The sequence below is a fragment of the Chiloscyllium punctatum genome, chromosome 16 (assembly GCF_047496795.1).
Source record: "Chiloscyllium punctatum isolate Juve2018m chromosome 16, sChiPun1.3, whole genome shotgun sequence".
Classification (NCBI taxonomy): domain Eukaryota; kingdom Metazoa; phylum Chordata; class Chondrichthyes; order Orectolobiformes; family Hemiscylliidae; genus Chiloscyllium; species Chiloscyllium punctatum.
Window position 1 is genome coordinate 72,173,700 of NC_092754.1, and position 72,089 is coordinate 72,245,788.

Sequence of the window (72,089 nt, forward strand, 5' to 3'; positions counted from 1 at the left end):
CTATCTAATCAATGTCATTGTAAACCACTGAAAAATTTGAAACTTTTATTTGTTAAAATGAAAAAAATCATTCTCAATTCGTTATTAAAACAATACGTGAACCACATTTTACCTGTCCACGAAGGTCAAGTGTCCTGTCACCCATAATTGAACATTCTAAATATTCCTACAGCTGGAGAAATCGGAGCTAAAAAGGCCAAACTAAAGCAAACATTAGACAAAATAATCAGCTCCAGAAAACTGATGAAAGCCCGGTCAAAGAGGTCACAAAGGTTCAAGAGATCCAGTCACTACCAGCCCGAGAGTTGTGCTTTGGAGAGTTTTAAGCAGACTTCCTGGCACCTTGACTTGCAGCAAGTGCCTGAGCGTTATACACCTCGCTTGAAAATGACGACAAGTGAAGGGTGTTTGCACGAAACCCATTGAATGCTTAGAATCCAGAATTTTGGTAAAATGTTGTGAAACATTTCCCAGATCATGGAAATCGGCTCAACATTTTTGAAATCAAAGTACTCTTACTGGTCGTCAAGACCACCTAATTACTGTTCAGTGAAAAACACTTTGTACATGAAATATTGTTCTTAGGATGAATAATCACAGTCTCACCAGATCCAAAGATATGTAAGAGAAACATTATAATTTACACACTACATCTTTCCCAGACCAATGATCACACCTTATTACTTCGGACTGAGGATACTATGCGGAACATGTATCGAGATGAAGCACGTCCTAAATATAGGATTTCTTTTCTAATAGATTTCCAAACCAAAAATTATGATAAAAATGTAATTGTGGCTCATGACATTGTCAACAGATCCCCATTAAATGTATTTATCCGTTTATTCAGAGAAAATATCGAAACAAATACGTTTATAAATGCTGTTCGCTGTATGCTTCTGTGAAAATAAATCTTCCTTATTGACTTATTTTCGTATTCATTCTGACTCAAATGTCTAAATATTGATGATATGAAAAATTGCATGAATTAAATACAATGCAGAATTTGTTCTTATTATATATATTTCTCCAGAAGAAAAGTCGAGCAACCAAGTATAGAAATCTTGAAGATCTGAGGATTTTGAATGACAAACCATTTCTGATCAATGTTCACTGAATGTCTACTGCCTTTCCATATCATCATGCCGGAATTTGCATTCTCAGATGACAGATTAAGAAATATCTAGTCAACATCAGAGCAAATCCATTTGGAAATATTGAATCATTTATTTTGCCAAAGTTCTAAAATTAATTATCAATTCATTGTCATTCCAAAAATCACACAGTAATTCAGTTTAGGTTTTGTCACAGACTTCGTCATATTCACGTTTTAATTTATTCCAGTATTTCTTAGTGTCAATATTAAAGAAAAGAATAATAGTTCTCTTATTCCAGGATAACACAAACACAAACCAATTAATGATTCCTTATCCAACACTCACAGATAATATCTGTTCCCTTCTCATTTGAATGTTCACAGAAATAATTGAATTAATATTCGGCCTTACATATTATGAGACATCTGATTATTTTACACTCCAATAAATACTGTTCATTTTTACACATGACGGGCAGCTATATGAGATTTCTAATCATTTTTAAGTTTGCTATGAAATGTTTTTAAGATTAATTGTTGCTTATATCTAATATTTAAGAATTGATCAAATCCAGTACATCAGGCTTTAAGTGTGAAATTAAGGTTCAGTAAAGTAAACGCATTGCATTGTACAGAAACCAATGATAGCGAATGGTGGTTTTTATTTCAATACTTGAATATTAGTTGATTTGCTGTTCTGGGCATGGCCTGCCCACACCAGGAATAGAATGGTCCATATTGGCTCATACAAAATGCCTGACAATCAAAAACAGGCAGCCTAACTTAGAACTAAAATACAAGGTGTCAGGGGGGTGATAAACTACACTAACATTCCGTTCCAGTCTTATATTAAAAGAAAGCACACTACCAATGGACCTACTCCAACGCCAGGACTACAGCATTCCAGGCATTTCTTGATAACAGCATGCCGACATACAGACAAATGACCAATCCGGATCTTCATAAATGAAAGGATAATTGTCCCAGTAAATGAATAAGCAGCAGCTGCAGGGTGCAGCCCAGTTCACTCACTAAGCAGCTATCATGACAACAGAACAGTTCATTTGTCAGATATAGTTATTATTTTACAGTCACTCAGAATATTAAACAAAGGTTCTAATTACAGATTCTTGTGTATAATAGGGGAAATTTGCAACATAAGTTTGATACAAGTAACCAATGCTTACTAAAAACATTACAGAAGAGCATTTAGACAGAGATTTGAAGTTAGCTAGTTTTAGGAATTAACTTCACGGTATGATGTTGACTGCTCATTAATTATAAAGTCCAAACAGAAAGAGTAGCTGGACACAATATAACGAACTTTATAACACAAGCCATATTACTAATGCAAGGAAGCTAAAATTAACCGTCTTTTCTATTTCTTTGTACATATATAATTAAGACAGTGAACAATATGAGGGGTAATTGGCTTTGATAAAATAAAATATAAAGAATAGCAGAATTCAAAATGTCCCAACTGATAAGGTATCCTGAGAGGCGTGAGGGAGTTCAGGAATAACTTTGGAATCTAAGTCAATAAGATGCATGGAAAGATCCCAATAGGAATCTGGGGATGTCCATTAGAATGCCCATCTGCGATTATGTGTTTCAGTTGGGTGGTTGGATAAGGAGGGAAGGGCTGTAACCACATTACATGTGGCCATTGTGATGCAGAAAGGACATAAAAATGCTGCTTATTACTGTAAATATTACATTGTGTCACGGATCTGTCTTCCCAGACTGGTCTGGGAGGATGATCCCTATATTAACTGGTTGCTGTATGAGTAAACATCTTCCACATGCCTGAGCTCAGCCTGCCTCCTGAGTCCTCATTCCCTGTCAGGGGAAAACACTCCTACAGCTATGATGACATTTCAATTCAATACAAACATTTATTGTGTGTGAAATTATTATATTCAGAGCGATATAATTCTCATGATAAAATTGCTTTACATTTACTTTTTTTGGTGTACAAGAAAACATTTCGATTATATCCATTTGTTCCTTTGTTTAACCAACATTAAGTTTTAAATTATTGTAAAGACTACAATGGGGGAAACGGGAACGAGTCTTCAGCTCAAATGTCATATGAAATGACTGTTTCCTTTTTTCAAACAAATTGCCCTCCAAAAGGATTTTTATTTTCATTTCATGATAAGAAAAAAATTGCTTGGAAATGTTGACAATTCTCATTTTCCTCCCATATAAGATGTCAGTGAACAATAATCACACAATTATGAGAATTCCTTTCTGTATCAAATGTCAGTGACTCTATATTTTGTTCACAATAATAGTCACTTTCATGGCCTAATTCTTTTCCTCCTAATTCTGAAATAAGTATCGAAACATTTATTGTGGTAAAAATTACATCAACAAAATTGACATGATTCTTCAAGAAAACTATTCAAAGCATATAAATCTTGCATTGCCTGCATTTTTAAACAAAATCATGTTTTTTTCAATTGCTGCTGAATGATTTTTTTCACATCATACAGCTAGGTTTTATGCTTTAATTTTCAGTTTCTTAATCTTAATGAATATCCAATCAACATAAGAACAAAGTGTTTTCAAAATATTAAGGCAATTTATCTGTCAGGATTCTAAAAGCAATTATCAATTACAATAATTGCACAGCAATTTAACATAGACTTTGTAAAAATGCAGTGTTTTTTTGAAAATTCCATTCATTATTTCTTATTGTCAATGCTACTATGTTAATACCTATTTGTTCAGGCCCATACACATACCAAACGACCAATAATATCCCTTGCAAAATTCTTTGTAAATGTCTGATTTTTGCTCAGGTGAAATATAACAATTATCTCAGCCTTTGAAATTCAGAGACCTCCAATTACTTTTTCCTGCAATATTACTCTTCATTTATACATATTACTCAGCCTAATATCAGGATGAGATATCTCATTATTGTCAAATTCACGAATATATATAGTTTTTAAATCCCTTTGTTTTCTTATAATATCTAATAATTGTGCAATCCAGTAAGGGCCACAAATGTGGAATTATACTTCTGTACAATAAATTCTGCAAGAACATTGCAATGTACAATCACTTAATCATTGTGAATATTGTATTTATTTTAAACTTGGAAAAAATTTTGAATTGATTTGATTATACTTTACTTCAATGCTGACATTTACTGTATATCCAATCACAATACCAGTAGATTATATGGAGGTATCATCATCCATTCCAATAATCACAGTATCAGCTATATACTTTTTTCTTGTCACTCATCGCAAAATGTACCTTATTCCACTCAATCAATATTTCTCAGAAAATATTTGAGAATGTTTCAGTCATAAAGCTAAAATATACAAAGTCATGATCGTCATTAATTTTCTCTTGTTCTGTAGATCTTACTTAAAACAATACTGAATTTTATGCTCCAGTGCTATAAAAATGAGAAAAGATCAATTACTTCATCAGTAAAATAAACAAATGTCACTTGCTATTATTTATCAATTTTTAATTACTGGTCAGTTTATGAATTGTGTGAGATTTGTTTTTAGCTTTCCATTCACCTCTTTATATTGAATGTGATATTTAAATGGTGTGAAAATATCAGGGTATGTTCATTTGAAAGTTCAATTTACATAACTCTCACTTAAGTTCATTCGTAGATTTGTTGTTAAACAATGCAATTCACCTGAATATTGTTGTGTCCTTTGATCATATTAATTTTCTAATTATTGTTCATTCATGATTTGTTAGGGATTTTTACTTTTCGTTTTGCACGTCTCTCACTTATCTCACTTCTTGCATGGGGGCTGGGCATTGAGAACAGAGGATCAGTGGTTAGCACTTGTGTCTTACAGTGTTATCCACTTGGGTTTGATTCCATCCTCGGCCACATGTTTGTGTGGAGTTTGCATGTTCTGGTTTTCTCCCACAATCCAAAGATGTGCAGATTAGGTAAATTAGCCATGCTAAACTGCACGGTCTGTTCAGGGATGTGTAGGTTATATGCATTAGTCAGTGATAAATGTCCAGTAATCTGAGAGCAGAATGGTGCTGAGTGGATTATACTTTGGAACGTCAGTGTAGACTTGTTGAGCCAAATGGCCTGTTTCCACACAGTAGGGATTCCATATAATTAGAATTGTGTTTCGCTAAACAAAACCGACAATTGTTTTCAAATGTTGCCTTTAAAACCTATCTTTAACAGTCAATTGCCAATCTTGTAAAATATCTCAATGTTACTGAAATCAATGTTCAAACAAAACACTGCATATAAAGCCACACAAAGATCTTCATGACCATCTAATTACTGTTTGGTGGAATAATCACAGTAAATATCTTATTTTTCCTGAGATCAATCCCCACTATAACAGTAAGTATCTGGTTATCATTCCCTCCAATAAATGCAGTCGTTGTCCCTCTGGTATTTCAGTTCAGTAGTTATACATCATACTGGTTGTTCAAAGCATGGTTATTCTTCATTATGAATGGCCAAGGGTTCTAAAGGCAAGAGATGTTGTTCGCTCTGATTTGTTGCATGTTCTCAAACAGGTTTTCACTATAAATATTGGAAATAATGTGCTAATTTGGTCTTGTTCAACTGCTGATGCTAACATTTTCAGTTCACGTTCATTGAATATATTTGGAGAAAATGAGGAAAGCTGAAGCTGAAGATCAGAGCCAAGATTGTGGCAATAGAAAAGGGCAGGCACATCCAAAGAGCAGGAGTATCGACATTTCGAACATTAGGCCGTCATCAGAAAAAATCCTGATGAAGGGCTTATGCCCACAACGTTGATTCTGCTTCTCCTCGAATGCTGCCTGAACTGCTGTGCTTTTCCAGTGACATGAGAAATATTTGACTGAATATTCAGAGATTATATTAAAAGTTGCTTCTGTCAATTTAATTTACTTTGCTTTCTATTCACTAAAGTTTTCATGTTAATTGCTTGTCCTTTTCTTCTTAAATCTGATACTAATCTCAAAATACAGAACATATTAAAATTCACGTGAATTATAAATTTGCATTCTCGACAAGAAAACCAATGGAAGGCAATACAGAATTCTTGAACAGCCTACACATTTGAATGAAAAAGCAATTCCTTCCAAAAAATGTTTCCACGTCTGAATCTTTCTTTCAATTCAATAATGCTACAAATAGTTTATAATTGTAAGTTGATCTCTCTGAATGAGTACCTAATCAATGTCAATGTAAACAGCTGAAACATTAACAACAGATTGATTATTGGGTGTTAAAGACCTTATTTGAAGCCACCAAATGTTTGGAATTTACTCGAATTCCACCAGAAAACATTCTTGAATCATAATACAAGAAATGAGATATGCGAGAGATGTGCAAACCTTATTATTAAATGAACAAACTCCAATATTTTCAAAGCATTTCAATCTTACAGTCAAAATGAACAGGTGAATGGAAAAATAAAAACAAGTTTCTGACAATTCATAAACTGAACAACAACTACAAATTAACTTTGATCAAAGGACAGAGTAATATTTAGATGAATTACAACATTTAGTTACAAAGTAGGTAATCAGCTGACTGACAAGTAATAGGTGGTAGCATTTGTTAGTTTACTGAAGAAGATATCAATTTTATTTCAAATTTATAGCACTAGAGAATAATGTTTAATGTGTTTCAATTTTTTGGACTTGCCCCTTTGCAACAAAAAAAGATCAATCTCAATACTTAGACATCGTAATCTTTAATTCTGCAACATTTTCAAATATTCTCCAGGAATTTATAAGAAACAGAATTAGATACAGGTATCCCCACTATCCGAAAGTAGAGCGTTTTTATGAAACCTTACCTAAGCTGAAAAGGGGTAAATCGAAGAAGCATTAATCTTTTTCCTTTTATTCATAAAAGTGAAAATCCTCTTCAGATTTCTTTCAGTTAAAGAAAGCAGGGACAGATGTTAGTCTTTTGGAAAAGCAAAGTGGCAAAAGCAAACTTTCCAAAAGTGGAGGACACGTGTACACATATTTCTTGGTAACCTGACATAAATAAGTATCAGACTTTGTGATTATTGATATAGTAGATAAAAGCAATCTAATGTTGGATTGACAAGCAAATGGTAATTCTATTTTCTTTACATAAGCATATGATTAATTTTAAGTAATTTATATATATGTAAAAAGGAAACTCTTATTGTGGTTTGAAATAAAATAAATGTTAACATGAAGTGAAATATAATCAAATCAATTCAACTTTTTTCTCAGTTAAAATACAGTTCAATATTTAAAGTAATCGAGTGTTTGTATACTGCAATATCTTTATATTATTTCATTGCTGAGACATAATTCAACACTAATATCCCTTATAGTGAAGCAAACTTGTGCCAGGAGTTAGAGGAGGTAGGGGAGGTTCTTAATCAGTACTTTGCTTCAGTATTCACGAGTGAGTGGGACCTTGTTCTTTGTGAGGACAGCGTGAAACCGGCTGATATGGTCGAACAGGTCGATGTTAAGATGGATAATGTGCTGAAAATATTGAAAAGTCATGGGGCCAGATAAGTCCCCTGGGCCAGAAAGGATATAACTTAGGTTGTTATGGGAAGCGAGGCAAGGGATTACTGTGTTTTGGCGATGGCCTTTGCATCATCCCTGTCCACTGGAGTCATACCAGATGATTGGAGGGTGGCAAACGTTATTCCCTTATTCAAGAAAGGCAATTGACATAATCCTGGGAATAATTGATGAGTCAGTCTTACATCGATTGTGGGTAAAATATTGGAGAGGATTCTGACAGACAGGATTTATGATCATTTGGAAAAGCATAGATTAGAGATGGTCAGCATGGCTTTGTGAGTGGCAGGTTATGCCTCACAAGCCTTATTGAATTATTTGAGGATGTAACAAACATATTGGTGAGGACAGAGCAGTGGATGTGGTGCACATGGATTTTAGCAAGGTGTTTGATTAGGTTCCCCATGGTCGACTCATTTAGAAAGTAATGAGGCATGGGATACAGGGAAACCTGCCTAGTTAGATAATAAATTGGCTGGTCCATAGAAGACAGGGTAAGATTGCATGGATAGTTTTCAGCTTAGAGCACGGTGACCAATGGTGTTCTGAAGGGATTAGTTCTGGGACCCCTGCTGTTTATGATTTTTATAAATGATTTGAATGATGAAGTGGAAAGGTGGGTTAGGAATTTTGCCAATGACACGAGGGTTGGTGGAGTTGTTAATGGTGTGGAGGGCTTTTGTAGGTTGCTAGAGGACATTGGCAGAGCTGGGCTGAGAAGTGACAGATGGAGTACAACCTGGGAAAGTGTGAAGTTATTCATTTTGGAATTTCAAATTTGAGTGCATATTTTCAGATTAAATGCAGGATTCTTGACAAAGTGGAGGAACAAAGGGATTGTGGGGTGCACGTCCATTCATCCCTCATTTCTGACATCCAAGGTGATAAGGTTATTCAGACGGTGTATGGTGTGATGGCTTTCAATAGCAGGGAGGTTGAGTTTAAGAGCCATGAGATTATGCTGCAGCTCTATGGATCTCTGGTGAGACTACACTTGGAATATTGTGTTCGGTTCTGATCACCTCATTATACATATGATGCAGAAGCTTTAGAGAAGGTGCAAATAAAATTTATAAAGATGCTGCTTGGACTGGAAGGCATGTCTTATGAAGAACGTTTGAGGGAGCTGGGGCTTTGGTCATTGCAGTGAAAGAGGATGAGAGCTTACTTGATAGCTTTGTGTAAGATGATGAGAGGCATAGATAGAGGGATAATGAAAGACTTTTCCCCACAAAGTGGCATAATTTTAAGGTGAATGGGGGAAGTTGTGGGGAGATGTCTGAGATAGTTTCTTTATAGATAGTGGCGGGTGCGTGGAATGCACTGCCAGTGGTGGTAGTAGATTCAGATCAATCAGGAACATCTAAGCGTCTCTTGGATAGGGACATGGATGATAGTAAATGAAGGGCATGTTGGTTAGTTTGATCTTAGAGTTGGATAAAAGGTCAGAACAACATCGTGGCCAAAGGGCCTGTACTGTGCTGTACTGTTCTATATTCTATGGACTGAAATGAACAATTATTACATATTAGCAACATATACATTTTCAAAACTCTATTAGCATACTTAAGAATAATGATAAATTTCATCTTGCTATTTGACTGTGCTATCTGCAAAAATGAACAGGAATTGTTGCAGGGAAAAGTAATAGGTTTTTCTAAATTTATAAGGCTGGGATTACACAGATCATTCAAATGAGCAAAAGTCATTTTTAACAGTGCATGATGCATCAGAAATAATTGATTCTTTTGTAGGTGTGTTGAATGGAAATAAAATGGATTTTTATTTTACTGTATAGGTACTAGGGAAGATTGGAGTAAATTCAAATATAAACTTCACTGTAGCTGTTAGCAAGACTAAACTAAAGTATACTATAATTATTGTAATGCAAATGCCTGAATAATTAGTTAGAATCCTGAAAAAAGGATATATTGTACCATTTTTCAAACAGTCAATAAATTAAATTGCGAACCTCAGTATACATGTTACCCAGAACAATTATTATGCAATTATTGTAATGGTAATGACTTGATAACTAAAGCTAAATCCTAAACAAATAAATTGGTTCAATACTTTGTCAGCATGTTGTTCTGAAATTGATTGGATATTTATTAAGATCGGTAAACTGAGGGACAAAATATAACAGCTCGCTTGATAGAATTGAAGGAAAAAATGAGAGAGTGTTTATTGAAAATGCAGTTGATGCAGGAATAATACATTTCCTCCATTGTTTTTCTTCTGGAGACATGTTTCTTTTTAATTTTGTCATGATTCACTGTTGAGACACTTGTGTCAGAGTCTGGAAATGGGAGAGTGAGAGAGAATTAAATTTTAAAAAAGCAGAAAGGAAAGGAACTGGCGAGCAGAGGAGCTCCAACTGTAGTGTCTCACCCTGCCAACATCTTATTGGGTGAGCTGAAATGCAGACCAGTCAAGCAACAAGCTGACACAGTCATACGCACAGAATCATAGCTTACAATATCCGAGACACCACCGTCACCATCCCTGTCTGTCCTGTCCCACTGGCAGGACATGGATGTAACTGAAATGCTGGAACATGCAGGGTTACGGACTAAGGTCTGCAGAATGTAATCAATGTGATTTATTTGACATTTGTACAGAATAATAAACTCCAGTCCAATTTGAAAAGTTATTAGTGTCATCAGACTTGAACTACAAATGTCAGAAAAATAATTATCAGAAAGTTACAGCACAGATCGAGGCCACTTGGCACATCCTGTATGTGTTGGCTGTAATAGAACTCCCCAGGCTTTACAGCTTTTTGTACTCACCATTGAAAGCAACAATTTCAGACTGTGAACTCTGCCCTCTATGCTTTTATAATCTGGTTTTAAAATGTATTTCTTGTTTCCTTGTTTGTTTCCCAGCCCTAACTCTATTCTCCGTGGCCTTGAGGAACTACCATTTCTGCTGTTTAATCACTACTGCCTTCCCCCGCGTGACAGACAGTCTTTTTGTCCTTGTCTCCCCACCCCCCTCCCCCCGACCTTGCTCACAACCTGTTACATTTCTGATGGTTCCTAGACCTCTGTAACATTCACTGCACCCCCTGGGTCAATGGCGCGAGTTTTCAATGCTCTTCCTCCTCAGATAATCAGAAATCTTTCTGGTTGCAGTTTTCTCCAGACTTTATTTTGAAAAGCAGCGAATTTGTGTCAGAGTCAAGTATTTGTGAGCCTTCATCCACAATTCCGAGCAATTGGATGTAATTTGTGACCCCCCCCAAAGATGTGTGACGTTACTGTATTGGCTATGCTAACATGGCCTGCAGTGTGAAATTTAGGTGGGTTGGACTAGCCATGGTCAATGTGGGGTTATGGGGATAGGGTGGGAGACCAGGTCATTGCAGACTTGATGGGCCAAATAGACTCTTTCTGCACCCACTGGATTCTGTGATTCTAACTAGTTGGGATTGTTGTCATGTTTTCCTCATACCAGGTTCATTCAACTCAGATACACATGATTATGTGGGTGCTCACTCACTCCTTTCCTTACGTTTTACATCAATTTCGCACTGTATGTGAGGGTGGGAATGGATTTGTAAATATAAATACTCCAAATGAAACGCCTCACAGGTCAGAACCTGTTTCTGCTCCTTTCATCACTCACAAGGAACAGGAAAATAAAGGTTCAGTCACAAATCTTACAGGAACATAGCGGTTATAATCAAAAGGAAAGGCTGAACAGCTCAAAACGCTTTTCCCAAGAAAAGAGGAGGCTTAGAGACAACCTGGTACAAGTCGGAAGCTTTGTGTCTGTGTTTTCAGAGATTTGTGGTTGAAATCATTGGGTTGGAAGCGTGTTTCATTACCCCAGATCATCAAAGATGCTATCTAAATGTGCATCTTTCTTTCTATCTGTCTGAGTTCACAATCAGATGGACAGGTCAATGTCTGACTGTCTTACCAAATCCCTGATTGTGGGGGGAGGCAGATTCAATCTCAGGTGCCTCACCACTCACTGGGTCACGGAGAAACTCTGCCGTTACAATGAGAGCTTTCTTTGCTGTCACCTCTCCTCGTGCTTCCACCTGATCCCCACTGCCCTTCATTAAATCCCAGCTGTCACTAGTCCACCCACATGGGCATGTTGAAGAGAATGACAGGAGATTGGATTGAAACTGAGAGTTCAATAGCCAGAATGAAAGAGGAAGAAGGAAACAAATGGGGTTTTTGGATCCCAGGGGATACAGACTCCAGGATGAGTCCTTGTGGGCATTCCCGCAGTAATAGGAGACAGCATTCCATAATGAAAATTAAACCCGGGTGGCAGTAGAGGGAGCCACTGAACATGAGCAGGTTTAGTTCAAACACAGGAGGTTTGTTCAGTCAGTAACAGTGTGTTAGACATGGAGGTGAAGTGAGCAGTGAGGGGAAATGTTACCAAAAGCTGCAGATGGACAACTTTCATTGGAACAGGAGGAGGCCATTCAATCCCTCAGCTCTGCTCCGCCATTCATGATGATCATAGCTGATGTGTGACCGAACGTACAACTTTCAAACCTATCTAATTTCATCATTAAACTCCTCTGCAACAGACAAGATGAGTACTGGAAAGCTAAACATCTGCAAATGCTGGGAAATCAGAAATAAAAATAGACATTGCATGAAAAATTCAGCAGATCTGGCAGCATCTGTGGAGAGTGAACCGTTCGTGTCCAGTGAGCAGTCAGGTGACCAGCTGCAGCTGACCATTTTGCCTTTTCTGGAACACTCGCTGGAACAGATTCTGGTGTGAGGGGAATAAGATTGTCAATAATAGCTGAGAAAACAGGAGGACATGTTCAATTAGAATTAAGAATTAACTTACCCCTCCCAGCGGAACACTTACCGACACAGTCACACTGCGGAGAGGCCATTCACCTGCCTCACGTATGGGAAGGGATTTACTCGATCTTACAACCTGCTGAGGCACCAGAGATGGCACAGTGGATTTAGACATTTCACCTGCTCCATGTGTGAGAAAGGATTCAATCAAATCTCTCACCAGCGGAGACATTAGTGCATTCCCACTGGGGAGAGGCCATTCACCTGCTCAGTGTGTGGGAAAGCATTCATCAGTCCTCTGACCTGCTTAAACACCAGGGAGTCACTCTGGGGAAAGATCATTCACTTGTTCCCAGTGTGGGGGGAGATTCACTCAAATGCAGGACCTGCTGAGACCCCAGTGAGCCCACACACAGGGAGAGGACATTCAGATGGTCAGTGTGGAAGAAGGGATTCAGTGATTCATCCCGCCCCCGAGATCCCAATGGGTTCACACTGGGTAGGAGCTGTTCACCCCTCTGTGTGACAAGGGATTTGCTGCGTAGTCAACATGATTGAGAGCCCAGTGAGTGCTCACAGGGAAGTGGTCATCCCCCTGCTCCATGTGGACTGCAGGACTCTGATTCTGATGTTACTGTCCATCAGAGTCAGGAGTGGACCTTGTACATGATGACAGTGTTGGAGTATTGATGTTGTTGTTAATCACATTAACTGTGTTGGAGTTGACTGAACTTACATTGCCACTTTCTGAACCTCAGGATGTCTCCCTGGGCAGTAAGTCTCCACAAACAGCAATGTGACAATGAGCAGGGATCATCAGTTTTGATTTAAATTGTGACTGTAGCATGGCTGCTTTGTAGCATGCCTTGTCCATAGTGTGGGTCTCCTCCAGGTGCTCTGGTTTCCTCCCACAGTCCAAAGATGTGCAGGTTAGGTGGATCAGTCGTGCTAAAATGACCACATTATCCAGGATTGTGCAGACTCAGTGGATCAGCCAAGAGAAATGGAGTGTTACAATGATAGAGTGTTCTTCGGATGGTCAGTGGGGTTTGATGGGCCAATGCTCTCCTTCCACACGGTAGGGATTCGAGTCTATGATTGAGGATAAAGGCTACACAGCAGGGTGTCCTTGGAGAAGGAGCATGTGGTGTGTATGAATGCTCTCGGTGCCTTTTGATAGATGTGGGCACGGCAGGGGATATCGTGCTTTATCTCCACCGCTGGCCCCTCCCCACAACTCTACTTTGATTTAGTCCCTTCTCACTCTGTCACTTGTAATGGTTTGCTTGGCCCATATAATGGGCTTTGTTTGGAAATATTCAATTTGTTACACAAATGGTTTACTGCTGGTGATGATATGTCTAGATGAGAGTGATGCTGGAAAAGCACAGCAGGTCAGGCAGGATCTGAGGAGCTGGAAAATCAACGTTTTGGCAAAAGCTCTTTTCCAGCACCCCTCTAATCTAGGCTCTGATTTCCAGCATCTGCGGTCTTCACTTTTGCACTGCTGGAGATTATAGGTTAACCAAAAGCAAAACGGTGTAATGATGATTTTGATGGTGGGAAGGTTGGTGTGATCACATTTCTGGGTCAGAAAAATAGGGAAAAAGAACGCTTCACATCTCACAGAACGAGAACTGAAAAGCAGTTAAATCAAACCAAAGGTTCAGACAGGGAGGGAATATTTCCCTGGAGTTTGAGTAACTGGAAAGTGATGGTGTCTGGGAATAGACAGGATTTTGTTTTACAAAGGTTGAAAGTTTTAAAACGGGTTATATTCAGACAGTTCAATTTATTTTCTTTAATTTTATTTGTTTTGCAAAAAGTTTTTACAACATTTTAAAAACCAAAATGTACAAACCTTGTATTAAAGATAAATGTTAAATAAAATCCATCAAACCATCCCTCACTGAAAACTGTTGTGGAAGTGCAATCTCCTGGAGAATCCCTGCCCACTCCTTCCTACCCGGGCTCCATGGTTATATACATACCTGGGAGATAGCAGCAGGAGGAGACCATTCAGCCTTTCAATCCTGCTCCACCATTCAATGGGAGACAGCTGACCATCCAGCTCAGTCTCCTGTTCCTGCTGTGTTCCAATCCCCTTTCATGACTTTACCTTGAAGAACTATATCTAAGTCCTCCTTTAGCTTCACTGCCTTTTGTTCCAGTGATGTGGTTGTGTTCCTGTGTGTGGATGTAGGAAGTGGTAATGTGATGGTGCTGCCTCCTGGAGGATGCACTCAGCGTCCCTCATCATCCTGCAGGAACATCAATTGGGTTTCAGCAACTAGAGATAGAACCCATTTCCAGGATATGGGCATCACGGTCTCAGCCGCATTTATACCCCATCACTAGTTCCCCTTCAGAAGATGGTAGTGAGCTGCTGTCTTGAACCATTCACAGTCCATTTGGCGCAGAGACCGACAATGCTGGGAGGGAGAGTGTTACAGGAGTTTGGCCGAGTGATTCTCTATCTTTGCTTCTTCAAACGCTGGTTAGCTTAATCATGATCTGCCCATGATGTTGAGATTTCAGTCTGCAAATCTTCACCATCTAGCACCCTGTATAAAGGAATGTATACAGGTTAGAAATTCAGAGCAGACAATTCTAGTTTCTCTGGAATATCTTTTTCCCCTTTCTTCCCCCGAAGCTGTAACCCTCCAGCCCTCTTACTCTCTCCCACCATTCTGACTCTACTACCCCCTAATGTACACCCTCCCCATTCTCATGGAGTTACTGATAAACAGATCTATGCCACCACTTCCCGTCCCTGGTTAAAGTCTGCACCCTTTCTGGGTTCACTTCCTTTCCCTTCAGTTGCTGCAAGTCAATAATGTAACAGCAGAATGAAACAAAAGGAAACAGAAAGGGAGGTGGCAGATCCTGGACAGAAGAGGAACCTTCAGTCTGGGAGAATGGGTCAGATTCTTCCTTGTTTCCCATTAGTTGATTCCCACCGTTATAATGAATTGGGGACGGAGAGTGGTCCTACATGAGTGTGGTGACACTTTGACCCCCCCAACTGATCAATACTATAAGCAAATACATTCCTCCTCCAGCCAATCACAGTGTGAAATACTTTCCACAAAGAAAACTTACCCAAAGCACATGCTCCAAAACCCGCCCACATTCTGTACATGTACAGTGCCAGGTTTCCCCACACATGTATGGGCCCTGCCTCACGGATTGTGGGAGTCTCCATGAAGCCACTGGAGCCCCGTCTCTAGAAACTGATTGAAAAGTATAGGCTGGAGGGTGTTGTGTTTAGGATCCCCATTCAGACACACAGAACATATGGACTGTCATTGGGTCTAACTGAGACACCTGCTTCCACAACCTGATTTTCTGATGTGAGGAATATAGATTCAGCCAACTGGGGCGTGGGGTGGTTAATAGGAGGAGCAGATTTTAAGCAGAGGTGGCTCAATGGTTAGCATTGCTGACTCACAGCGTCAGGGACCTGGATTTGATTCTAGCCTTCGGCGACTGTGTGGAGTTTACACGTTCTCACCGTGTCTGTGCGGGTTTCCTCTGGGTGCTCCAGTTTCATCCCACTGTCCAAAGATGTGCACGTAAAGTGGATTGGCTATGCTACATTGCCCAGTGTCCATGCATGTGCAGGTTAAGCCATTAACCATGGGAAATACAAGGAATGGGAGAGTCTGAATGGGACGTTCATTGTAGGGTTGGTGTGGACTCCATGGACGAATACCCTGTTTCTGCACTGTAGGGATTCTATTCTATTCTTATGAAGAAGAATGTACTTATCTCAATGTGTTGTGAATCTGTGGAATTCCCTATTTAAAATGCAGTGGATGCCAGGACAATGAGCAAATTTACTGAAGAGATATAGATATTGAATTTGCAATGAGATGAAGAGTGAGAAAGAGCAGGTGGGAAAGTCCAGCTGAGACCGAGGCGAGTTCAATCATCGCCATATTAAATGGTGGAGCTAGTTCAACGGGCTGCATTGCCTCTCCTGTGCCCAGGTCTTATCCTCATACGGTAATAACTGGAAAGCTGAATCCAAAAATCACCGCCTTCACCAAAGGAGATTTTTGGAAAAAACAGGATAGTCAGGGGGATTAGCGTTCCAAACTTAGATAGTGAGGAAGCATGTGGGAGATAATGATTTTGCAATTTTAAACTGAGGGGAGTTAAAAATCACACAACAACAGGTTATAGTCCAACAGGTTTAATTGGATCATGATGAAGGAGCAACACTCTGTAATCTAGTGTGCTTCCAATTATACCTGAGGGACTATAACCTGGTGTTGTGTGATTTTTAACATTGTACACCCCAGTCCAACACCAGCATCTCCAAATCATGTAAACTGAGGGGAGACAGTGATTTATGGTTTTAGACTGTGTATTACATTCACACCATCCCGAATACTCTGTTGTGAATATTTATCCTGTACTTTATTACAAAGCCAACGTCTTTGAGAATGAAATGCAAAACACCCAGGTAACATCTCCTCACCTCGTAATCTGAGAAAAGACTTGTGATAAGTCTGGTTGAATTTAGAATACAGATGGAAATTGGGAAGATTGAATCCAATCCAGATCCTGTGCTTAGATAAAGGAGACGACAATATGATGAGGAAGGAGTTGGCTAATGTAGACTAGAGGCAAAGACTTTAGGGTGAGACAGTTGACAGATAGTGGAGGAATAACAAAGGATTTTTCAAATTGCTCAGCTAAAGTATATATCAGTGAAAAGGAAGGACTGTCGGAAAAGGAGTAATCTGCCGTGGGTGGTTAAGGAAATAAGGGAGTCTATCAAACTGAAATAGAAAACATACAAATTGGCAAAGACCAAGGAGAAACTAGGAGTTTAGAAAAAAAGCTAGATGGAATTGGGGGAGAAAAGTGAGGAGTAGCTGTCCCCAGGGACAGAATATCAGTTCACACTGCTGGAGGGGAACCTATTGTGTGGGGAACATATGGCCTCTGTAATTGTTGAAGCACTTAACTGTTACCATAGAGATAATCCTGATCAAGTTCAAAATCACAGCACACTCCAAAAGCTTGTACTTCCAAATAAACCTGTTGGACTATAACATGGTGATGTTTGGCTTTTAACTTTGCCCACCCCGCTCCAACAGCGGCTCTTCCACATCAGAATCCTGACAGACAGCCACACTGAAACTGAACCGCCTGTCAGATACCTGACTGAGCCACAGGGCCATGAGGGAGGGGTATGTGGTTAAACCACAAAGTGTTGAGCTGAACTCGACTTTTTAACTGCCATTGCCATGGAGATAATATTGACAGAGAGCATACATTCAAAACCACAAACCACAAAGGTAGAAGAATGGGAGCCATACATCGGACAGGTGGGGAGTTACCTAATGCTGCCTGGAGGTGTTCTGCATGTACACTATCCAGGCAACTGCCATGTCTCATCAATAAAAGACTCAAAGAAGATCTCTCAGAGTTCTGTGCCTGGTTATTCCTCTCCAGCAGGGTTCAGGAATATGAGTACACAGCAGTCAGTCTTCACAGTGGAGGATACGAAGAGCATGCCAGTAATTGATAAGGAGACTGAGGAAGGTGAGGAGCAAGAAACTTACATTGTGGAAACAGGCCCTTCGGCCCAACAAGTCCACACCGCACCCGCCGAAGCGCAACCCACCCATACCCCTACATCTACCCCTTACCTAACACTATGGGCAATTTAGCATGGCCAATTCACCTGACCTGCACATCTTTGGAGTGTGGGAGGAAACCGGAGCACCCGGAGGAAACCCACGCAGACACGGAGAGAACGTGCAAACTCCACACAGAGAGTCGCCTGAGGTGGGAATTGAACCCGGGTCTCTGGCGCTGTGAGGCAGCAGTGCTAACCACTGTGCCACCGTGCCGCCCATATCATAAGAGAGTTGGAGCTGGGCAAGCTAATGGAGCTGAAGGTAGATAAGTCTCTTTGCCCTGGTGGATTACATCCCAGGGTGCTACCAGAGATAGCAGGAGAAATAGTAAATATACTCGGAGTCAGGGTCCTACAGCAGAGACAGGCCCTTTGGCCTAAACTGGCCCACGTCGGCCAAAATGTCCATCACACGAACCCATTTCCCTGCACTTGGACCATATGCTTCTGAACCGTTGCTATCCATGTATTTGTCCAAATGTCTTTTACATGTTGTTAATGTACTCACTTCAACCACTTCCACTGTCAGCTCAGTCCATATACATACCACCCTTTGGGTAAAACAGGTGCCCCTCAGGTTCCTTTTCATAATTTCCCCTCTAACCTTAAACTGATGCCCTCCAGTTCTTGATTCCCTGGGAAAAAGACTGAGTGCATTCACCTTTCCCAAGCCTCTCATGATGTTATACACTTTCAAAAAAGGCTTCCCCTTGTTTCTTCTGCTCTAAAAAAACATCCTCGATTGTCCAACCTCTCCCTATAACTCAGACCCCGAGCCCTGGCAAAAAGTCTTCTAAATTTCTTCTGCACTATTTCCAGTTTAATAACTGAAACCTACATTACATTCATCACATTTCCAGGATCTCCCCACGGCACTGGAACCGATGTGACAACGCCAATGATCAATAATTAACTCCTTTACAACAATCCTGTTTTCACAGTATTTTCCATGGTGCAGGTATCCTTGTGTCTTTCTGGTTGCATGATTAATTAAAAACTTGTCCTCAGACAAAACAAACCTGTAACTTAATTATTCCTGGGAAATGTGCCATGTTTTTTCAGACTTTTTAAAACAAATGTACTCTCTCTCCACAGTCACCACACTTACATGGATTTGGCTGTGTCTCAGTACTTTTTTCCAGTCACACTGACATTTGAAATATTCGCCCATGGACAGAATACACACCTTTCCTCCCACATGAAAACGCCAATGATATTCAGAACGAAACGGATCAAGTAACAATCAAAACCGAACAGGAAGTTCAATTTGAATTTCTCATGCACAAATCCGCCCTTTCAGAACCCTACAACAGAGAAAACAAGTCACCACCGTTAACACAGGATGGAAATTCATAAGACAATTATAGGATTAAATTGTAGTTTCTTTGTTCCTCCAATATTTTAAATCTCAGTCTGAAAATTTCTCTCCCTTGTTAACTGAAATCCAAACCAATCTCCTCACTCTTTTCCTCCACACCCAGTTCTCTCTCTTCTCTTTAAATTCAGCTTTCTCGCTCCTGCCTGCAGAGTAAGAACCAAAAAAAGGGGTGGCACGATGGGACTGCTGCCCCACAGCACTCGGGTCCTAGGCTCGGTTCCAGCCTTGGGTGACTGTCTGTGTGGAGTTTGCACATTCTCCCTGTGTCTGCGTGAGCTTCCTCCGGGTGCTCCGGTTTCCTCCCACAATCCAAAGATGCACAGTTCAGGTGAATCGGCCATGCTAAAGTGCCCATAGCGTGAGGTGCATTAGTCAGAGGGAAATGGGTCTGGGTGGGTTACTGTTCCTGAGGGTCGGTGTGGACTTGTTGGGCCGAAGGGCCTGTTTCCACACTGTAGGAAATCTAATCTAATCAAATCAATGAGTCTGACTCGGAGCCTCCTGGGTGTTGGTGAATCCTCCCCCCACCTCCCAGGGTTTCCTTCCGGGTCAGACCTGCACTGATTTTTTCCCCCAATCTGGAACCTCTGATTTATTTCCGCCACTCCAATCCTCTGATGAGAACCAATCCTGCACACACTGGCCAAATCATATCTGGTTGAACTAAAATGAACCAAATTAGAAGTTTAGTTGCAGGCCCACGTTTGTTCCTTTCCATAACCTTGCTGAATCTTCACCCGAGTTCTGATAACTTTCTGCAAAATGCTCCCCCACAGATACACCGACCACTTGTCACGATACCAGGGCAGGGAGCATTCCCTGGGACCTGTTCTCAGAGGAAGGAATGGAGGGAGCTGCCAATAACAGATTAATCCCACAGCCTCCTTCCCTGGCACTGACCCACCCTGCACATATGCCAACAATTGCCCAGCACTGCGCCTGTGCACCAGTCTCCCCTCTTACAGCACATGCTCCAGATCACACAGGAGCCCAGGTGATTGACAGCAGCTGCTGCCCAATAGAGTGGAGGGGGCGGGGCTGATGGACTGGGACAATGGGATTGTAACCAATGAATGAATGTGGAGGACACTGGGGGATGGACAGGATCAGTGCAGCACTAAGAGGGGATCCTGAATAAAGTGAGCAATGGGAGAGTCTGACAGGACGAACTACAGGATGGTTCTGTTTCAAGGCTCAGGCAGGGACAGCTGGGAGACAGTATGGCCTGGTGGCTTGGGCATGTTTACTAATCAGTCTCTTCAAAGATGCTGTTACTCAATTCTGAACCCGATCCTCCTGGTTCAGAGGTAAGGACACTACCACCATTTCCTGGTGGGCTAGTGGAAAGAAGGGAAGATTTTCTCAACCTCACTCACATGGAAACTCCATGAGTTCCTCCCACTTACTGTCTACGGTGGGAATGGAGGAGATAGAGCAGGTGGGAGGGGGTTAGGGATATAGGTACTGCCTTTCAAAAGGAATTCATCTGTGTTGGTAATATTAACAAGACTCAATACAGTCACTAACACAAACCTATGTACTTGAACTTTATCCAGAATATTAACAGCCATAACCGGGTGACACAGACCCTAATGTACAGAGTTAAGTCGTGGATATTAATAACGGCTTTGTGTGTGAGAAATCACGTCTCATGAACTGGAGTCAATTTTTTTGAAGTAACAACAAAGAGGATTGATGACGGCAAAGCGGTGGAAATGATTGAAATGGTCTTCAGAAAGGGGTTCAACAAGGCTCCCCGTGGGAGATTGGTAAGCAAGGTTAGAGCTCATGGAATACAGAGAGAACTAGCCATTTGGATACAAAACTGGCTCAAAGGTAGAAGACAGAGGGTGGTAGTGGAAGATTGCTTTTCAGATTGGAGACCCATGACCAGTGGGGTGTCACAAAGGATCAGTGCTGGATCCACTAATTTTCATAATTTATATCAATGATTTGGATGTGAATATAGGAAGTAATGTTAGAAAGATGACACCAGAATTGTAGCTGTAGTGGACAGTGAAGAGGATTACCTCAGATAATAACGGGATCTTGCTCAGATGGTTGAATGTGCTGAGGACTGGCAGATGGAGTTTAATTTAGATAAATGTGAGGTGCTGCATTTTGGAAAAGCAAATATGAGCAGGATGGATACACTTAATGGTAAGGTCCTTGGGAGTGCTGCTGAACAAAGAGACCTTGGAGTGCAGGTTCACAGCTCCTTGAAAGCAGAATCGCAGGTCAATAGGATAGTGAAGAAGGTGTTTAATATACTTTCCTTTATTGTTCAGAGCACTGAGTATAGGAGTTTGGAGGTCATATTGCGGTTGTACAGGACAATGGTTAGTTCATGCTTGGAATATTGCGTGCAATTCTGGTCTCCTTCCTATAAAAAACAATATTGTGAAACTTGAAAGGGGTCAGAAAAGTATTACAAGCATGTTGCTAGGGTTGGAGGATTGGAGCTACAGGGAGAGGATAAATACACTGTTTTCCCTGGAGGGTCAGAGGCTGATGGGTGACCTTATAGAGGTTTATAAAATCAGTAGGGGCAAGGTTAGGGTAAATACACAAAGTCTTTTCTCTGCGGTGGGGAGGAGGTACGATGGGGGGTGGGAGACAGAGGGGGAGACTGAGCTGGGAGAGTGACCGTTATTTTGTAGATTATAACACAATCCTGTTCCTGTTTTCTCCCTGTCCCCTTCCATCTCTCTGAAGGGTTCAGAACAACTGCACAAACCCTGGAAAGTAGTGCTTCAGGGTGATCAAGTATTGAAGGTTGCATTTGGAACGCTGACCTTTATTTGGTCTGTGCAATTGTCAATAAATGGACCTGGGTTCCATTCCACTGTCCTGGATTCATGTCTGTGTCCAACGACACGCCTGCCTCTGACCCTGAAACTGGATCCCCTGTCACTATAGCTCTGCCATTCTCCCTCCTCCCGTTCTGTGCAGCGGATCTATCTGTGGTGTCATGAACCTGGCTGTTGCTGAGTTCCCCTGAGAGTCTACCCCACCTGTCCTTCCCTTATAGAATCCCAAGTGGTGCATACTATCTGTTTGAGAAGGGGAATGATCACTGGGGAGTCCTGCACTTCCTTCCTGAGCCTTTTACTTCATCTGATGGTCATCCTTTCCCTTTCTGCCTGTGTAACCCTCATCTGTAGTGTGACTAACTCACTAAACATGCTCTCCATGACATTCTCAATATTGCTCCACAGTGAGTTCACTCTCAGCTCCAGGTCTGAAAAGCAGTTACCCAGTAGCTGCAGGTGGGCCCACTTCCTGCTCACATAGCCGTCACGGACACTGGAAGTGTCCCTTATTTCCCACATTGTGCAATAGGACCACACCACTGGTCTAAGGTCTCCTGTCACAATGTCTCTCTAGTTTCAGCTAGTTACACCCATTAGGAGAATTTTGATGAGCTAGCAACCTTCCTTCACTTCAAACATTTCCATTATAATCAAAAGCCCCGATCTTTACTGAAGCAGACATTATATACTTTAAAAACTTTTTAAAAACTCTTGCCTGTTCCCTTTGGGACCATGTGAATTTTTGAACGGCCTGAACTAAAACTGAAGCTGTGGTTCACCTTCTCCCTGTCTCCCCTCGCTCTGTTTACACCCAACTCCAAAACACTCTCATTGAGCCAAGCAGCCCTCACAATGCAGCCCTGTCATTTTCATTGTCTACTCACACCTACACTGCCCTCAGCCTCCTGTACTGTTCCAATGCATCTGAATGGGAGCTGAGGAACTGCATCGTCCATAAGGAATTTTAATGAGAAGTTTGCAGGGAATTGAAAATAAGGAGCTTGCAGGTTAACATCATGAAGTGGGTGATTGGGTCTAAATCTGACAGTTCATATAAAGAGACGAGGTGTAATTTGGACAAATTAGTGCTCCCCCTCAGGCCAAATCCTCCTTCCACAGCTGCAGGGCCCAGAATTGAGCACAAACCACAAGGGTGATCCAACCACAAATTTGAACATCTTTCTGCTTTTTGCTTGAAAAAAAGATACTTTCCCACAGACAGAACAGACACACCTTTCTCCTTCCACATTTAAATGTCAATGGTATTCTGATCCTGATGACCCTGTTGACGACAGAACATTGCTTTTGAGATCCCTGTCTCAATTATTCTCAATTAATATCCTATAAAATGAATTCACAAACAAAACTCAGTCAGTGCAGACTGAAGAGTAAAGACAAATATTTCTCTTGGTGCGTGTTTGATGTGTAAATGCTCCTCTTCAAATCACCCCGACCCACCCAGGAAGAGGACATGTCCATGTGCCTCGCTGTACCTTGCCCCAAATAAAGATGGCGGCCATAACCCAGGACCTATCACCGCCTGAGGCCCACAGCCATTTTCCCATTTGCTGTAAACATGGGACCAAGAGTTTCTAATTCAGGCCTAACTACCTGTACAGAGTGTAATTAAACCCTCCCAGTCTAAACTGGATCCAACTCCCCTTTCCAGTTTCCTCCTCCTATACACACCAAGGGTCATTCCACGTCCAGTGACCCTCCCTCAGAACATATAGCAGCTGGGAAAATTAGAATCCCTAGAGTGTGGAATCAGGCCATTCGGCCCAACAAGTCCACACCCACCCTCTTAAGAGTTTCTCAACCAAGCCCTATCCCCGACCCTATTATTCTACATTTCTCCTGACTAATGCACCTAACCTATACATCCCTGAACACTACAAGAAATTTAGCTTGGCCAATTCATTGAAATTTCATATCTTTGGACTGCAGGAGATAGTGGTCAATGAGTAAATAATAGGCAGGGACAGAGCCCAAAAGAGACAGTAACATTTGGAAAGACAAAGGAGTGGACAACAATCTGGCTGGGAGGGTGCATAACTGTTAATGGAGGGGACAGGAACCTGTGTCTGGCAGCATCTCAGTGGAGGTGCTGGAAATGGCAGCTGATAATCTACGTTCTGCTGCAAAACAGACCCCGAGCTTCCAGCTGCCTGTCACTTTAACACACGAGTGTGTTCCCTGGCCAACATGTGTCTCATGCTTACTGCAGTGTTCCAGTGAAGCTTGATGCAAGCTGGCAGAACACTCCAGAACATACCGAAACGCCCCCGTATTTCAAGGACTGCAAATTCCCCTCCCGTGTGGTCAACAATACTCTCCAGTGTATCTCCACCACATCCCACACCTCTGCATTGAACTACACCTCTCCATCTGCAACAAGGATAGAACCTCTCAGTCCTCACCTTCCACCCAGATACAATGCATCAGCCTCCGCTGCTTCCCCCACCTACAATCAGATCCCACCAGAGATATATTTCCCTTTCCATTCCTTTCAGTATTCCACAGAGACCATTCCCTGTGAATTCCTAGTCAGATCCATGGTCCCCACTAACCCACCCTCCACTCCCAGCACCTTCACTTGTCAATGCAAGAGGTGTAAAACTTGTGCCCACACCTCCCCCCTCACATCCAAAGGACCCTTCCACAACCAGCAGAGATTTCCTGCACATCCAAACACCCCACCTATTATGGCCTTTGCTTTCGATGCGGTCTCCTCTCCACTGGGGAGTCCGGACACCAACTTATGGAATGTTTCAGGGACGATTTCTCGGATGCATGAACCAACCAACCCCACTATCCTGTGGCCAACCACTTCAACTTCCCTACTCACTCCGCCAAGGACATGCAAGTCCTGGGGCACCTCCACCACCAAACCCAAGCCACCCGACGTCTGCAGGAAGAAAACCTCATCTTCCACATTGGGACCCTTTCACCACAGAATCAAGGTTTCCTCATCTCCCTTCCCCTGCCTTATCGCAGGTCCAACCCTCCAACTCGACACCACCCTCTTGAGCTGTCCCATATCTTCCTTTCCAATTATCCACTCCACCCTCTCTCCATTACCATCCACCTACATCTACCTATTGCCTTCCTTGCTCCCTTCCAACCAACCCCACACATCCCTCTTATCTCTCAACCCTCTTACACCCCTCCTCTCTCCCCGACCCCCAATCCTGGCATTCCTGATGAAAGGAATATTCCCAAAACGACGATTCTGTTGCTCCTGGGATACTACCTGACCTGCTGTGCCTCTCCAGCACCACACGTTAACGGAAGCTAGAAGAACAATACCTCATCTTCTACGTGGGGACCCTGCACCCCTCTAGCCCCAGTATCAAATTCAATTATTTTAGGTCCTGAACTCTCCAATGTCCTAGCACCCTAGCCTCTTAACCCACATACCAGCCTACCATTACACATTACCTATGGTTAGTCACTAACAGTTCCCATAAACAGCTATTCACCCCCCCCCCCCCCCCAGCTAGATCGTTATCCACTCCTTTGTCCAATTGCTCCCATCTCTTTGGACTCTATCACCACCTATCATTTACTCCTTAACCCCTACCTTCTACATTTAAACCGACATTTCTTTTCAGTAACATCAGTTCTGAGGAAGGGTCAGCAGATCCAAAACGTTAACTCTGGTTTCTCTTCACAGATGCTGCCAGACCTGCTGAGCTTTACCAGTCCCTTTTGGTTGTTGTGTGAGATTGACAGCATCCGCAGTTCTTTTGGTTCTAATTTACCAGGAATTTCTAATTCAGGTCTAGCAGCCTAAAACCGTGCATTTATAAACCCTCCCAGTCCACAATCGCTCCTTTTCTTCCCCAGACTTTGCAGACTCTCCCACTCCCTTCACACTCACTAGGTCCCCCCTCACCGTGACACTGCGCCTGCACAGATCATGGCCACGTGTTGGCCTGCTGGACCCATCCCAATTCACTCCCATTGGCTGGAGGATCACGCCAATTCTCCTATTGGTCTGAAGCTGATGTCAATCACCCGGGCCCGATTGTGACATGAGTGGGCTCCTCCCAAGAGCATTGGATGCTGAAGAATGACCTCATAGAGCTTTATAAAATCATGAGGAGTATGGATGGGAAAAATAGACAAGGTCTTTTCCCTGGGGTGGGGTGTCTAGAAGGAGAAGGTGTAGGTTTAAGGTGAGAGGGGAAAGATTTAAAAGGGAACCGAGAGGCAACTTTTTTCATTCCGAGATCGATGCGTGTATGGAATCTCCTGTTCAGGGAAGTGATGGAGGCTGGTACAATTACACCATTTGGCATCTGGATGGGTATGTGAATAGGAAGGGTGTAGAGGGATATGTGCCAAGTGTTGGCAAATGGGACTAGATTAGGTTGGGATATCTGGTCGACATGGACCAGTTCGACCAAAGGGTCTAATTCTATGCTGTAGGTCTCTATGACTCTGCCCTAGGATGAGCTTCATCATTCACGGTGAATGGGCAGTAACACAGAGCACAGGGGTTTGGGGCTGTTCAGCCCATTGGGGCTGTACTCTCCCCCTCTGGAGATGGGGCCAGTCTATCCCAACTCACCTCCCATTTGTCTGTAGCCCTCCAAATCCTTCCTTAAAAATGTTAAATTCCAAATTTGTTTTGACAATAACTACTGAATCTGCATCCAGCTGTCGGTCAAACTGTTCCAGATGCTCAGAACTTAGTGAATAAAATAATCCTCACATTTTTAACCTGCATTATTTGCCAGTTACCTGAAGGGAGTTACTAAAAATTGTGACGTTAATAATTTCTCCCTGTCTCTCTGTAAATTAAATACCCTGGAAACAAATCTGCTCCTGGTCTAAATCACTGCCTAACCTTCTCAGCTCCAAGGAGAATTATCTGACCTTCTGCTAACTCTTCATAAAAGAGAAACCCATCTTAATTTTAGTAGTGCTATAAAGATGTACAGCAGAGAAACAGACCCTTCGATCCGACTTTTCCATGCCGACCAGACATCCTAAATTAATCTCATCCCATATGCCAGCTCTTGGCCTATATCCTTCTAAACTTTTGCTAATCATGTACAACATCTCAAAGGCATAATTGGGTAATTGTACCAGCCTCCACATTTCCTCTGGCAGCTCATTCCATACACATACCATGTTCAGCTGGAAACATCGCCCCTTAGATCCCTTTGAAATCTTTTCCCTCACACCTGAAGCCTGTTCCACAAGCTTTGGACTCACATATCCTGGGAATAAGCTCCTGGGATTTCACCCTATCCATGCTGCTCACAATTGTATCCGATTCTCCAGAGAAAACAGCCCCAGCCTATTCACCCTCTACCTACACAGCTCAAACCCTCAACCCTGACAACATCTTTGCGGATCTTTTCCGAACGCTTTCAAGTTTCACAATATCCTTCCGATAGCAGGGAAACCAGGACTGACACTAGAATTCCAGAAGTGGCTGAGTCAATGTGCTGTTGTGACTGAGTCAATGTGCAGTGCAACCGCAAAATGACATCCCAACTCCACTACTCAATGCACTGACCAGTGCATAGGCAGCAGTGCTAACCACTGTGCCACCGTGCTGCCAAGCTTCTTCACTACCCTGCCTATGATTGCACTTCCAAGGAATTATGAACCTGCACTCCAAGGTCTCTTTGTTTAGCAACATTCCCCAGGACCTTCCCATTAAGTGTATAATTCCTGCCCTCATTTGCTTTTCCAAAATGGAGCACCTCACATTTACCTGAAATAAACTCGATCTGACAATCCTCAGCCATTTGATTGAAGTCCCATTGTACTCTGAGGTAACCTTCTTTGCTGTCCAGTGCACCTCCAATTTTGATGTCTACTGTAAACCTACTAAGTTTACCTCATATATTCACATAGAAATCGTTGATATAAATGATGAAAAGCAGTGGACCCAGCACTGATCCTTTCACCTCATTACAGGCCTCCAGTCCTAAAAGCACTATCCTCCGTTTCCAACCTTACAACCAATTTGTATCCAAATAGCTGGTGCTCTCTGTATCCCAAGGTGTCTAACTTGCTAACCAGTCTGTTATGTGGAACCTTTTTGAATGTCTTTCTGAAGTCCAAGTTAGTGATTTATGTACAAAGCCATGCTGACTATCCCTAATCACTTCCTGCCTTTCCAATTACATATAAACCTGTCCTTTAGAATTCCTTCCAACACCTTGTCTGCCACTAACTTCAGGCTCACCAGTGTATTGTTTCCTGGCCTTTCCTCATCACCTTTCTCAAATAATGGCACCTGTCTTGCAGCACCTCACCTGTGGCTGTCGGTGATAGAAATATCTCAGCGAAGGGCCCGACAATCACTTCCCTAACTTCCCACAAAGATTTGGGATACACCTGATCAGGTCCCACAGATTTACTCAGCTTTATGTATAAGACATCCAGTACAACCTCCTCTGTAATATGGACAGTTGTCAAGTTATTACTATTTATTTCTCCAATGTCTCCAGCTTCCATACCCTCTTTCTGTAAAAGCTGACATGAAATCCTCGGATAGTATCTCTCCCACCTTCTGTGGTTCCACAGACATCCTTGTTGACCTTTGAGGGTCCCTATTCTCTGCCTGGTTACTCTTTTGTCCTTAGTGTTTTGTAGAATCCCTTTGGATTGTCCTTAAACCTCTTTGCCCCCAAAGCAATCTCATGTATCCTTTTTGCCCTCCTGTTTTCCCTCAAGTGTACTCCTACTGCCCCTATACTCCGAGGGATTCACTCAAACCCAGCTGTCTGTACCTGCCATATCCCTCCTTCATATTTTTGACCAGACCCACAATTTCTCTCGACACACAGCATTCTCTACACCTACCAGACTTGGCCTTAACAGGAACATACTGTCTATGTACTCTTGTTGTCTCATTTTCACAGGCCTATGGAGGCAATGGCAGATGAGGACATGGAAACAGTCATTCTCAGTAAAACGTTGTGTTGGGAAAGATAACGGCCCAAAAGTACATGGGTCTCCTGGCCGTGATGGAATGCATCCCAGGGACTAAAAGAGATGGTGAAGAGTCTATTGTCCTTCCATGCTAGAGCGATGGTTATGCTGCAGCTGTACAGCTTGCTGGTGAGGCCACACCTGGAGTACTGTGTACAGGTTTGATCTCCTTACTTCAGCAAAGATGTACTGACACTGGAGAGGGTGCAGAGGAGGGTCACTAGTTTGAGTCGGAAGTTGAGAGGGTTGGTGTACATGGAGAGACTGAATAGACTGGGACTATACTTGTTGGAATTTAGAAGAATGGGAGGTTGTATTGGAAAAAATAAAATGAAGAAGGGAATAGATAAAATAGATGCAGGGAGGTTATTTCCATGGGGGGGGGGGGGGGGGGGGAAGGGCGGGTCAACCTAGAGAGCATAGCGTCAAAATAACGGTGTATCTGATTTAGGACAGAGTTGAGGAGGAACTTCTTCAGCTAAAGGGTTCTGAATCTGTGGAATTTCCTGCTGAGTGTAGCAGTTGACGTTATCAACTTGACTATCGTTAGGTCAAAAGGTAGATTTATGAACAGGAAAGGAATTAAGGGTTATGGTGAGAGAGCAGGAAAGTGGAGCTGAGGCCATGAAAAGATCAGCCCTGATCTTATTGAATGGCAGAGCAGGCCCGAGGGGCCAGATGGCCTACTCCTGCTCCGATTCCTTCTGTTCTTATGTTCCCACTTTCCAGCCGTCCCTTTACCTGGGGGTTGTCAAGAAATATTGAAAGTTCTAGCCTTGTATCGTCATAATTCATCATTGTCCAATTTTGAACACCAACTTTTAGATCTGGTCTATTATTTTCTGTAACTATTTTAAAACTAGTAGAATTATCGTCAGTGAATCCCAAGTGTGGAATCAGACCATTCGGCCCATCACATCCATACTGACCCTTAGAGCCTCCTACCTTACCCCTGTAATGCTGCATTTCCCATGGCCAATCTCCCTAGCCTGCACATCCCTGAACACTGTAGGCAATTTCACATGGCCAATCCACCCAACCTGCACATCCCTGAACAATATGGGCAATTCAGCCTGGATTATCCACCCAACCTGCACATCTTTGGACTGCGGGAGGAAACCAGAGCACCCGGACGAAACCCACACAGACAACCTCAATAAGGTGATCATCCTGCTCTTATTTCCCAGCTCCACCCAAGTAAGTTCACCAGGCGAACTCCCATGAATATCCTCCCTAAGCACAACAATAATGTTATCCCGTATCAAAAACACCATTCCACCTTCTCTGTTATCTATCCTTCCTCTTACATCTATTCCCTGGAACATTAAGCTACCTGTCCTTTCCAACCTAAGACATGTTTCTGTAATACCCACTATATCCCAGTCCCATGTTCAAAACCATATCTTAAGCTCATCTGCTTTCCCTGTCAAACCTCTTGCATTGAAATAAATGGAGTGCAGTGCTATCAAAAGGTCAGACTGATGGGCAGAGGGGGTGGGATGGCCCTGTTGGTGAGGGATGATATTCAGGCCCTTGCGAAAGGGGAGACACAGAATCAGGATTGGAGTCAGATTGGAGAGTGGCTAATGTTGTCCCACTTTTCAAGAAAGGTGGGAGAGAGAAAACAAGGAATTATAGACCAGTTAGCCTGATGTCAGTGGTGAGGAAGATGCTGGAGTCAATTATAAAAGATGAAATTATGGCTCATTTGGATAGCAGTAATAGGATTTGTCAGAGTCAGCATGGATTTACAAAGGGGAATATACTGACTTGGATTGAAAATTGGCTGGCTGACAGGAAGCAAAGAGTAGTGATAAACGCTTCCTGTTGGAATGGCAGGCAGTGACTAGTGGGGTACCACAAGGTTCGGTGCTGGGACCGCAGCTGTTTACAATATACAGTAATAATATAGATGAACATATTAAAAGTAATATTCGCAATTTTGCTGATGACACAAAGCTGGGTGGCAGGGTGAAATTTGAGGAGGATGTTATGAGAATACAGGTTAACTTGGATAGGCAAGGTGAGTGGACGGACGCATAGCACATGCAGTTTAATGTGGATAAATGTCTGGTTATCCACTTTGGAAGCAAGAACAGGAAGGCAGATTACTATCTAAAAGGAGTCAAGTTTGGTAAAGGGGAAGTACAACAAGATCTAAGTATTCTTGTACATCAGTCAATGAAAGCCAGCATGCAGGTACAGCAGGTAGTGAAGAAAGCTCACTACATACTGGCCCTCATACCAAGAGGAATTGAGTATAGGAGCAAAGAGGTCTTTTTGCAGCTGTACAGGGCCCTGTAAGACCGCACCTGGAGTATTGTGTGCAGTTTTGGTCTCCATATTTGAGGAAGAGCATTGTGGCTATTGAGGGAGTGTTGGGTAGGGTCAAAAGATCAATTCCCGGAATGATCATATGTTGAAAGATTGGAGGGACTCAGCTTGTATACACTTGAGTTTAGAAGAATGAGAGAGGATCTGACAGAGACCTACAAGATTATTAAAGGGTTGGACACTCTGGAGGCAGGAAGCATGTTTCCACGGATGGGTGAGTCCAGAACCAGAGGACACAGTTTAAAAATAAGGGCGAGGCCATTTAAAACAGAGTTGAGGAGAAATGTCTTCACCCAGAGAGTAGTGGACACATGCAGTGCACTGTCTCCGAAGGCAGTGGAGGCCAAGTCTCTGGATACTTTCAAGAAAGAGATGGATAGAGCTGTTAAAGATAATGGAATCAAGTGTTACGGAGATAAGGCAGGAACAGGATACTGATTGTGGACGATCAGCCATGATCATAATGAATGGTGGTGCTGACTCAAAGGGCACAATGGCCTATTCCTGCACCCTCGTCAATCCTCTTTGATACATCTTCAAATAACTCAATCAAGTTTGTGAGACATGATTTCCCACGCACATAGTCATGCTGACTATCACGAATCAGTCCTTGCTTTTAAGAATAGATGCACATCTTGTTCCTCAGGACTCCCTCCAATTACTTGCCCAGCATCAATGTCAGTCTCACCGATCGATCGTCCCCTGGCTTGTCCTTACCACCTTTCTTAAATAGTGGCACCACGTTAACCAACCTCTAGTCTTTTGGCATCTCACCTGTGATAATCGATGATACAAATATCTCAGCAAGAGGCCCAGCAATCACATTCCCAGCTTCCCACAAAGTTCTAGGGTACACCTGATCAGGTGCTGGAGATTAACCAAGCTTTACGGGTTACAAGACACCCAGCACGTCCTCCTCTGTAAGATGGACATATTCAACACGTCGACATCTATTTCCCCACATTCTATATTGCCCATGTCCTTCTCCACAGTAAACAATGATGCAAAACATTCAGTTACTATCTCTCCCATCTCCTGTTGCTCCAGACATAGGCTACCTTGCTGATCTTTGAGGAGCCCTATTCTCTCTCGAGTTACCCTTTTGTTCTTAATGTATTTATAAACACCCTTGGGATTATTCATATCCCTATTTGCCAAAGCTATCTCATGTCCACTTTTTGCTCTCCTGACTTCCCTCTTAAGTATACTCCTACTGTCTTTAATGCTCAGGGTTTTTTGGGATTTTTGGATTGGAATAAATGCAAAATATTATATCTTGATAAAACAAACAAGGGCAGACTTCCACTAATTTAAAACAGGGCCTCGAGTAGTGATATGGAACAAAGAGGCCGAGGGGTTCGGGTCTTTCAAGTCTGTGTCACATGTAGACAGGGTGGTAAAGAAGGTGCTTAGCACACTTGCCTTCATTGCTCAGACCTTTGAGTCCAAGAGTTGGGACGTTATTTTGGATGTTGGGGAGGCCTTTTCTGGAATTCAGTGTCCAGTTCTGGTCATGCTGATATCGGGACATTATGTAGTTGCAGCGGATTCAGAAGAGATTTACCAGGATGTTGATGGGAATGGATAGTTTGAATTATACGCAGAGTCTGGATGGGCTGCGACTTCTTTCACTGGCGCGCAGGAGGCTGAGGAGTGACCTTATTAGACGTTTCTCAAATCATGGAGGGTTGGTATCAGTAATGTGAACGGCAGGTGTCCTTTCCAGGAAGGGACGCGATTCAAGACTGGGGACATACCTTTTAAGGTGACAGCAGAATGGCTTTAAAAAGGCGTTCAGGAATTATTCTTTTATTTTTGTTCAGACAATGGTTTATGTGTGAAATGAACTATCAGAGGAAGTGGTAGTTGTGAATCAGATTACAATTTTAGGGTGGGACAGTGGCTCAGTGATTAGCACTGCTGCCAGGACCCCAGGTTCGATTCCAGCTTTGGACAACTGTCTCTGTGGGACTTGCACATTCTCCCAGTGTCTCCATGGGTTTCTTCCAGGGGCTCCAGTTTCCTCCCTAATGAGAGAGCATCCCTATGGTCTCGTAGGACAATGCTGCCTTTACCTTTTACACAGTGATGACATTGTGTCTCTGGGATGGGGAGAGGGAATGCTGAAGGTAGTGGATGGGACACCACTCAGGCACAATGCTTTGTCCTGGAGGATGTTCACTTTCTTTAATAGTGTTGAGGGTTGCACTGATGCAGGCAAGTGGAGAATGTTCCAACAGAATCCTGATGTGTGCCTTATAGAGAGCAAACAGACATTGGGGAATCAGGGGTTTGGGGAAACTAAGGTGTTCTCCTGGTAGCAAAGTCAATCGAGAGGAGCTGTGACAGAGGGGTTTAGAAAAGTTACACATTATAATAATAAACCTTATACCCATCAGCTCATTATACAAGGATTACAGGACACATATTAAAGGTTTGGGAAGATTCAAAGGAGAATTTTTATGCATCAAATGGGATTCAGATGAAATACAATACTCACATACAATGCAAATATCCAGGTCCTGATGAATTGACTAATTCAATCAGAGTTAGGTGTTACAATGACTGAGATTACCATCTGAATGTCCACCTGTAGTATCCTGTAATACAAGTTTATAAAATCTATCACTGTCAGTTCAGGTTAGAAACTCGCACCATCCCCTCCTCCTGGCCCAGGATGACTGGACACATTACCCCTTGTGGAGGTCAGCAGTCAGTTCAGGGGGAAATCTATGTGGGTTTCTAGGAGTTTCCACCTTGGAATTTCATGTGACTGAACAGGGCAGATCTTTGACACATGGGACTGAATATTCCAAGAGTCAGTGAGATGTGGAGAGCAGGATTTGCTGCTTTTTTCCCTTCCGTGCTGCTGCTGTGCCTCATCAATAAGACATGGGGGGTGAAAGGCTCATGCAGCTCGATGGGCAAGTTGTCTCCATTCTGACCAATGGGCAGCAAACTCCTCCCACAGAGTATCTCTTAAAAACAGAGCAACTCTGCATGCTTCACACTGCCCAGTGCTCCCAGTAAATGTTTAGCATAATTGGGGGGTGGGGGTGACTCCTAGTAAAGGCATAACTATAAAGTTCTGAGAGTATTGTGAAGAGAGAGAGATGCACAGGAGAAGGGGGCAACAAGTTGTCAGATGGAGTATAATTTGGGAAAAAGTGAAGTCGGTCATTTTGGAGGGGATAAGAAGAGAACAGAGTGCTATTTTCATGGTGAAAACTGTAGAAAGCTGCACCACAAAGGGATCGGGGGGGGGGGGGGTAATTGTGCAGAAAACACTGAAAGCTAGCAGATTCTGGGTCAGTCACGAAATCAAGGGTTCATTTCAGATTCATCAAGTTTAAGGTAACACCGACACGGGTATGGGGTTTCAGTTGCAATGGAGCTAGGGTGAGGTGGAGACAAGCAACATTTTAGAGATTGGATCCTGGTGTTTGTGATTGTGTAGATGTCTGGTCAGAAGGTCACCTTGGGGTTACAGATATGACAGCAATGTTATGAAGAGTCTAGTTCTGCCTCAGACTGCACCCAGTGAGAGGGAGGGGCTCAGCAGTAAGGGAAAGGAATTTGTAATAGCAACTGAAGGCAATGGATTTAACCATAACAATGTTTCCTTGTAGGAAATTGCAGTTAATCGAGTAGTAGGAATGTGATAAGCAGTTTGGTAACTGAGCAACAGTGGAGCAATGGAGAGGGATGATGGGGAGGGAGAGCTGGACATCGTCAGTGTACATGTGAAATCTCACACTGTGCGTTTGGACGATGTCACCTCCTGGCAGTGCTTAGGTGAGAAACAGGAGGGACCAAGGATAGATCCTAGAGGGACACCAAATACAAGGAATTCAGAAAGGAAAGGGAGAGTGGAGATGGAGCAGGATTTACAAATGATAGTGAGGTCAAATGTTAGTTTGTTTTGCAGAGTGGATGAGAAGGACATAACCAGAAAAGACAGACAGACAGAACAAGGAACAATACCTGTGAATTGGCGAGGGGGAGTGATGAGGAGGAAACAGAGTTGGAATGTCTGTAGTTTCGCGAGACTAGTAAAAGATCAAGGTGAGCTCTGATAAGGCTTGACAAGAGACTGGAGAAAGATGTGAGTTTGGGACAAAAACCAGGAACACCATGTGAGGCAGTTTGTCTCGGTGGGCTAGTGGGAGGGAGAGAAGCAGCAGAAGCAGCTGATCGGATTGTCTCAGTCTTAGTGACAGAGAAACTCAATGTGCTCCTTGCTCTTGTTGTTGGAGGGAAGTTTGAAGGAGACAGGATGATGGACAGTGTTTTACATAGAAACAAAACCAGGGTTAGTGACATTTAAAATGAGTGAACAAACCTAATGTATTTAACTTTTATCCAGAATATTAAAATGTACAACTGAAGTCCTTGTTCGAATCCCAGCTCGGCAGATGGTAGAATCTGAATTCAAGAAAAAGTAACGAATTAGGAATCTCCTGATCTCCATGGAACCATTGTCAATGGCGAAAAAAATCCTCACAACGTGACAGTCGCCCAACAATCTACTCACTGTATTAATCACTGCAAAGTCTCAACAAAGGAATGAAACTGGATGGACCACTCGGCATCTAACAAGGCATTAGGAAATACAACCACAGAATCAGCCCTCTCGACTCTGCAACATCCTGCTCACTAACATCTGTTTTTTTGTGCCAAAACGTGGCGAGCTGTCTCACAGACTAGTCAAGGAACAGCCTGGCATAGTCATACTCACAGAGTAACCCCTTACAGATAATGGCCAGACACCACCATCACCATCCCTAGATAGAGTGTGGTGCTGGAAAAGCACAACAGGTCAGGCAGCATCCAAGGAGAAGGAGAATCGACGTTTCGAGCCTAAGCCCTTCATCAGCCTGACCTGCTGTGCTTTTCCAGCACCACACTCTGGACTCTGATCTCCAGCATCTGCAGTCTTCACTTTCTCCTGAAATCTCTGGATATGTCCTGTCCAGCAGGACAGACCAGGCGGAGGTGATGGCACAGTGGTGTACACACAGGAACCATTTGCCTTGGGAGTACTCAGCATTGACTTTGGACACCAGGAAGTCTCATGGCTCCTGCTGATTACCACGTACCGTGCTCCCACAGCTGATGAATCAGTGCTCCGCCATGTTGATCAACAATTGGAGAAAGCACTGATGCAATAAAATGGTGACAAGGCTCCTCTGGGTACAGGATTTCAATGTCCTCTACCAAGAGTAGCTCAGCAGCAGGATGACTGACTGAGCTGGTCGGGTCCTCAAGGACATAGCTGCTCAACTGGGTTTGCAGCAGGTGGTAACGGAACCAGCAAGAGGGAAAAACATACGAGATCTTATCAGTATGAATCTGACAGCTGCAAATGCATCTGTCCATGACAGTATCGGAAAGATCGACCATCCCACAGTCTTTTTGGAGACAAAGCCTCACCTTAAAGTTGAGAAAAACCTCCATTGTGCCGAGTGGTACTATCACCGTGCTAAATGGGACAGATGTAGGAACTCAAAGTAGATCTCTCTGAGACACTGTGGGATAATAACAGCAGAACGGTACTCCAGCACAATCTGTAATCTCATGGGTTTGTACATCCCGCACTCAACCAACACAGTGGGCAGGAAAGGACGTCATGCCATGAGCAGCACCAGGCATAGCTAAAAATGAAGTGCCAACCTGGTGAAGCTACCAAGCAGGACTATCTGCATATCAAACAGCATCAGCAGCAAGCAACAGATCTAAGTAATCCTAACAATCAATGGATCAGATCAGAGCTCTGCAATTCTGCCACACCCAGTTGTGAATGGTAATGGACAATTAAACAACTCATTGCAGGAAGCACTACGGATATCCCCACCCTTACTGATGGAGGGGTTTCATACATACATGTAAAAGATAAGATGACAGCATTTGCAGCAATTTTCAGCCAGATGCAAAGTGGCTTGATCCATCTCAGCATTCTCCAGTGGTTCCTAACTTCACAGATGTGAGCTTTAAGCCAATTCAATTTAGTTCGAATAATATCGAGAAATGGTTAAGTAGTGTAAAGGCTATGGGTCCTTCTAACATTCTGGCAATAACACTGATGGTTTGTGCTCCTGAACTTGCCACCCACCAAGCCAAGTACCGCTCCAGCACTGGCATCGACTGACAATGTGGAACATTGCCCAGGGATGTTCAACACAAAAACACAGGGCAATCCAACCCAGGCAAGTTCCCTTTATCAGTCCACACTCGATCAGCAGTAAAGTGATGGAAGTATTCATCAACAGGGCTACCAAGCAGCAGCTGCTCAGCAACAGCCAGCTGAGTGACACTCATTTTAGGCTCCACCAAGTCCACTCAGCTCCCGATTGTGTTAGCGCCCTGATTCACAACCTGACAACCAGCTTATGGGATACAGGTAAATTAATGTTACTTCTGCAATTCTGCAATTCCATTTTACAAAGTAAAATGGACTCACGCCAGTGTGTAATTGTTTTAGCCACGAGCTGAGTCAACAAGAATGGAAATGATGTGGAGGAAATACATAATTGTTTTTGTATTAGCTAAAATTGCATGTCAGAATGAGATGTGCCAGTAAAACAATGGTAGACATTACGGGCAAATAGATAAGATGTTGTGAGGGGATGAAGTTAAGCTAGATATGTCTGTACAAACAGTAGGTATAAACATCTGCTTCCCGCTTTTACAAAAACACAGGAACAAACCCCAATTAAAAGGGTCATAGGGATCAGAACGTCCTCGGGAAAGGCACAGATGGAGGGAGTAGATAATGATGAAGAAAGGATAGGCCTAACAATGACCTACAGCAGGATGAGGTCAAACAGCCTTGTGAGGCCAGGAATAAGCATTTTGTCACAGACAAGGCCGGATAAGGCAAGAGAAAAACAGGGGTAATGGGGGCCGGTCTTAGGGAAATGGAGGATGTAAACAGGGGAGGGAGCAGTGTAAAACAATAGACATCAAATCATATAAATGTTGTGTATGAATTGAATTTGGTGTGTGTATGTCCTCTACCTTATAGGCACTGGACATCTCACCCACTTGCAAGTGTAAAATAAAGGACACTGCTGATTCAGATTTTGTCTCGGACTGCAATTATTGAAGTGTGTGAGCTTTGTTTCTCACAAGCTGAATCCCAGAGGTGAGGTGAGAGTGACAGTCCAGTCCCACTCCAACACCACTATTCTTGCTGATTCCACCCTGATCTCAGCTCATATACTGAAACTCTCATACAGCGTGTGTTATATCCAGACTTAATTATCCAAACACACTCCTGGCCAGCCTCCCAAATTCAACCTCCCTGTAATCTCAAGAAAAAATAAAAGCTCTATTGCCCACGTGCTCACTTCTCCCCAAACATGTTCATCCATCAAAAGGCTCATATTCATAAGCGACAACAATTTAAAATTCTCATTCTTGATTTGATTCCTGGCTGTGATCATCCCTAGCTCCCTGCACCACACATCCTTTGAGACCTCAACAACCCATTTTCTATGAGACTCCCAACGATTTGTTAATTCATTACTTCAACTTTGTGGCTGATTCTACAGTTGCTAAAGCAACATGGTCTGGAATTTGCAGATAAAACCTCACAGGTCTGCTTTCCCCCTTTAAGACATCCCTCAAAACCTGCTTTTTGGCAATGTTTTTGATCACCTGACCTAATATCTCCATCTCTGGTCTTATATCTAAAACTCTCAATAGTATTTTTGTGAAATTATAAGCATGATAATAAAACTACAAACTGTTCTTGATTTGGACATTATCTTCAAATAATCAATGTGCTGTAATGAATAATATGTAATGTCTCTTACCCAACCATATCGTGGAAGCACCTTCACAACACAAACTGCAGCTGTACAAGAAAGTCAAACATCACCCTCTCCACAAGCAACAGGGCTTTGGCATTAATCATTGGTATCTGTGGAAGGAGAAACACAGTTGATGTTTCAGGGAGTGCAAAATAGATTACAGGGAATGAAAATGGTGCAGAATTTGATAGTTCGAAATGGAAGGAAAATACACTTGCCTATTGGAAAAAAGAATTCTTGACTGTCAAAAGTATTCAAGAAGAAAGTAATCTGATAATAGAGCAGTACATGGTCAGGGGCTGGGCCGCAGTGAAAAACTCATTTACAAAGGGTCTATAAAAGTAATAATACAGGAGTAAACAGAACAACAATACACCCATGGTTCGAGACTGAGGAAGTTAGACATTGACAAAGTGGTTATGAGGGAGCCCAGAGGTGAATCAGAGCAGTATTGGCTGCTGTGATCACAATGACTCTATACGAGAGAAAGGCTGCACATGCGCCTGGCTGCACCTTGCCCCCTACAAAGATGGCGGCTCCGCACGTGTCCAGTGAATCTTTGTCCCGAATAAAGATGGCGGCGCTCACTCAGGTCTGCAGCCGCGCTGAGGCCATTCCTAATTTACTGCAAACACGGGACTGAGACGTTCACATTTGTGTTTTCCGACGTGCACAATTTGTTTGTAAAACCTCTCCGCTCATCGCAACACAGTTTTCTCCCGTTTCCCTGTTTATTTCTTTCCTTACCGTATCCTTTCTCTCCATTACTTCCGAGTATTCATTACAGCGACTCTGCGCCGCACGAGGGGATCACATGGTTTAGTTTAGCTCCGCCCTTCATTCACTTGATTGGTTGGAGGACAAACCTCCCACTAGGTCTTCCAGCTCCTCCCACTTGGTCTTCCAGGTCCGCCCACTATCCTTCCATTGGTCCGGTGCCGACATCAATCACCCAGAGTCCCTTTGCTGGCTTTCGCACGCGCAGTGTGTCCGACTTTAGCTGATATGTTGGGTAATGTGATGGAAGAGTTTACTGAAGGGAAGGATCCCTTTGTGAGCTCTGCAGTAGATTTCCTTTATTCATGGAGGGAATTCCCTTCCTACTCATGACTGTATCGCTGTGATTGATGAGTCAATGCCATCTGAATCAGTACATAAACACCCCATTTTCACAACATCTGAGATCTTTAGCACATTGTATCGCACACTTCTGTGGAGACAAGAAAAACATGAAACGGAGCCTCAAGGAATCGGAGCAGGAGTAGGGCATTCATTCCCTTCAGCTTGTTCCCCCCATTCTATCAGATCATGGCTTGGTCAACCCAGACCACAACACCTCTTTTATACTTGATCCGCATAGCCCAAAACTGCTCAATATTTCAAAAATCTACTACCCTCTTTTAAAATAATTTGAGATAGAATCATAGATTCCCTACTGTGTGGAAACAGGCCATTCGGCGCAACAAGCCGGATCAACCCTCCGAAGAGTAAGCCAACCATTCCACTCCCCCATTTAACTTTCACAAAAGTTGAGGCGAGAAAATTCTAGTCATTCACTGAGAGAAAAAAATTCTTTACTTTTTCTAAAATGAATGTTCCCTTCTGTAGTGTCCCCTGGTTTGAGACTTCACTGGTGCTCAAAGATCTAGTCAACATCCACCCTGTCAAGCTTGTCAGAATCTTGTTTCCATAAGATCACCCCGTATCTATTCTTGATAGGTCAATCCTTTCGTCCTCGAAGCAGCTAAGTGAATCTTTTTTGAATGGTCTCCTTTATTAAATATGGGAGCTAACATTGTATACAGCACTGCAAATGAGGACTCGGCAACAGCAAGTGTGGTTAACCAATCCTCAATCCATGCTAATACATTACCCCGATACCATGAGCTCCTAAATTGTGCAATTAACTTTTATGTAGCACCTTAACATTTGCATTTTTAAAATCCAAATACAGAACATCACGGATTGCCCTTTGTCAGCCCTGCTCGTTATCTCCTCCATGAACTGTCGCAAATTTGTCAAATATAGTTTCTCTTTCACAAAACCCAGTCTACCATGTTTAATGATAAGCTTTACTAAATGTTCTTCTATTTCTTACTTTAATATTCGACTCTGTAGATTCTTTCAGTAGATTTGCTAAGTATAATTCCCCTCTTAAATCCATGTAGACTCTGTCCAATCCTGTCACTGTTCAGTAAAAAACTTGACTGTACTCCAACATAGTAAGTAAATGTATCTGTATTTATTTTTAAAAATGATTACTTATAAATGCTGGACCCACGCAATATCAATGAATTTGTGACTCAGAAAAAAACTTTTTTTTCTGTTAATACATTTTCGTACTGTGTTATGCAGACAGCAAAAAGTGATCGCTCTGAATTGTGAGTAATTTTGAAAATAATATATTTTAAAAATGACATCCCAAAATGCTGCCTCATTATTGCGCAAGGAAGATTTTGCATTCAATAGTCTGCAGATAAAATCGAACAGCTTTTTGCTGCAATTTGGCCAGACTGCAGGTTACACCAAAGTATCAGTGCCTCACATTTAGGGTGTTCCCAGATAACGCACAGCTGCAGTATTTTGTTTTGCACTCAGCTATATGTTGTTCTCACTTGTTTCTTGGTGAAAGATTACAAAATTAACTTTGATGAATGAAATTATGATTTCTTTAACCAATGTTGGGAGAAAAAAACAGTCAGTATTTCAAGTGCTGATAAAGTAAAATAAACTGAATCAGTAGAAAGGGTTTAAGTTGGATATGGAACAAATGCTGGCAAATGGGTGTAGATTAATTTTGGATATCTGGTCAGCATGGGCAAGTTATACTGAAGGGTCTGATTTTGTGTTGTACAACTGTGATTTTATTCTATCAATTATCAAGAAGTTGAAAACTTCGAGGAGTAAAAGGAGAATTTATGCAGAGAATGCACTTGAAATGATGATTGATGTAAATCAAACTCACATTATTTCAGTACCTTTTCCTCTAGGTTCTTCAATGAACAAACTTGTTTTGTTCTCTGAATAAGTATGTATCATGTGATTTGTTTTGCTCAAAATATTTCGTTAGGATCTAGTGAACTATTAAGAAATGTTCATTTTTAAAATTTAGGCAGCTTGATTATTAAAAGGTTAGCGTTTTACTCCCACTGAATCATTGCTCTATAAAAGGTAACAAGCTTTTTATGTTTTCTGGACACTGAATATGGAAGTCAATTCTGAAGGAAAAACTCCTTGTTGGTAATGTTCCCACATATGTGGAGTAATTGCTTCTGGTCAGTCTTCAGGCTATAGAGGCTCGGAAAGAAATGAGTTGGCCAAAGTTAGGAACATCATTTGGATCGACTATGCTCATTGGGGAAACTTGCAGGATCTGAAGAAGAAACATGTGTTTCAGAGTGTATGCAATAAACCTGAACATTGTTATTTTTTTTTCACAGAGCTTGTGACCCGACTGGAGCAGCAGTGAAGCTCGTATTGTTTTTTAAATTTCCGAGCTTGCCAAATTACTGTTGGTAAATGCAGGTGACTTTATCAAAGCACATTTCACACTCCCCAGCCTGGAATTTGGTCCCAATTCTGTCAGTCCATCCATTCCTATGGATATTAGGTATTTCAAATGTGAGCACTCCATTTAACTATTTGAATTGAATACTTCAGTGGTTATGTCCTCTTGGATTCTGAATTTCAAATTAATCAATTGTGATTTTTTTGTCCCCCCTGAATTTGCCAAGCACTGGGCAGTTCTGGAATATTCCAAGTATTTACAATAGATACATTCACACAATTGAAGGCAACCTGGTATTCAGGTAGTCAACAACAATACACAAGTAAATTTATGAATTGCTTACTGTACACCAACAACACAAGCCAAATACTATTGAAATCACAGATTGTCTCCCAAGGATTCCCAAATCCAAACAGTGCATTCCAGATATGCTCACTATCACCATCTGGGAGCAGTCTCCCAAAGTGCTCCCAGAATTTAGAAAGCACACACACTGCCCCCCAAAGCTAAATCTGCCGTCACAGGCTTCACTCTGATTGTATACAATGGCATTTATTGTCCAGTTCTTTAACATGACAAATGATTTTACAAACAATTTATAAAATTCTTTAAATACTGAAGAAATGTGATGTCACCCCTTTGTAGAAGTGAATGGAAAATGTGATGTTTGCTTGACCTTTGGCTCTATGTATCAGACCGAACTGAACCTTTAGCAAGATGTGGGATCTTTCTCACAAACTTTGTTTAAAAAAAAGCAAAGATTATGCTCTGAGATTTAAATTTTCAATCAGGTTTAATAAAAATCCTTGCAAAAAAATTGAGAGTTTGACTTCAGCTTCTTTAAAGAGACATGCTCTTGGCCTTTAATTTTGTGACATGTGATCATTCTTTGGTAAAGATGGCTGTGTGTAACAATGCAGGATGTTGTGCTGAAGTGCCTCATTGGGTGGAGGAGCTTTATTACTGGTGTAACTTGGCTAATTTTGAGATGGAATGTTACTGAGTTAAATCTTGTTTTTAAACTGAGGCGTGCTTGTGTAACTCAAGTGTGGACACCACGCTCATGTTTACAATGAACCTTTCACTTTTGCAGATTAGTATTTTCCGATCTGTTTTGTAAATAAATTTCACTATAGAAAGCACAATGTTGGAGAACTGCAGGTCCAGCAGCATCTCTGAGGGAAAAAAAACATTCTAAGTTCAAAGTCTCATGACCTTTTGTCCATTCAGATGAAGAGTCAGTGAACTTGAAATGTAACATTTTTTTCTCTTCACCGATGCCCTCAGAACTGCTAAGTTTCTCCAGCACTTTGTTTCTGGGGTTTATGTCTCCAGTATCTGCAGTTTATTGTTTTGTTATAGATCCTATAATTTGACTTGGGGAGCGAGAGGCAGCAACTGTGATAAACTAGGGTAAAACTCCCCAACCATGGAATGGAGTTTTATACTTTGCAAAATACTACTGTAAATAAGAAATGCAATTAAGCTAAGTGCAAGATGACATATCACCTGCCTTGTCTCAAACTTGCAACTCACCTTTGAGGACTAATCTGTCAGAATTATGTTTGCTCCCATCCTTTGAGATCACAGTCCACAAATGTCCCAGTTCCAATTCCTGGGCCGGGCCCAGTTGCCACATTGCAGTGGGGTGGGGAGATTTGGGTCAGCCTGAAGTTTTTGTAAAGAGAAAGATTGCAGGTTGAAGTTGATGGTTTTGACTAATATTGCGTCAACAAACTTGGAGGAAATCCTTCCGAATGTATTGATTAACTGGACTGAGCCTGTTTACATGCTGCCCTGTTAGTAGTGCTGTAATATTCTTAGTTAATAATCACACAACACCAGGTTATAGTCCAACAGGTTTATTTGGAAGCACACTAGCTTTCGGAGCACCACTCCTTCATCAGGTGATTGTGGAGGGCACAATTCTAAGGCACAGAATTTAAAGCAAAAATTTAGCGTGATGTAAATGAAATTCTCCATTGAAAAATACCTCGATTGTCTGTTGAGTCTTTCATCTGTTGGAATACCATGATAGTTTCACTTCTTTTATGTGTAAATCACAAAACCTTTTTTTACAAGTTGCATTCCTGACACTGGCCAATCAAATCACTCATTGTATTAATCACTGCACAGTCTCAACAAAGGAATGAAACTGGATGGACCACATTACATCTACCAATGCACTGGAAAATACAACACAATCAGCCCTCTTGACCCTGCAACTTCTGTCTCACTGTGGGCCAACAACAGCAGCAGAATTGTACTCCAGGCCAATCTTAAATCTCATGGCCTGGTATATCCCCATTCAATCATTAACATCAAGCCAGGGGATCAACCCTAGTTCAATGGAGAGTTCCACAGGGCATGCCAGGAGCAATACCAGGCATACCTAAAAATGTGGTGCCAACCTGGTGAAGCTACCCAACCTCCATGCCAAACAGCACAAACAATGCCAAATAGAACTATGTGATCCAACAACCAATGGATCAGATCTGAGCTCTGCAGTTCTACCACACCTGGTCACGAATGGTGATGGACAATTAAACAACTCACTGCAGGAAGCATCACAGATATCCCCACCCTTACTGATGGAGGGATCTCACACATCCATGCAACAGACAAGACAACAGCATTTGCAGCAATCTTCAGCCAGCAGTGCCAAGTGGATGAGCCTTCTACATTGGTCCCTGACATCACAGACGTGAATCAACTTGGTTGAAAACTTATTTCAAATCAGATCAAGAAATGGAGAAGTAGTGTAAAGGCTGTCAACATTGTGGCAATAATACTGATGGCTGTGCTCCAGAAATTGCTGCCCACCAAGACAAGTCCAGCACTGGCACCTACTGACATTGTGGAACATTTCCCAGGGATGTTCAACACAAAAACGCAGGACAGAGCCAACCGAGCCAATTTCCCTCCATCAGTCCACACTCGCTCAGCAGTGAAGTGATGGAAGGTGTCATCAACAGTGCTGCCACGCAGCTGCTCAGCAATAACCTTCTGTGACACCCAGTTTGGGTTCTGCCAGAGCCACTCAGCTCCTGATCTTGTTACAGACTTGATTCACAAACTTTGACAAACAGCTGAATTCCAGAGGTGAGGTGAGGGTGATAGCCCAGTCCCACTCCAAGACCACTATTTCGACTTCAGTGATATCACCTGACCTCACCACAGTCTCAGCTCATTTACTGAAACTCTCATTCATTCCTTTTGTTAACTCTAGATTTCATTATTTAAACCCACTCCTGGCCAGCATCCCACAATCACCCTCCCTATAACCTTCAGAATATTGAAAACTCTACCGCCCAAGTGCTCACTTGTACCAGAACTTGCTGATCCATCAAAAGGCTCCCATTTACAAGCAACAACAATTTACTTTCACACCCTTGACTTAATTCCGGGCTGTAATCATTCCTATCTTCCTGCACCACACACCCTTTCATATCTCAATTACTCATTTTAGTTTAGACTCCCAATGATGTGTTTATTTTTGAGTTCAGCTGTGTGACTGTTTCTATAGATTCCAAGGCAACATGGTCTGGAATTCCCACCCTCTAAGATCTGCTTTCTTCCTTTAAGGCATTCCTGAAAAATTGCCTATTTGGCAATGGTTTTGGTCACTGGACATAATATTCTCCATCTGTGGCCTTATGTCAAAAGTTCCCAATATTTTTGTGAAATTAAAAACATGTTGATTTTTACAGATATCTTCTACTTTTCACTATCGCTGAGTGAATAATCTGTAATGTCTCTTACCCAACCACATTGTAGGAGCACCTTCACCATTCAAACTGCAGCTGTACAAGGAAGTCAAACATCACCCTCTCCACAGGCAACAGGGCTTTGGCAATGATCACTGGTATCTATGGAAGGAGAAATACACATGATGTTTCAGGGAGTGCAATATGAATTATAGGGAATGAAAATGGTGCAGAATTTGACTGTCAGAAATGGAAGAAAAATCCATTCACTATTGGAAAAAAGAATTCTTGACTGTCAAAGATATTGTGGAAAAAATAACCTGATAATGGAGCAGCATCCGGTCAGGAGTCGGGCAGCAGTGAACAATCCATTTACAAAAAGGTCTGTGAACGTAGTAGTAAAATACTAAACATGGCAAAAATACACTCACGTGAGACTGAGGAAGCGAGATAATGAACATTTGGATATCAAGGAGCCAAGAGGTGAATCAGGGCAGTGTTCACTTTCATGATCCCACAGTCAGAGATGTCTAGCACCAAAACAGACTCTTCAGTCCAACCCATTTATGCAAACCAGATATTCTAATCTAAACTATTCCCATTTGCCAGCACTTGACCGACATCCTTCTGAACCCTTCCTATTCAAATGCCTTTTAAATGTTACAATTTTGGTTGCCCTTTTGGCTCCTTTTGAATTTTCCCATCTCACCCTAAACCTATATCCTCTAGTTCTGGGCTCCACCTCCCCAGGGTAAACACCTTGTCTATTTATGCGATCCATGCCCCTTCTGATTTTATAAACCTCTTCAACATCACACCTCAGCCTGTGACACTCCAGGGAAAATGGCCCCAGCCTATTATGCCTCTCCCTGCAACTCAAATCCTCCAACCCTGGCAACATCCTTAAAAAAAATCAATTCTCAAACTTTCCATGTTTCAGTGCCTCATTCTGATAAGAGGGAGACCAGAATTGCACACAATATTCCAAAAGTGGCCGAACCAATGTCCTGTACAGCTCCTTTACTCAATGCTCTGACCAACGAAGGGAAGAATCCCAAACAATTTCTTCACTATCCTATCTATCTGTGACTCTACTTTCAAGGAACTACGAACATGCACTCCAAGGTCTCTTTGTTCAGCAAGACTCTCCAAGACCTTACAATTCAGTGTGAGTCCTGCTCTGATTTGCTTTTCTAAAATGCAGCACCTCACATTTACCTAAATTAAACCCTATCTACAACTCCGCAGCCCATTGGCCCATCTGATCAATATCCCATTGTATTCTGAGACAACCTTTATCACTGTCCACAATACCTCCAATTTTGGTGTCATCTGCAAAATTACGAACTGTACCGGCTCTATTCACATCCAAATCATTTAAATGGATGAAGAAACAAATCCAGAAAAAAAACATCCATTTCTCTGGGTTTGAATGTGCTCTGTGTAAATCCTGCCCTATGACTCTCTACCAGGGAGGGCTGCACATACACACCTCTGAACTTTGCCCCCAACAAAGCTGGCGGCCGCGCACGTGTCCAGTGAATCTTTGCCCCGAATAAAGATGGCGGCGATCACACAATGAGGTTATTTTCCCGTTTACTGCAAAAACGGGACTGTAAGTTTCAAATTTGTATTTTCCGATGTGCACCAAATGTTTGTAAAATCTCTCAGCCCATACCAACACCATTTCCGTCCAACTTCCTGCTGTTTATTTCTTTCCTTACCAACAGCTCTCCATCCACACGTCCCGCACATCCGCGCCCACCGTGAGGATGATCACGTGGTATAGTCTAGTCCCGTCCCTCATTTACTCTGATTGGTCGGAGGACCAAATGCCCCGCCCGGTCCTCCAGCTCTGACCCTGCCTTTCCATTGGTCTTCCGCTGACATCAACCACCAAGGGACCATTGTTGCCTGGAGCATGCGCACTGCTTCGTGGCTTTTGTTGCTGTTTATCAGTTACTAGAGTGAGACACAAAGTTAAAAATCACACAACCACCTGATGAAGAAGCTGCAAAGCGAGTGCTTCCAAATAAACCTGTTGGACTATAACCTGGTGTTCTGTGAATTTTAATTTTGTCCATCCTAATCTAACACCAGCACCTGAAAGTCAAGAGCGTGGGAGGAATGCAAAATATAACAACAAAAGAACTAGGAACAGGAGAAGGCCGTCCTGCCCTTTGAGCTTGCTCTGCCATTCATTATGATCATGGCTGATCATTTTGTGGACGCAGAACCATTTACCAACGTTCTCACCATATCCCTTAATTAATTAATTAATTCTTTTTTAAAAAACCTACCTTAGCTTTAAAACGTTTACTGAACTAGCATCAACTACTTCCCTGGGTAATGAATTCCACAGAGGTCAAGAAGTTCTTCTCAATTCAGTCCTAAATTTGCTGCCTCTAGTCTTATGGTGATGCCCTCTTGTCCTAGATTCACCTGCCAGTGGAAACATTCTCTCTACTTCTGTTTTATCCATTCCATTCATTATTTTATATGTTTCCCATTCTTCTGATTTCCAATAAATATAATCCCAATCTACTCAGTCTCTGTTAAGATAACCCCCTCAACTCCAGAATCAACCTAGTTAACCTCCTCTGCACCCCCTCCAGTGCCGGTACATCCTTGAGCAAGTAAGGAGACAGAAACTACATGCAGTACTCCAGGTGTGGCCTCACCACCACCCAATACTGCTGGAACATAACCTCTGCTTTTAAACACAATCCCTTCAGCAATGAAAGCCAAAATTCCATTTGCTTTCTGATTTGATTGTTGTACCTGGTGACCAACCTTCATGCAGAAGGTTACTCAGGTGCCCCTGCACAGCAAATGATGCAACTTTTTAAATTTCAAGTCATAATCTCTTTTATAATGTTACTCCAACCAAACAGTAGGACTTTACATTTATGAACATTCTATTCCAAATGCCAGACCATTGCCCACTCACCCAATGTATCTCTGTTCCTCTGCAAAGTTTCACAGTCCTCCACACACTTTGTTCTGCTCCTCATCTTAGTCTCATATGCAAACTTTGACACCCTACATGTGGTCCCCAACTCCAAATCATCTGTATCAATTCTAAATAATCGCAGTCCCGACACTGATCCCTGAGGCACACTATTAGTCACTGATTGCCAGCCAGAATAGTACTCATTTATCCCCACACTTTGCTTCCTGTTAGTCAACCAATCTTCTATCCATGCTAATACTCTACTCCTAACACCATGCACCTTTATATTATACCACAGCCTCTTGCACAGCACCTTGTTGAAGGCCTTTTGGAAATCCGGGTACACCACATCCACTGGGTCCTTGTTGTCCACCTTGCTCGAAATGTCTTCATAGAATTCCAAAAGATTTGTGAAGCATGACCTGCCCTACATGAACCCATGCACGGTTGTCAAATGGGACAATTTCTATGAAGATTCCCTGCTATTTCTTCCTTGATAATAGACCCAAGCATCTTTCCCACTACAGAGAATAAGCTAACTTGTGTATTATTCCCCACATTTTGTCCACCTCCTTTTTAAAAACGTGGCATCACTTTTGCTGCTTTCCAATCTGCTGGGACTGCCACAGAGTCCAGTCAATTTTGGAAAATTACTGCCAGTGTATTTGCTATTTCTCCTGGCATCTCCTTTAGTACCCTGGGATGCATTCTATCAGGCTCAGAAGACTTTTCTGTCATTAGCTCAATTAACTCCAACAGTCCAACACTAGCTGTTCCATAATAATGACAGTTTCCAAATCCTCACCTATCTTTATCTCTTTGCTAATTATTGGCAAGATATCAGTTTCCTCCACTGTGATATCCCATAATTAAATGTTCCTTCTAATTTTCCAAAGGACCAACATTTACTTTAGCCACTCTTTTCTCATTCAATATAAAATTTTGTTTTCTGTCTTTATAGTCTGTGCTAGTTTTTTTTCTCATGTTCTATCTTACTTTTCTTTATAGCTCTTCTGTGGCTTTCTGTTGACCTTTATAGTTTTCCCAGTTCTAGTTTCAGGCTGTTTTTGGCCACTTTGCATGCCTTCTCTTTCAATTTGACCGTTTTCCGTAGATACCCATCACAGAGTATGCCTTTTCTTACAGTCCTTCCTTTTCACTGAAATATATCATTGCTGAGCACTTTGTAAAGTGCCTCTGAAAATCTTCCACTGCTCATCAACTGTCCCACCATAAAATCTTTGTTTCCAGTCTACTTTATCCAGGTTCTCCCTCATTCTATTGTAGTACCCTGTGTTGAAGCACAGGACCCAGGTGTTAGATTTTATCTTCACACTCTCCATATGTATTCTAAATTCAACCATACAGTGATCACTTCTTTCAAGAGGATCCCTAACTCTGAGGTCATTAATTATTCCTGTCTCATTGCACAGGGCCAGATCCTGGATAGATTGCTCCCTTGTCAGTTCCATTTCATACTGTTCAAGAAAACTATCATGGATACACTTAATAAACTCAAGGCTACCCTGACTGAGCTGGTTCGACCAAACTACATGTAGATTAACATCACCCATGATAATAGCCATACCATTTTTACAGGCATAGTTATTTCTTTGTTTATTGCCCATCCCAATGTGATGTTATTATCTGGTGGCCTGCACACTACACCTGTCAGTGACTTTCTTGTTGGAATTTTGAAAGCATCATTCCTGTTTCTCCTACTGTACAGCAATAACAACAACTACTTGCATTGTATGGAATCTTTTACAATGGCAAATCTCCTCAGGTGCTTCCTGGATGATCAAAACGTTGATTAAAGAGAATGGTTTTAAAATACATCTTAAAGGAGGATAGAGAAGGTTAGGGAGGGTATTCCACAGACTTCTGCCCTTGACAGCACCACTCGTGGAGTGATGCAGGTGGGGTGGGTTGGAAAGGGAACGTGCAAAGGGGAAATGGAGGACCACAGGCAGTGCATAAAGTCTTAAGGACAGAGGAAGTTCCAGACTGAGTCTGTCTGTCAGAGAGTATGGCTGCCTCATGGAGTTTGAAGCTCTGCAATGGGTCCATGGATGTCACATTAGTCGAGGAGAGTATAACGGTGGCTGAGAGAACTTTTGATGAGGACTAGTCTCCTGAGGTAGTGTGGGCTGAGGTTAGAAACAGAAGAGGAGAGGTCACACTCCTTGGAGTTTTTTTTATAGGCCTCCACAGAGTTCCAGGGAGGTGGAAGAGAGGATTAGCAAAATTATTCTGGATAGGAGTGAAAGTAACAGGGTGGTCATTATGGGGGACTTTAACTTCCCCAAAACTGACTGGAAATGCTATAACTAATACGTTGGATGGATCAGTTTTATCCAATGTGTACAGGAGGGTTTCCTGACACACTATGTTGAAGGGCCGACAAGAGGGGAGGCCACATTGGATCTGGTCCTTGGTAATGAACCAGACTAGGTGTTTGATTTAGTTGTAGGTGAGCACTTTGGAGTGTGACCATAATTCAGTTAAGTTTAGTTTAGCAAGGGAAAGGAATAAGTACATGCCACAGGTCAAGAGTTATTGATGGGGCAAGGGCAATTATAATGCTATTAGGCAAGAATTAGATGCACAGAATGGGGTAGCAAAATGCAGGGGATGGAGACAATGGAAATGTGGAGCTGGTTTAAGGAACAGATATTACGTGTCCTTGATAGGTATGTCCCTGTCAGGCAGGAGGAAGTGATAAGGTAAGGGAACCGTGATTTACTGCGGAAACTGCATCTCTTGATACGAAGAAGAAGGAGGCTTAGGTGTTGATGAGGCAAGATGGTTTAGATGAGGCGATGGAGAATTACAGATCAGCTAAGAAGGATTTAAAGAGAGAGTTAAAAAGAGAAAAGAGAGGACACTACCAGTCTTTAACACATAGAATAAAAGAGAACCCTAAAGCTTTCTATAGGTATGTGAGGAATAAAAAGATAATTAGGGTAGGAATAGGGCCAATCCCAGACAGAATGGGAAGATGAGTGTTGAACCTGTGGAGATTGGAGAGATGCTAAATGAACATTTCTCATCAGTTTTCACTCAGGAAATATTGTGGAGGAGGAGAATGAAGTATGAGATATTAGACTAGAAATTATCAAGGTTAGTTATGAACACGTGTTATCAATGCTGGAAGGAGTGAAAATACACAAGTCCCCTGGGCTGGATGGGATTTATCCGAGGATTCTCTGGGAAGCTAGGGAGAAGGTAGCATAGCCTTTGGCTTGGATATTTGAGTTGCTACTGTCTGCAGATTTGGTACCAGAGCACTGGAAGATTGCAAATGTTGTGCCCTTGTTCAAGAAGGGCAGTAGAGAGCCTTACTTCTTTTGTAGGAAATGTTTAGGAAAGGATTATAAGAAATAAGATTTATAATCACCTGGCAAACATCAATTTGATTTCAGATAGTCAACTTGGCTTTGTCAAGGGCAGGCATGTCTCACAAACCTCATTGAGTTTTTGAGAAGGTCACCAAGCATGTAGATGAGGGTAGGGCATTTGACATGGTATACATGGACAAAAGTAAAGCCTTTGACAAGGTTCTACATGGTAGGCTGTTGGAAAAAATGCAGAGGCATAGAATTGAAGGTGATTTAGCAGTTTCGATTAGAAACTTGCTTTCTGAAAGAAGGCAGCGAGTGGTGGTTGATGTAAAATATTCAGTCTGGATTCCAGTTACTAGTCACGTGTCACCAGGATCTATTTTGGAACCACTGCGGGTATAGGTGAATGGATTAGGAAATTTGCAGACGACACTAAAGTCAGTGTAGTAGTGGACAGTGTGGAAGAATGTTACAGGTTGCAAGGGGACTTGGATAAACTGCAGAATTGGGCTGAGAGGTGGCAAATAGAGTTCAATGCAACGAAATGTGAGGTGATGCACTTTGAGAAGAATAACAGGAAGGCTGAATACTGGGTCAATGGAAAAATTCTTGGTAGTGTGGTGTGCAGAGGGATCTTTGAGTCCATGTACATAGATCCCTGAAAGTTGCCACCCAGGTTGATAGTGCTGTTAAGAAGGCAAACGGTGTGTTAGGTTTCATTCGTGGAGGGATTTAGTTCTGAAGTTGAAATACCATACTGCAACTCTACAAAACACTGGTGCAGTCACACTTGGAATATTGTGTTCAATATTCCTCTAGCTTATCTCTCCATGCTTCAGGCTCTCTGCCTTTATACCTGATGAAGGGCTTTTGCCCGAAAAGTCAATTTTACTGCTCCTCGGATGCTGCCTGAACTGCAGTGCTCTTCCAGCACCTCTAATCCAGAATCTGTACCCCACCACATCACTTTGCCCCACAATCGTGGTATCTGGTTGTACAGAAGGAGGAGTGGCACAGTCTGTACTGAGATGCACTGGGGCCCTGAAACACATGGTAAAGACTGAAATCACCAGAGCATTGAGAGCCCCACCACACTCTTTGCATGTTCTATTGTTTTTACTCTGTTCCTGCCTTCCCTTGTTTTTTCTTAATCAAGTTGATTAGGGGGTTAGATAGGGTTGACAGTGAGAACCTTTTTCCACGTATGGAGTCAGCTATTACAAGGGGGCATAGCTTTAAATTAAGGGGGGGTAGATATAGGACTGATGTTAGGGGTAGGTTCTTCACTCAGCGAGTCGTAAGTTCATGGAATGCCCTGCCAGTAGCAGTAGTGGACTCTCCCTCTTTATGGGTATTTAAGCGGGCATTGGATAGGTATATGGAGGATAGTGGGTTAGTGTAGGTTAGGTGGGCTTTGATCGGCGCAACATCGAGGGCTGAAGGGCCTGTACTGCGCTGTATTCTTCTATGTTCTATGTTCTATGTTCTAAGTTGTTATTACACACACCTGCACAAGCTGTGAAATGAACTCAGCCCTCTCGATCCAAGATTCAGGATATTTTCACCACATCACAAGGCATCGACTCTAATCTCCCCTATCCCTTCGTCTACTGAGTCGCGCCTGAATCAACTCCGCAATTGGGAGGAAGGGGCGGAACAGGAGGACCGAGCAGGAGCCGGTCGTCTAACCGGAGTGAGTGAGGAGCGGGGCCAAAGCATTCTCGGGAGTGAACGCATCAGGATTGGTCAGAAAGCAAACTATTTTGCAGGATTGATCATTCTCACTACATAGTGGAGCATTAAACCTCTCTCATGAATCAATGTGAGATTTTTACAAAATAGTTGAGATGTAAATCTGATAACGCACATTAGGGAGATTTAAACAATCTTTGGATAAACACATGGGTGATTTTGCAAAAGTTTAGGGGGACGAGCTGAGAATAATTCACAGGTCGGTTTACACATTGCGAGTAAGAAATTTATTTTCAAACTCCCAGAACGATTGGTAATTTACATACCTGGCTAGTATGGTTAAATTGGACCGAACAATCTATTTGCATACTAATGATCTCAATGACTGTAACTCGACAGAGCATTTGGTAATGACTAATATTTCACCCATGATCCTGTGCAGATATGAATATTCTCTATAAACTCACCGATAATCTCAGACGCATGCGCAGTTTGGTTTCTATGTGGAGCATGCGTAGTATCACATTGATCAGGACACAGAGAGAGAGACATGGAGCTACTTTCTCCGGCAGCGGCTGCGATCAGCTTCAGAGAGCGGCGCTCAGAGCCGGTGTGTGGGAGCCTCGCTGGGAGAAAGGAGCGGAGAGAATTCACAAGTCCTGGATCCAGGTTAAAAATAACTCGAAAAAGACCCTCTCGGCCCGGGTAAGGGGCCCAGAGTCACGGCCGCCATTTGTTTGAGGGAAGAGTGAGCGCGGAGCTGAGGGCCGCCATCTTGAGAAGGTCAAGGTGCAGGAGGGCGGGGCTCTGGGGGTCTGTAGAACAATCAGAGGAAAGGGAAGCCCCATTGTTATTGATTAATTCCACGAACACAGCTTCACTGGGCGATCCTGCAGGAATATCCTCTCTCAGTCCTGCTGGGATGTTTCACTCCATCAGAACCAGCAGCTCTCCTCCTCTCTCAGCTCCCCTTCTGTCCTTCCTGCAGCATCTGTCCCCTGGAACATTGAGCTGCCTGTCCTGTCCCTCCCTCAGCTGTTGTTTCTGTAATACCTGTGATATCCCAGTCCCACCTTAGATTACTTCACTAAAGACAGGAATGCACCCGGTGGATTTTTCTTAACATCAGCAATTGTTTAAAACTCACTCACAGGTTTTTAATTACATTGTTTTTGAAGTATTTACTTCACACTCAATCATTTGCAATGGTGGGATTTGAACCTGTGTCCAGAGAACACTTGCTGAGTTTCTGAATAAATTGTCACACAATAATGCCTCTAGGCCATCACTTCGCCTGCTCACAGTTTGTATATCCCAGTGCAACATGAATCAAAACTCTTTCTTCCAGCACAATTGTTTGACCCAGAACTCTGGTGATGTGACTCAGTACCTCTCCATGTGGTATCCCTCACTGTGTGGGTCTAATTGCTGCCTCTGTCAGCGTCTCTCACTCTTGAAGCTACTCCAGATCATGAGCCAACAGAATTCTCCACTCCAGAGAGGTGAGGCAGCACAGGTCAGGAATGGAGACTGGGCTTTTCCAGATCTCTGTGGGCTCAGTGCCATTCTATATGTGTAACCCTCAAAGCATTAGTCTAATTGCCCATTCTGCCTATTTCTGTGTCTTCTACAGGTACTCATGGAGTTCCTGACTCAATAGACTTGCCAACTGTTGGTTGGGACGATGGTTGGTCAGCCAGAAAGACAAAGTCAGGGAGGTCGGGAGTCTTCAATAAATCCTGTTGCCAGGTAAGATCATTCCAGTGCACAGAGCAGAAAGTAATAAGGGGGATCCAAACATCAGCTAACAAGACATGACATAGAGAAAGTGCTGGAGGGGGAGCACAGTACAGACACACCCCAGGCTCCATCACCACCCCTACTTTAAGTTTTGTTGTAATGAGACAGCATCGGGAGTTCCCAGTTATCAGTCCAGGCCTGTGCTTTCTTAGGGAGCATCAGAACAACTGAGGGGAAAGCAGGCCTCCCACGAGAGGATGGTAATGCTGCCTGGGATCTTTCAGTTCCCTATTCCCTCTCCAACACTGTATCTATGGCTTGTATTGAGGACCAGTGTCTTGAATCATTCTAACTCCTATAACAGTTCCTATCTCTGTCATCTCCTCCCCTCTCACCAATTATTTCACATATTTGAAACCTCCAGTCCAGATGACCATCCAGATGACCATCTGTGTGGAATGCTCTGCCCCAGAGGGCAGTGGAGGCCCAGTCTCTGGATTCTTTTAAGAAAGAATTGGATAGAGCTCTTAAAGATAGTGGAGTCAAGGGGTATGGTGATAAGGCTGGAACAGGATACTAATTAGGAATGATCAGCCATGATCATATTGAATGGCGGTGCAGGCTCGAAGGGCAGAATGGCCTACTCCTGCATCTATTGTCTATTGTCTATTGTCTATTGTATCGCTGTAACTTGCTTCAGTCTCTACAACATGCCTTGTCTCGATAGTCTCCTCCTCCAATAACTGGAGACATCGGGTCTGTTTCTGTGTGGTATGACTCTTCGGCCGAGGTTTCCTAAATGGAATGAGTTGCATTTGCCTGTGTTTGGCTCATCTCCCTTCAAACCTTCTCCTCTCCATGTACCTGCCCAAGTGTCTTTTCCATGTTGTAATTGTACTTGTTTTCACCATTTCCTCTTGCAGTCCATTCCGTCTATGCACCATCCTCTGTGGATAATGTTGCCCCTCAGCTCCCTCTTTAAATCCTTGCTCTCTCACCTCACGTTTATGCCTCTAGCTTTGGACTCACCTACCCTTGGCAATTCACCTTACTTAGACCATACATGGTTTCATAAACTTGTATAAGGTCACCCCGTGGCCTCCCCTACCCAGGAGAAATATTGACGACAGTGTTACCAATATCTCCAACTCATGTACTCAATGCTCTGACCAATGAAGACAAGTGTGCCAATTGCCGCTTTCAACACCCTGTCGCCCTGTGATGCCAGTCCAAGGAACAATGTAACTGCACCCCTTGGTCTCTCTCTTTTCTACAACACTGTTCAGGGCCCAACCATTACCCGTGTTAGTCCTCCCTGGTTTGTCTGAACTAAATGCAACAACTGAATTAAACTCCATCTTTCATTCCTTGGCCCCTTCGTCTTTCATTTTGGTCACATCTTGAGCAAACTCCAGTCAAGTTTGTGGGACATGTTTTCCCACGCACAAAGCCATGCTGGCTGTCTGTAATCAGGCCTTATCTTTCCAAATGCATGGACGGCCTACCTCTCAGAAAGACCTCCAACAACTGACCCACCCTGATGTCTCGCTCATCAGTGTGTAGTTCCCTGGCTTTCTCTTGCAGCCTTTCTTAATTAATGACACAACATTATAATCATAGTCGGAGTCATACCGCACTGTTCAGTTAACGCTAACCATACTCCAAAACAGATCTCATCCCACCTGCCTGTTTCTGGATCATATCCCTTCAAACCGTTCCTATTTCTGTACTAATCTAAATGTCTGTTAAACATTGTAATTGTCCCCATGTTCACCCTTTCCTTGGGAAGTTCATTTCACACCCAACCCACCCTCTGTGTAGCAATGTGCCTCTCGTGTCTTTTTTTTCATATGTCTCTCCTTTAAACTTAAAAATGTAGTGCCTTGTCTTGAAACTCCCCTGTCCATGGGAAAAGACAGCTCCCATTAGCTCTATCTATCCCCTCATGATTTTATAAACTTCGATGAGGTCATCTGTCAACGTTCAGGTTTCAGTGAAAAATACCAACCTATTCAGCCTTTCTTTATACTGAAGCCTTTCGTACCCAGCCACATCCCAGTAAATCTCCTCCCAACCCTTTCCAGCTGAATAATATCCTTCCTATAACTGGGCGACCAGAACTGGACACAGTATTCCAGAAGAGGCCTCACCAATGGCCTGTATAATCTCAATGCGACTTCCCAACTCCTATATCCAAAGGACTGAGCAATGAAAGGAAGTGAGGCAGCACCTTTTTTTAAACTATCCTGTCTCTCCATGTTGCAAACTTCAAAGAATTATGTAGCTGAACCCTGAGGTCCCTCTGTTCTACAACATTACTGCAGGTCTTGCCATTAATTGTATAAGCCCTGCCCGTGTTTGTTGTTCCAAATACATTACCTCGCATTTATTCAGATTGAACTCCATCTACAGTTTTTCAGCCATTCACACATTTCATCAGGATCCCTTTGTAATCTCAGAAAACCTTCTTCACTGTCCACAATGCCACCCTCCAGTCTATCAGCCTATCACACATAGCTCTCTATGGTACAAATATCTCTGCTAGGGGCCCTACAATTTCTTCACCAGCTTCCCACAATGTCCTGAGATACATTTGTTCAGGTCCTGGGGATTTATCTACCTTTGTGTTTTAAAACCTCCAGCCCCTCCTTTTCGATAATGTGGACTCATTTCAAGACATTGAGTCATAGAGATGTACAGCACGGAAACAGGCCCTTCAGACCAACTCCTGCATGACGTTTCGAGTCACATTTGCCACAATTTTGCCAATATCCCTCTGAACCCTTGCTATTCATACACCCATCCACATGCCTTTTAAGTGTATTTCTATCAGCCTCCACTATTTGCTCTGGCAGCTTATTCCATCCACTCTGCGGGAGCCAGTTGTCCTTTAGACGCCTTTGAAAAGTTTCCCTCGTCTGGGGAAATGGCCTTGTCTATTGACCCTGTCGATGACCATCATGATTTTAAACACCTTTTATCGGTTAACTCCTCAGCCTCCCATGTTCAACTGAAAACAGCCCCAGCCTATTCAGGCTTTTCCCTGAAGCACAAACCCTCCAACCCTGGCAACATCTTTGGTCATTTCTTCTGATCCCTTTCAGGTTCCACAACATCCTTCCGATGGCATTGAGACCAGAATTGCACACAGTATTCCAATAGTGGTCAGGTCAAACACTGTTTAGTTCCCCGAGCGCCCCAGTCTTTATCCACAGTAAGTTCCAAAGTGAAATATTTGTTTTGGATCTTGTAGTTTCACACATCGTTGCCTTCATTGATCATTAAGGAGACCGGGTTTGTCCCGAGCTCTTCTTTTGCTCTTAATACACTTGTAGAGTCTCTTTGGATTCTCCTTAACATTCTCTGCCAAAGCGATCTCGTGTCCCCTTTTTACATTCCTGATTTCCATCCTAAGTGTATTTCTACAGCCCCGATGCTCCTGAAGGGATTCCCTTGAGTCAGCCAGTTATATCTGACATGTGAACCCGTTTTTCTTGACCACAGCCTCGAAACTCAGCCACTGTTTCCTAATTCAGTCAGCATTGAGCTGCATACTAACAGGAACACGCTGGCGCTGAACGCTCCTTTTATCTCGGTTTTAAAATATTCCGACTTGCCAGACTTCCCTTTATCTGCAAATAGCCTCCCCAGATCTACTTTAAAAATTCCTGTCTAATACTATCTTGCTCCATTGAATAACTTTAACTTGTGGACCAGGCCTGTCCTTTTCCATCGCTATTTTCAAACTAATACAATTGTGGTAACTTTCCAAAGTGCTCCCCCATTAACACCTCAGTCCCGTTCCCGACCTTGTTTCCCAAGGGGAGGTCAGGTTTAGCCCCATTCTCCAGTTGGGCCACTTACATAATGACTGGGAGTTTTTGGAACACACTTAACAAATTCCTTCCATCCAAATGCTTAACTTAGTAGCAATCCCAGTCTAGGTTTGGAACGGTTAAGATCCCCGATCATTCCAACCCTATTATTCTGAGAGATATCTGAAATCTCCTGACATATTTGCTCCTCCATCTCCCATTGCCTATCGCTGTAGTCCGACCGTAGAAAACTAATGACCAATGTTTATTTCTCAGTTCCACTAATATCGTTTAACTGGGCGATCCTACATGAATCCTCCCTCTAGGTACTGCTGGGATGTTTCCCCCAATCAAACCCACCAGCTCTCCTCCTGTTTTCCCTCCTGTTCTATCCTTCCTGCAGTATCTGTCTCCGGAACATTGAGCTGCTGCTCCTGTTGCTCCCTCAGCTGTGTTTCTGTAATATCTATGGGATCCCAATCCCAAGTTCCCATCCATGCTCTGGGTTCATCTGTCTTATCTGTCTGGCCCTTTGCATTGAAATAACTGGAGTTTAATCCACCAATTTTCCCTAATTGTCTGCTATGTTCTTGCCTGCCTTGTCTCCTTATATTGCTCTCTTGAACATTTGTACCAGCCTCAACTTTCTTTCTGGCCTTACGACTCTTTGGGGTCACACAGCCCAGCCAGACAAGTTTAAATCCTCTCGAGCAGCTCCAGCAACGTTCCCCACCAGGATGTGGGTCCCCCTCCTGTTCTCAGTTCAGGTGTATTCCCCATCCTGTCTACCTGTGCTGACACCTTCAGACATCCAGGGACTTACCCACCAAGGTCGATGTGTTCCTCAGTTCTCCAGGAGAACCTCCCATTCATGATGTATACCATTCGTTTATGAGACTTCCCACAGTGCATTACCTCACAGTGATCAGAAGTAAACTCCAGCTGCCATTACTCTGATCAGTTTATCATCTGATCGATATCAGACTGCAGCCTGAGACCATCCCCCTCACTGTGGACAACACCCTCACCTTTCATGTTTTCTGCAAACCTACTAATATTACCTTCTGCTTTCACATCCGAGTGATTAATGTCCACAATGAACAGCAATGGCTCCTGCACAGATCCCTGTGGGACACCCGCTGGGCAAAGGCTTTCAATCACAAAACCAACCCTCCACCAATTGTGGAGCCAATTTACCAACTTACCTTGGATCCCATGGGATCTTCCCTTTTGGACCAGCCTTCTGTGTGGGACAACGGAATGAAGACATGCCACCTTAATGAACTCCATATAAACCACATCATCTGCACTGCCCTCATCAATATCAGAGGGCAGTCGTCTAGCAAATCCATACAGACAATCCCTAATGAAATTGTGGGGGTATCCGTTTTTGGCGAATACATTGTATAGGTGTTCTTCTTCCTCTTTTTGCAGTTCTGGTGTACTGCAGTGTGTTGTGGCCCTTTTGAACAGTGTCTTGATGGAACTTCTTTTGTGTGTGTTGGGGTGGTTGCTTTCGTAGTTCAGGACTTGGTCTGTGTGTGTGTCTTTCCTGTATACCTTTGTGGTGAATTCTCCGTTCAGTGTTCTCTGTACCATCACGTCTAGGTTGGTTGTCCTTTTCTTTCTCTCTTGTGAATCAGATTCCTGTGAGTGTGGCGTTGATGATCCGGTGTGTGTTCTCTATTTCTGTGATTTTAATGATTACAAAGGTGTCATCTACATATCTGACCCAGAGTTTGGGTTGAATTTGCGGTAAGACTGTTTGTTCTAATCTTTGCATTACCACTTCTGCTATGAGTCCAGAGATGGGTGAGCCCATGGGTGTGATGTTGATTTGTTCATATATTTGGTTGTTGAATGTGAAGTGTGTTGTGAGGCACAGGTCCAGTAGTTTGAGTATGCCGTCTTTGTTGATATGTTCACCGTCCTGTTGTCTGTTCTGTATGGCCAGCAGGTTGGCTATTGTTTCTCTGGCTAGGGTTTTGTCGATGGAGGTGAACAGTGCCGTGACATCAAATGAGACCATAGTTAATTCCTTGTCTGTGTATATTTCTGATGATGTCCAAGAATTCCTGTGTTGACTGTACAGAGTGTCTGGATCCGCTGATCAGGTGTTTCAGTTTCTGCTGTAGTTATTGAGCCAGTTTGTGTGATGGTATCCGTGGTAGTGATACTATGGGTCTGAGTGGGATGGCTGGTTTGTGCACTTTATGTATTCCACAGAATCTAAGGGTGTTGTTGCTTTCAGTTTTCATTCGCTCTAGTTCAAACCTGGTTATCTGTCCGTTTTTTTTGTAGGTTTCTCAGTGTGTTGTTTATCCTATTGGTGAGCTGTGGGGTGGGGTCAAACTCCACACAATTTCATCCACAGATGCCTCAGGGAAAGACAACGGAATGAGGACATGCCACAACCCAAAGGACTAGCCACACTACCATACAACAAGAACAGTTCGGAACTGGCAGCCAGACTACTGCGATCACTAGGACTCATAACAGCACACAAACCAACAGCCACTCTCAGACAACAACTCACCAGAATGAAGGACCTGACACCCAACATGAGCAAAACCAACGTAGTGTACAAAATCCCATGCAAGGACTGCACAAAACACTACATCAGACAAACAGGAAGACAGCTAACGATCCGTATACACGAACACCAACTAGCCATGAAACAACACGACCAGCTATCCTTAGTAGCCACACACGCAGATGACAAGCAACGTGAGTTCGACTGGGACAACACTACCATTATAGGACAAGCCAAACAGAGAACAGCCAGGGAATTCCTAGAGGCATGGCACTCATCCACAGACTCTATCAACAAACACATCGACCTGGACCCAATATACCGGCCACTACAGTGGACAGCTCAAACTGACAACCGGAAGCGGCAGAGACAGGCCACTATAAATGCCGGAGGAAACATCACAGAAGCCCTTCACAGGAGGATCCCTGAGGATGTCACCTAGACGGGACGAAACGTCTGCAACACAAATTCCCAGCTCGGCGAACAGAACCACAACAATGAGCACCCGAGCTCCAGATCTTCTCCCAAACTTTGAAGCCCTTTCGACTCTACAAAGCTCCGTCATGAACAATCCACCATCCCTCTATTTCCTTTGCCCTCTTCAGTGTCTGCAACTCTCGCTGTATCTTCCAGTAACGTTCTTTAGATACTGCAGGTCTGCCTAGCTCCCCAGATAACCTGTTTAATCCCCTACAGCTCCCTCAATCACTGTAACACCATCTGCTCTGTCTAATCCTCCCCTTCCCACTGTCTTCCAGGCACAACAGCGATCCTGTAAGAGAGCAGTGTGGAATGGGGTGTTATAAATCTCAGCTGAGGCTTGAGGCCTACCATTACCTGGGAGTCACAAGGGGAGAGAACCTGAGAGAGAGCAGCACAAAGCGGGAGAATATAAATCAGTAGGGAGGGTCAAGGCCGACTGGGACTTGGAGTTGGATAAAAGGCAGAGCACGAGCCTCGAAATCAGCACCGAGTCACAGAGGGAGGGACCGTGTGAGGGAGCAACTTGGAGCAGGAACATGAGGCTGACTCCCACCTGGGAGAATATAAATCCGCACTGAGGATCGAGGCCTAGTTGTACCTGGGAGTCACAGAGACGGTGACCCTGTGAGGGAGCAGACTGGAGTGAGAGCTGGACGATGATATGTCCGAGGAGACACATCACTGTGTGTGCACGTGTCCCTCCATTGTTCTGTGTATATGTGTGTGTATGCGTGTGTGTGTCCCCTTCCCATGCTGTGTGTGTGTAATTCTCCTCACTGTGTGTGTTTTGTACCTCCCTCGTTGTGTGTGTGCGTGTCCCTCCCTCACTTTGTGTGTGTGTGTGTATTGTGTGTGTGTGTATCCCCTCTCGCTTTCTGAGCACATGTCCCACCCTTGCTCTGTCTGCGTGTCTCAACCTCACTGTGTGGGTGCGTGTCCCACCCCCGCTGTGTGTGTGTGTGTGTGTGCGCGCGCGTCCCTCTTGCAGTGTGTGATGGTGTCCTCCCCTCACTCTGTATGTGTGTGTATGCATATTACTCACTCACTCTGTGTCCCCCCCTCGCTGTGTGCGTGAGTCCCCCCCTCGCTGTGTGCGTGAGTCCCCCCCTCGCTGTGTGCGTGAGTCCCCCCCTCGCTGTGTGCGTGAGTCCCCCCCTCGCTGTGTGCGTGAGTCCCCCCCTCGCTGTGTGCGTGAGTCCCCCCCTCGCTGTGTGCGTGAGTCCCCCCCTCGCTGTGTGCGTGAGTCCCCCCCTCGCTGTGTGCGTGAGTCCCCCCCTCGCTGTGTGCGTGAGTCCCCCCCTCGCTGTGTGCGTGAGTCCCCCCCTCGCTGTGTGCGTGAGTCCCCCCCTCGCTGTGTGCGTGAGTCCCCCCCTCGCTGTGTGCGTGAGTCCCCCCCTCGCTGTGTGCGTGAGTCCCCCCCCTCGCTGTGTGCGTGAGTCCCCCCCTCGCTGTGTGCGTGAGTCCCCCCCTCGCTGTGTGCGTGAGTCCCCCCCTCGCTGTGTGCGTGAGTCCCCCCCTCGCTGTGTGCGTGAGTCCCCCCCTCGCTGTGTGCGTGAGTCCCCCCCTCGCTGTGTGCGTGAGTCCCCCCCTCGCTGTGTGCGTGAGTCCCCCCCTCGCTGTGTGCGTGAGTCCCCCCCCTCGCTGTGTGCGTGAGGTCCCCCCCTCGCTGTGTGCGTGTGGTCCCCCCCTCGCTGTATGCGTGCATGTGTCCCCCCCTCGCTGTGTGCGTGCCTGTCCCCCCCTCGCTGTGTGCGTGAGTCCCCCCCCCTCGCTGTGTGCGTGAGTCCCCCCCCTCGCTGTGTGCGTGAGTCCCCCCCCTCGCTGTGTGCGTGAGTCCCCCCCCTCGCTGTGTGCGTGAGTCCCCCCCTCGCTGTGTGCGTGCATGAGTCCACCCCCTCGCTGTGTGCGTGTCCCCCCGTCGCTGTGTGCGTGAGCGTGTCCCCCCCTCGCTGTGTGCGATGGTGCCCCCCCTCGCTGTGTGCGTGTGACCCCCCCCTCGCTGTGTGCGTGAGCGTGTCCCTCCTTCGCTGTGTGTGTGTGTGTGTGTGTGTCCCCTCGCTGTGTGTGATGGTGCCCCCCCTCGCTGTGTGCGAGCGTGTTCCCACCCTCGCTGTGTGCGTGAGCATGTCCCTCCTTCGCTGTGTGCGTGAGTCCCCCCCCTCGCTGTGTGCGTGAGGTCCCCCCCTCGCTGTGTGCGTGTGGTCCCCCCCTCGCTGTATGCGTGCATGTGTCCCCCCCTCGCTGTGTGCGTGAGTCCCCCCCCTCGCTGTGTGCGTGAGTCCCCCCCCTCGCTGTGTGCGTGAGTCCCCCCCCTCGCTGTGTGCGTGAGTCCCCCCCCTCGCTGTGTGCGTGAGTCCCCCCCCTCGCTGTGTGCGTGAGTCCCCCCCCCTCGCTGTGTGCGTGAGTCCCCCCCCTCGCTGTGTGCGTGAGTCCCCCCCCTCGCTGTGTGCGTGAGTCCCCCCCCTCGCTGTGTGCGTGAGTCCCCCCCCTCGCTGTGTGCGTGAGTCCCCCCCCTCGCTGTGTGCGTGAGTCCCCCCCCTCGCTGTGTGCGTGAGTCCCCCCCCTCGCTGTGTGCGTGAGTCCACCCCCTCGCTGTGTTCGTGTGTCCCCCCCTCGCTGTGTGCGTGAGTCCCCCCCTCGCTGTGTGCGTGAGCGTGTCCCCCCCTCGCTGTGTGCGTGAGTCACCCCCCTCGCTGTGTGCGATGGTGCCCCCCCTCGCTGTGTGCGTGTGACCCCCCCCTCGCTGTGTGCGTGTGACCCCCCCCTCGCTGTGTGCGTGTGACCCCCCCCTCGCTGTGTGCGTGTGTCCCCCCCTCGCTGTGTGCGTGTGTCCCCCCCCTCGCTGTGTGCGTGAGCCCCCCCCTCGCTGTGTGCGTGAGCCCCCCCCTCGCTGTGTGCGTGAGTCCCCCCCCTCGCTGTGTGCGTGAGTCCCCCCCCTCGCTGTGTGCGTGTGTCCCCCCCCCTCGCTGTGTGCGTGTGTCCCCCCCCCTCGCTGTGTGCGTGTGTCCCCCCCCTCGCTGTGTGCGTGTGTCCCCCCCCTCGCTGTGTGCGTGTGTCCCCCCCCTCGCTGTGTGCGTGTGTCCCCCCCCTCGCTGTGTGCGTGTGTCCCCCCCTCGCTGTGTTTGTGTGTCCCCCCCTCGCTGTGTTCGTGTGTCCCCCCCTCGCTGTGTTCGTGTGTCCCCCCCTCGCTGTGTTCGTGTGTCCCCCCCTCGCTGTGTTCGTGTGTCCCCCCCTCGCTGTGTTCGTGTTTCCCCCCCTCGCTGTGTTCGTGTGTCCCCCCCTCGCTGTGTTCGTGTGTCCCCCCCTCGCTGTGTTCGTGTGTCCCCCCCTCGCTGTGTGCGTGTGTCCCCCCCTCGCTGTGTGCGTGAGTCCACCCCCTCGCTGTGTTCGTGTGTCCCCCCCTCGCTGTGTTCGTGTGTCCCCCCCTCGCTGTGTGCGTGAGCATGTCCCCCCCCTCGCTGTGTGCGTGAGCGTGTCCCCCCCTCGCTGTGTGCGTGAGTCACCCCCCTCGCTGTGTGCGATGGTGCCCCCCCTCGCCGTATACGTGTGTCCCCCCCCTCGCCGTGTGCGTGTGTCCCCCCCCTCGCCGTGTGCGTGAGTCCCCCCCCTCGCTGTGTGCGTGAGTCACCCCCCTCGCTGTGTGCGATGGTGCCCCCCCTCGCCGTGTGCGTGTGTCCCCCCCCTCGCCGTGTGCGTGTGTCCCCCCCCTCGCCGTGTGCGTGTGTCCCCCCCCTCGCCGTGTGCGTGAGTCCCCCCCCTCGCTGTGTGCGTGAGTCCCCCCCCTCGCTGTGTGCGTGAGTCCCCCCCCTCGCTGTGTGCGTGAGTCCCCCCCCTCGCTGTGTGCGTGAGTCCCCCCCCCTCGCTGTGTGCGTGAGTCCCCCCCCTCGCTGTGTGCGTGAGCGTGTCCCTCCTTCGCTGTGTGTGTGTGTGTCCCTCGCTGTGTGCGTGTCCCCCCCCCTCGCTGTGTGCGTGTGTCCCCCCTCGCTGTGTGCCTGAGTCCCCCCTCGCTGTGTGCCTGAGTCCCCCCTCGCTGTGTGCGTGAGTCTCCCCCCTCGCTGTGTGCGTGAGACCCCCCCTCGCTGTGTGCGTAAGTCCCCCCCTCGCTGTGTGCGTGAGTCTCCCCCCTCGCTGTGTGCGTGAGACCCCCCCTCGCTGTGTGCGTAAGTCCCCCCCTCGCTGTGTGCGTGAGTCCCCCCCTCGCTGTGTGCGTGAGTCCCCCCCCCTCGCTGTGTGCGTGTGTCCCCCCCCTCGCTGTGTGCGTGAGCGTGTCCCTCCTTCGCTGTGTGTGTGTGCGTGTGTCCCCCTCGCTGTGTGCGTGTGTCCCCCCCTCGCTGTGTGTGCGTGTGTCCCCCCTCGCTGTGTGCGTGCGTGTCCCCCCCTCGCTGTGTGCGTGCGTGTCCCCCCCCTCGCTGTGTGCGTGAGTCCCCCCCTCGCTGTGTGCGTGAGTCCCCCCCTCGCTGTGTGCGTGAGTCCCCCCCTCGCTGTGTGCGTGAGTCCCCCCCTCGCTGTGTGCGTGAGTCCCCCCCTCGCTGTGTGCGTGAGTCCCCCCCTCGCTGTGTGCGTGAGTCCCCCCCTCGCTGTGTGCGTGAGTCCCCCCCTCGCTGTGTGCGTGAGTCCCCCCCTCGCTGTGTGCGTGAGTCCCCCCCTCGCTGTGTGCGTGAGGTCCCCCCCTCGCTGTGTGCGTGCATGTGTCCCCCCCTCGCTGTGTGCGTGCCTGTCCCCCCCTCGGTGTGTGCGTGAGCGTGTCCCTCCTCTCGCTGTGTGTGTGCGTGTTCCCCCCCCTCGCTGTGTGCGTGGGTCCCCCCCCTCGCTGTGTGAGTGTGTCCCCCCCCTCGCTGTGTGCGTGAGTCCCTCCCTCGCTGTGTGCGTTAGCATTTCCCCCCCCTCGCTGTGTGCGTGTGTCCCCCCCCCCTCGCTGTGTGCGTGAGCGTGTCCCTCCTTCGCTGTGTGTGCGTGAGTCCCCCCCTCGCTGTGTGTGCGTGTGTCCCCCTTCGCTGTGTGCGTGCGTGCCCCCCCCTCGTTGTGTGCGTGCGTGCGTCCCCCTCGTTGTGTGCGTGCGTGTCCCCCCCTCGCTGTGTGCGTGCGTGTCCCCCCCTCGCTGTGTGCGTGCGTGTCCCCCCCTCGCTGTGTGCGTGAGTCCCCCCCCTCGCTGTGTGCGTGAGTCCCCCCCCTCGCTGTGTGCGTGAGTCCCCCCCCTCGCTGTGTGCGTGAGTCCCCCCCCTCGCTGTGTGCGTGAGTACCCCCCCTCGCTGTGTGCGTGAGTCCCCCCCCTCGCTGTGTGCGTGAGTCCCCCCCCTCGCTGTGTGCGTGTGTCCCCCCCCTCGCTGTGTGCGTGTGTCCCCCCCCTCGCTGTGTGCGTGTGTCCCCCCCCTCGCTGTGTGCGTGTGTCCCCCCCCTCGCTGTGTGCGTGTGTCCCCCCCCTCGCTGTGTGCGTGTGTCCTCCCCCTCGCTGTGTGCGTGATTCCCCCCCCTCGCTGTGTGCGTGAGTCCCCCCCCTCGCTGTGTGCGTGAGTCCCCCCCTCGCTGTGTGCGTGCATGAGTCCACCCCCTCGCTGTGTTCGTGTGTCCCCCCATCGCTGTGTGCGTGAGTCACCCACCTCGCTGTGTGCGATGGTGCCCCCCCTCGCTGTGTGCGTGTGACCCCCCCCTCGCTGTGTGCGTGTGACCCCCCCCTCGCTGTGTGCGTGTGTCCCCCCCCTCGCTGTGTGCGTGTGTCCCCCCCCTCGCTGTGTGCGTGTCCCCCCCCCCTCGCTGTGTGCGTGTCCCCCCACTCGCTGTGTGCGTGTCCCCCCCTCGCTGTGTGCGTGAGCATGTCCCCCCCCTCGCTGTGTGCGTGAGCGTGTCCCCCCCTCGCTGTGTGCGTGAGTCACCCCCCTCGCTGTGTGCGATGGTGCCCCCCCTCGCCGTGTGCTTATGTCCCCCCCCTCGCCGTGTGCGTGTGTCCCCCCCCTCGCCGTGTGCGTGTGTCCCCCCCCTCGCTGTGTGCGTGAGTCCCCCCCCTCGCTGTGTGCGTGAGTCCCCCCCCTCGCTGTGTGCGTGAGTCCCCCCCCTCGCTGTGTGCGTGAGTCCCCCCCCTCGCTGTGTGCGTGAGCGTGTCCCTCCTTCGCTGTGTGCGTGTCCCCCCACCTCGCTGTGTGTGCGTGTGTCCCCCCTCGCTGTGTGCGTGAGTCCCCCCCCTCGCTGTGTGCCTGAGTCCCCCCTCGCTGTGTGCGTGAGTCTCCCCCCTCGCTGTGTGCGTGAGTCTCCCCCCTCGCTGTGTGCGTGAGACCCCCCCTCGCTGTGTGCGTGATTCCCCCCCTCGCTGTGTGCGTGAGTCCCCCCCTCGCTGTGTGCGTGAGTCCCCCCCCCTCGCTGTGTGCGTGTGTCCCCCCCCTCGCTGTGTGCGTGAGCGTGTCCCTCCTTCGCTGTGTGTGTGTGTGTGTGTCCCCCTCGCTGTGTGCGTGTGTCCCCCCCTCGCTGTGTGTGCGTGTGTCCCCCCTCGCTGTGTGTGCGCGTGTGTCCCCCCTCGCTGTGTGCGTGAGTCCCCCCCTCGCTGTGTGCGTGAGTCCCCCCCCTCGCTGTGTGCGTGAGTCCCCCCCCTCGCTGTGTGCGTGAGTCCCCCCCCTCGCTGTGTGCGTGAGTCCCCCCCCTCGCTGTGTGCGTGAGTCCCCTCCCTCGCTGTGTGCGTGAGACCCCCCCTCGCTGTGTGCGTGAGTCCCCCCCCTCGCTGTGTGCGTGAGTCACCCCCCCTCGCTGTGTGCGTGATCCCCCCCTCGCTGTGTGCATGTGTCCCCCCCTCGCTGTGTGCGTGAGCGTGTCCCTCCCTCGCTGTGTGCGTGAGTCCCCTCCCTCGCTGTGTGCGTGAGACCCCCCCTCGCTGTGTGCGTGAGTCCCCCCCCTCGCTGTGTGCGTGAGTCCCCCCCCCTCGCTGTGTGCGTGATCCCCCCCTCGCTGTGTGCATGTGTCCCCCCCTCGCTGTGTGCGTGAGCGTGTCCCCCCCTCGCTGTGTGCGTGAGTCCCCCCCCTCGCTGTGAGCATGAGCGTGTCCCTCCTTCGCTGTGTGTGCGTGAGTCCCCCCCTCGCTGTGTGCGTGAGTCCCCCCCTCGCTGTGTGCGTGAGTCCCCCCCCTCGCTGTGTGCGTGAGTCCCCCCCCTCGCTGTGTGCGTGAGTCCCCCCCCTCGCTGTGTGCGTGAGACCCCCCTCGCTGTGCGTGAGTCCCCCCCTCGCTGTGTGCGTGAGTCCCCCCCTCGCTGTGTGCGTGCCTGTCCCCCCCCTCGGTGTGTGCGTGAGCGTGTCCCTCCTTCGCTGTGTAGTGTGTCCCCCCCCTCGCTGTGTGCGTGTGTCCCCCCCCTCGCTGTGTGCGTGAGCGTGTCCCTCCTTCGCTGTGTGTGTGTGTGTCCCTCGCTGTGTGCGTGTGTCCCCCCCTCGCTGTGTGCGTGAGTCCCCCCCCTCGCTGTGTACGTGAGTCCCCCCCCTCGCTGTGTGCGTGCGTGTCCCCCCCTCACTGTGTGCGTGCGTGTGTGTCCCCCTCGCTGTGTGCGTGAGTCCCCCCCCTCGCTGTGTGCGTGTGTCCCCCCCCCGCTGTGTGCGTGAGTCCCCCCCCTCGCTGTGTGCGTGATTCCTTCCCTCGCTGTGTGCGTGATTCCTTCCCTCGCTGTGTGCGTGAGTCCCCCACTTCGCTGTGTGCGTGTGTCCCCCCCCTCGCTGTGTGCGTGAGTCCCCCCCCTCGCTGTGTGCGTGATTCCTCCCCTCGCTGTGTGCGTGAGTCCCCCACTTCGCTGTGTGCGTGAGTCCCTCCCCCTCGCTGTGTGCGTGAGTCCCTCCCCCTCGCTGTGTGCGTGAGTCCCCCCCCTCGCTGTGTGCGTGAGTCCCCCCCGCTCGCTGTGTGCGTGAGTCTCCCCCTCGGTGTGTGCGTGAGCGTGTCCCTCCTTCGCTATTTGTGCGTGTGTCCCCCCCCTCGCTGTGTGCGTGCGTGAGTTCCCCCCTCACTGAATGCGTGAGCGTGTTCCTCCTTCGCTGTGTGAGTGTGTCCCCCCCTCGCTGTGTGCGTTGTCCCTCCCCTCGCTGTGTGCGTGCGTGTGTCACCCCTCGCTGTGTACGTGAGTTCCCCCCTCACTGAATGCGTGAGCGTGTTCCTCCTTCGCTGTGTGAGTGTGTCCCCCCCTCGCTGTGTGCGCGTGTCTCCTCCCTCACTGTGCGTGAGTCCCCTCCCTCGCTGTGTGTGTGTGTGTCCCCCCCCCGCTGTGTGCGTGAGTCCCCCCCTCGCTGTGTGCGTGAGACCCCCCCTCACTGTGTGCGAGTCCCTCCCCTCGCTGTGTGCGTGTGTCCCCCCCTCGCTGTGTGCGTGAGTCCCCCCCTCGCTGTGTGCGTGAGTCCCCCCCTCGCTGTGTGCGTGAGTTCCCCCCCTCGCTGTGTGCGTGAGTCCCCCCCTCGCTGTGTGCGTGAGTCCCCCCCTCGCTGTGTGCGTGAGTCCCCCTCTCGCTGTGTGCGTGAGTCCCCCTCTCGCTGTGTGCGTGAGTCCCCCCCTCGCTGTGTGCGTGAGTCCCCCCCTCGCTGTGTGCGTGAGTCCCCCCCTCGCTGTGTGCGTGTGTCCCCCCCTCGCTGTGTGCGTGTGTCTCCCCTCGCTGTGTGCGTGTGTCTCCCCTCGCTGTGTGCGTGAGTCCCCCCCCTCGCTGTGTGCGTGTGTCCCCCCCCGCTGTGTGCGTGAGTCCCCCCCCTCGCTGTGTGCGTGAGTCCCCCCCCTCGCTGTGTGCGTGTGTCCCCCCCTCGCTGTGTGCGTGTGTCCCCCCTCGCTGTGTGCGTGAGTCCCCCCCTCGCTGTGTGCGTGAGTCCCCCCCTCGCTGTGTGCGTGAGTCCCCCCCTCGCTGTGTGCGTGAGTCCCCCCCTCGCTGTGTGCGTGTGTCCCCCCTCGCTGTGTGCGTGTGTCCCCCCCTCGCTGTGTGCGTGAGTCCCCCCCTCGCTGTGTGCGT

The 72,089-nt window shown here is 45.9% G+C and overlaps 1 long non-coding RNA gene across 9 annotated transcripts; it reads right to left on the reverse strand.

Moving 5' to 3' along the window:
* Nucleotides 1-14,271: 14,271 nt before the first annotated feature.
* Nucleotides 14,272-48,380, reverse strand: LOC140487209 (uncharacterized). Of its 9 annotated transcripts, none has more exons than XR_011962759.1 (7): nt 40,114-40,525; nt 39,370-39,476; nt 35,895-35,977; nt 34,053-34,152; nt 23,492-23,599; nt 19,254-19,371; nt 14,272-14,975 (listed from the first exon to the last, which is right to left on the reverse strand). It is a non-coding gene; the product is annotated as an uncharacterized lncRNA (long non-coding RNA). The 9 variants fall into 9 exon arrangements; XR_011962756.1 differs by lacking the exon at nt 23,492-23,599 and adding an exon at nt 32,241-32,326 and having other exon boundaries at nt 40,114-40,523; XR_011962757.1 differs by having other exon boundaries at nt 23,492-23,540; nt 40,114-40,521.
* Between the last annotated feature and the right edge of the window lie 23,709 nt (nt 48,381-72,089).